The sequence below is a fragment of the Humulus lupulus genome, chromosome 3 (genome assembly GCF_963169125.1).
Source record: "Humulus lupulus chromosome 3, drHumLupu1.1, whole genome shotgun sequence".
Lineage (NCBI taxonomy): Eukaryota > Viridiplantae > Streptophyta > Magnoliopsida > Rosales > Cannabaceae > Humulus > Humulus lupulus.
The window spans coordinates 9975074-10047162 of NC_084795.1; the positions used below are offsets into that span (position 1 = coordinate 9975074).

At 36.0% G+C, this 72089-nt stretch overlaps 3 protein-coding genes and 1 pseudogene across 3 annotated transcripts; 1 reads left to right on the plus strand and 3 right to left on the minus strand.

Moving 5' to 3' along the window:
* Positions 1 to 7876: 7876 nt before the first annotated feature.
* LOC133822047 (uncharacterized) lies at positions 7877 to 9504 on the minus strand. Its single transcript, XM_062254249.1, has 3 exons — positions 8731 to 9504; positions 8479 to 8627; positions 7877 to 8300 (listed from the first exon to the last, which is right to left on the minus strand). The coding sequence occupies exons 1-3, from the start codon at positions 9029 to 9031 to the stop codon at positions 8190 to 8192; spliced, it is 561 nt and encodes a 186-aa protein (XP_062110233.1). The 5' UTR covers positions 9032 to 9504; the 3' UTR covers positions 7877 to 8189.
* A 5380-nt stretch (positions 9505 to 14884) lies between these two features.
* LOC133822046 (uncharacterized) lies at positions 14885 to 49653 on the minus strand (annotated as a pseudogene).
* Positions 19777 to 22714, minus strand: LOC133823620 (uncharacterized). Its single transcript, XM_062256482.1, has 4 exons — positions 22238 to 22714; positions 21283 to 21871; positions 20286 to 20898; positions 19777 to 20212 (listed from the first exon to the last, which is right to left on the minus strand). The coding sequence occupies exons 1-4, from the start codon at positions 22712 to 22714 to the stop codon at positions 19777 to 19779; spliced, it is 2115 nt and encodes a 704-aa protein (XP_062112466.1).
* Positions 29775 to 32225, plus strand: LOC133823622 (uncharacterized). The gene is made up of 3 exons (XM_062256483.1): positions 29775 to 30251; positions 30618 to 31206; positions 31591 to 32225. The coding sequence occupies exons 1-3, from the start codon at positions 29775 to 29777 to the stop codon at positions 32223 to 32225; spliced, it is 1701 nt and encodes a 566-aa protein (XP_062112467.1).
* Positions 49654 to 72089: the final 22436 nt, after the last annotated feature.

The window sequence follows — 72089 nt, forward strand, 5'->3', positions numbered from 1 at the left end:
AATTTTAATCATTACCATTAAAAGTTAATAAATATGGCATTGGCATGGCACCATGGTGTGGCCCATTGTGGCCTGTGGCCACCTATTTATGTGACTTAAGCTTCATAGTGTTGAACACTGTTGTTGATAGTTTTCTTTTCGAAATTTGCAAAAAGAATGTTGTTCTATTCAGATCATACCTTAAACCTAAAATAACTATTGCTGAAGACATAGCTACAGATTATACATGCAGTTGCAGAGTCAGACTCTTTTTTTCTTTCTTTCTTTCTTTGGTGTAAGAATAGTGTTATGGAAAGTTGGCAACTTTGAGTGAAGACAACGATGATATACTTTGACTTGAGTTGAGTTGAGTATAACAATTCATTATTAATTATGACAACTGTAAGATACAACAAAAAGGAAAAATCAATGTTATGTGACGTCCGTACATTCAATATTTTGTGGCTTATCTTGGTTATAGACTAATAATAGATTAATAGTAAATGTACTAACACTGCATTTTGATCTTTAATTTTTAGTGGTTACTTCAATATCTGCGTAACCCAATTTGATAATTGTTACTTGTCCACTTTGTGCATCACATAATTCCCTGGCAAGTAAGAACTAAGAAGTTGGTTGGAGTTTTAGTGAATGTGTAATGTTTCTTTTTAGTTGAAACAAAATTTCATGCTTATCTTAATTCTACAATTATTAGAGGACTTTGAAATTATACGACGAATACAACGATTTTATAAAGGAAAGTGTTACTTCACTTGAAATGAAGTATTCTACAAATTTGTTGATCTAATTTTGCGACATTTAAATATATTTCTACAAATTTTTTTATTTAGCATAACTATTCATAGGTTGAAGGGGGGCATCACCTCCCAATTTCTTTTTTTATTGGAAAAAAATTATATACAAAATTGAAAAATTAGCATTTAAGATTATTAACATACTATATTACTACACATAAATTTTGTTTCAAGGTCTGTGATTTGGAGGTTAGAACCCCAATCAAACACTAAATAGATATCATTTCTCTTACAATTTGTAAGAATAATCAACTATGATTAATTATAATTTATATAAGAAATACTACACTACAAACTTTGCAGCATTATAATATAGATCCACAAACTTCTTGATTTGGCCTTGTGGCAAAACTAATCATAGGTTGGAGGGGGCTATGACTTCCCAATATTTAAAAAAAAAATTTATATAGATATGTGAAATTAAAAAATTAGCATTTAAGGATTATTAACATGCTACACATAAAATTTGTTTCAAGTTCTGCCATTAGAAGTTAGTGTTAGAGAAATGTATTTTGGTTCAATGGAAATGGTAAGAAACCAAATACAACTCTATGCAAGAAATATAAAAGACAAAATAATTGATTAAATAAATGTTACTACTAGTTGAGAAATATGATTGGGAGAGAATATTTGAGAGAATTCTATTTCTGTATATTATTGCTCAAGAAACCTCAATGAAACAGTGTACACATATATACAAAAGAAAGGGTCTGTACAACTACTAGCCTATACATGTGTAAGCTCAATACAGAGGTACTAGAAAATAAAGGACTAAAATAAATATACATTAATAAACACAGTAATAGTTAATTAGTCTTAACAGCCCCCCTCAAGCTCATTGGTCTGGGAAGAACGGTGAGCTTGGACCTGAGTGACAGAAATCGTTGAGCAGGTAAAGGCTTGGTTAAGGCATCCGCAATCTGCTGAATGGAAGGTGTGTGACGAATAGTGAGACGCTGGGCAGCAACCTTTTCACGGACAAAATGAAAGTCCAATTCAACATGCTTAGTTCTAGAGTGCAAAACAGGATTGGAACTCAGATAAGTAGCACCAATATTGTCGCAGAGTAGTACAGGAGGCGAAGACAATGGGTACTGCAAGTCAGAAAAGAGAGCCTGCAACCACAATAGTTCAGCAGTGCCATTGGCAAGACTCCGATATTCTGATTCCGTGCTAGACCGAGAGACAACCCGTTGCTTACTAGAAGACCAGGAGACCAAATTCAGTCCATGAAAAATACAGAAGGCACTTGTGCTGCGCCTATCATCCGGGCAGGAGGCCCAATCAGCATCTGTATAACATAGCACACTAGAATCTGCCAAGGATTGATAGTGAAGACCATAATCAATAGTACCCGACAAATAACGTAGTATTCGCTTGACCGCAAGCCAGTGGACATCAGTGGGCGAATGCATAAATTGGCAGGCCTTATTGACCGAGAAGGCAATATCAGGACGCGTCAAAGTGCAGTACTGCAAGGCACCAACAATGGACCGATATTGAGAACCATCAACAAGAGGCACACCGGATGAAATGGATAAACTCTGAGAGGAAGACATAGGAGTGGCCACCTGTTTAGAATTCAACATTTGAGCACGGGCAAGAAGGTCCATGATGTACTTGGACTGACTAAGATGAAGACCAGTAGGAGTGCGCTGAACCTCAACACCCAAGAAATAGTGCAGATCACCAAGATCTTTAATAGCAAACTCACGACCCAAAGTGGTAAGCAAGGCTGAGATATGAGAGGCATTTGGGCCAGCAACGATAATATCATCAACGTAAATAAGTACAACCATATAACAGCCAGGTTTGGAAAGAACAAACATAGAAGAGTCGGAGTGAGAGCTAAGAAAACCTTTTGTCAACAAAGAAGAACTCAGTTTAGTATACCAGGCGCGAGGTGACTGCTTCAATCCATAGATAGATTTGTCCAATTTACAAACAAAGTCAGGGTGTGTAGAGTCAATGAAACCCAGTGGCTGAGACATAAAAACAGCTTCGGTCAACTCACCATGAAGAAAGGCATTTTGCACATCTAATTGGCGAAGACACCAACTATGTTGTACAGCCAAAGAAAGAATGATGCGGATTGTAGTAGGCTTTACAACCGGGCTAAAAGTTTCAAAATAATCGAGGCCCTCCGTTTGACTATATCCCTTGGCAACCAAACGAGCCTTGTATCGATCAACCTCACCATTGGGCTTAAGTTTCAACTTATATACCCACTTGCAACCAATAACATGAGAGGCTTCACTGGCAGGAACCAAATGCCAAGTCTGATTTTTATGTAAAGCAGCCATTTCAGCTCTCATAGCATGTAACCACACCTCAGATTTAGCAGCTTCATGATAGGAAGTGGGTTCAGGAGGAGAGGCAGCATATACACTCAGTAACAAGCGAGGTTTACGAATGCCAGCTTTAGCTCTTGTCACCATAGGATGCAAATTGGAGGGGAAGGGAGCTGGAGGTGGCGGAGCAGCCAAGGACTCACTTGGCGGAGGCGAAGAAGGGAGACAAGAAGGGGTGGGAGGGATGGAAGGGGAGGAGGAAGAAGAGGCAGGAAGAGATGAAGTGATAGAAGGAGGGGACGAAGAAACAGAAGGAAAAGGAGCAAGAGGAAGAGGGATAGGGGGCACGGATGAAGGTATAGAAAAGGAGGGAATAGAGGAAGAGGAAGGAGAAGAAGGGAAAGCAGACCGAAAAGGGAAAGAGTACTCATTGAAAATCACATGACGGGAAACATAGACACGACCAGTAGCACGATGGAGGCACAAATAGCCTTTGTGCTGAGAACTATAGCCGATAAAGACACATTCCAAGCTACGAAACTGAAGCTTGTTTTGATTATAGGGGCGTAAGAAGGGAAAGGAAGCACACCCAAAAACACGCAGCTGGGAATATGAAGGATGCTTACCATACAAGGTAAGATAAGGGGAAGAAAAGGACAACACAGAATTGGGCAGTCTATTGATCAGATAAACAGCAGTGTGAAAAGCATAGTTCCAAAAAGTAAGAGGGAGAGAGGAGTGAGCAATCATGGCAAGCCCGAGTTCAACAACATGGCGATGTTTACGCTCGACACGTCCATTCTGAGCGGAAGTATGTGGACAAGAGAGACGATGAATAATCCCCAAACTCTGTAAAACCTTGCTTAAAAAACGAAATTCCCCACCCCAGTCGGATTGGACCATTTTAATCTTACGAGAAAACTGTGTATCAACCATCTTATGAAAATGTAAAAAACTATTGTAAGCATCATCTTTTGAACGCAAAGCATAATACCAGGTAAAACGAGTATGATCATCAACAATGAGCAAAAAATAATGAAACCCATCAATAGAGGTAACAGGGGAGGAACCCCATAAATCCATGTGTATTAAATCAAAAGGAGCAGTAGCTCTTGAGTTTGACAAATGAAATGGTAATCGATGGCTCTTGGCCATTTGACAGGAAGAACAAAATGGAGCAGAGCTCAGCTTTGATTTTGCAAGGTTACATATATCTAAAACTTTGTTAACAATAGTAAAAGAGGGATGGCCCAAACGTTGATGCCAAATAGAAGAGTCAGATGTGCGTGTAAGAAAGAGCTGTGGAGACGAGGCATGAGCAGAAGAGACTGGAAGGACGGGCTGGGTAGACACACGATATAGACCACGGTCAAGTAGACCCTGAAGGAGAACTTTCTTGGTGACCCGATCCTTCACAAGGAAACAATCAGGATAAAATTCAACGTAAGCAGAATTGTCACGACACAGTTTAGTAACACTTATGAGACTATGAGAAAGAGAAGGAGCACGAAGAACATTAGATAGAACAACAGAAGAACCAGCAGAAAGTAAGCGTGTATGACCAATATGAGAAATAGGCAATTGCTTACCATCACCAACAGTCACTTGCTCAGAGCCAGGATAAGGAGAAGCAAGATCCATCATGTTGAAATCTGGTGTGAAATGGTGAGTGGCACCAGAGTCCATATACCAAGAAGCATCCAAAGACGCGTTAGCAGGAGGAGTAGAGGAAGCAGCGGTATAGTTGGTAGGCAGAGAATAAGATTCAGAAGATGGAAGATATGTGTTTAGATTGGTGGGAGAATGGGAAGGGTGATAAGAGAAATTGGCTCTATGATAACAGACAAGTGTAGTATGACCCATTTTACCACAAATCTGACATTGGTTACGAGAGGGAGTTGAGGAGGAGAAGGGACGCCAAGGACCCACGGGTCCAGGAGGCTTACCCAGAACACTAGAAGAACGAGAAGGAGGAGAGGGCTTGGGGACAGGAAAGGAGTTTTGGGGATAGGATCTGGGTGAAGAAAAGGGGTTGGGAGGAGATGATTTGTGTGGATAGAAGGGACGCTTGGGTCGATTGGCGTGGGCCAAATTTGCTTGAGTGAGATCCAAAGTGTCAACAGCATTCTGGGACTGAATCATAGCATCAAAACTTATGAGCAGACTGTGTATAGTAGCAAGAGATGGTTGATCCGTTCGCATCTTCAGCGATGTAACAAAGGGATTGTAGTCTCGGCCAAGCCCACCGAGAAGGGCAATTATGTGGTCATTACGAGAAACGGGTTCACCGATAGCAGCAAGACTATTGCAAATAGTCTTTAGTTTCTGAATGTACGCAGTGATGGTGAGGTTGTTCTTCTTCAAACTCTGCAGGGCCGTTCGAAGTTCACTAAGGCGAGACATAGTGACAGCCTCAAAGTATTCGGCCAGAGCAGTCCAAATTTCAGCTACAGTAGTATAAGAGACAATCTGGGCAAGCATATTATCTGATAAGGATGCATAGATCCAGGACATAAGGAGGCGATTATACCGTTGCCACAAGGTGTAGGCGGGATTCACCAAGAGGTTCGTGGGTGGGTCAAGAAACTTCTCCGGAGCAACTGCGGTGCCGTCGAGATACTCATCCAATCCTTGCGCAATGACCACATTCAAGAGTTGATTCTTCCAGATCATGTAGTTATCAAAATCCAATTTCACTGCAAGAGAGTGATTGAGAGAGGGGAAGGTAAACTGAGAAGTTGTAGAACCAGCTGGGGAAGACATAGAAGGTGGAGCAATAACAGTAGGAATGGAAGACCCAGTGCCAGAATTGGGTGTCTGTTCATTTGCCATTGAAGGATCGACTGAAGCTCTGATACCAAGTTGAGAAATATGATTGGGAGAGAATATTTGAGAGAATTCTATTTCTGTATATTATTGCTCAAGAAACCTCAATGAAACAGTGTACACATATATACAAAAGAAAGGGTCTGTACAACTACTAGCCTATACACGTGTAAGCTCAATACAGAGGTACTAGAAAATAAAGGACTAAAATAAATATACATTAATAAACACAGTAATAGTTAATTAGTCTTAACACTACTCAATTGTTAAAGGTACAAATCAATAGAAATGTGTAGAAGAGGAAAGATGGATACAACTCAAAACAAAATAGTATAAATAAATAGAAAGAGAAGATGATAGATAAATAGAAAATACAACTCAAAGTATGAACAATACAAATAAATATTTTAAACTAAAGAAAGAAATAAAACAAGAATAAGAATAAGAACATAACTCTAGAAAGAAACTTTTACACTCACACAACCAAACTGTAGAGTAGTGTAGATCACTAACTTGAACAAGACTCAAGACCTTTGTCCAAAAACTTATTTCCCCTATTCTCTAAGCACTAAAAGATCTTACAATTTGGAAATAACTCTATGGAATTATCAAGTTTTTGGTGTATTTCTAGCAAAGTGCTCCAGTGGATAGAAATGATATGTCTTACAAGTGAGCATTAGATTCCTATTTATAAATTTTTGAGACACCCATTGAATTTCAAATTTCACTAACCCCTTAGTTGTTACCAATATTTAATTGGATGTTTATGGAATTAAAATGAAGATTTGCAAGTTACTTGGGTTGTTAAAAACATTTAATTTGATAAATGAGCAAAATAGAATTTGGCTAATTGCACCCCAGGTCGCGGCTGTGAGCTTCTGACTTCCAGGCCGCGGCTTCTGACTTCCAGGCCGCGGCTTGGGATGCTCTTGGCTGCGGCCTCTAGAGGTTGTTGTAACCTCTCAATTTTGCATCTTTTCTCAAAACATCTCAATACATTTCTCACATGATTTTGTAACATCCATACACTTAATGGAAGTTAAAATTATATCTTCAACAATCATATCACATTATGTCTTGTGAAATTCAATATCAAAATGTCCAACTCTCAATCTACACATTATTAGGTGAATTTTAGAAGTTACAAGTTTGTAACTCCAGAAAATATATTACACAATTGAACACATATTTGTCTATTTTTATAACTCTCAATATTATAATACGAAATCGGAATATTTAATCTCACATCATATTATATTATATAAGATAATATAACAGTTAGAACCCAATCCTACACTAAATAAATAGTATTTCTCTTTCAATTTGTAAGAACAATCAACTAATATTTTTCATAATTTGCACAGCTTTCTTTCATTTCACTGCTCCGATTGACAGATCTGGTTGATTTTCTACATTATTGTACTCCTCTACAACCAGCAAAACAGCGTTTATCTTCTTTGGCGAGGTTTTTGGCTTTTTCTTGACTTGAAAATAGTTCAATTATTGACCTAGAAAAAAGATCATTTAATTTACCCTTTACTATGTACAGCACTGTTTTCCAGACAGCTTCCATCAATTTGTTCTAGCTTTTTGTGCATGTTTGGCCTGATGCTGGTCATGTTTTGACATTTTACCTTATATTTAGTTTCCAGAATTAATTTTTAAACATTTTTATCTACATTACTAGATTTGACTAGCATGTGTTTAATAACCAGATATTTAATAAATTCTCTTTCTCAACAAGTATGGAGGACCTGGGACATTATTATTAGTGTAGCCTGTTACTGATATGATGATGATTAGAGCAACTTAGCTGGATCACTCAAGACTGAAATTTGGAACTCAAAACCAACTCAGTGATTCATTTTTTTCCTTTTCTTTTTCTGATCTTTGTTTATGTTTTATATTCAATTAACTGAATTCATACTTTTCTGAACAGAGAAAAACAAAAGAGTGAAAGAAAAGTAAAAAAAAATAAAAGAACCAAGTTAATCATCATCACAAAATTTACTCCATCAATTCATAGCAATTTTGTAGCTATACAGATTATATATATATATTTATTAATTTACTTTGAACATGGAGGGTTTGAATTTGGGTTACTGATCTGTTGGACTAGAACTATTTCTATTTTCATTTCAATGATTGATGATGATGTTGAATAGTAACAGATCTCTCTTTGTCTCATTCATGTTTGAAAACTCCTACTGTGAAGAGCTTCTGGAAATGAGGCCAGTGGATGATTTAGCTTAAGCCATGGGAGTTTCTGAAGCTAGTTTCAGCTGGTAGCTTCGTAGATGCTCTGTAACGATGGACGCCATGATTTCGATCTCATTGCACTTGCATTTGTTGATGACATCCTCTGTCTGTGTCCCTCAGATTTCGTGGCCTGAAAAAATGTTTTGTAAAACAAAAACCATAACATTAGCATACAAGGATTAGTATCTACACAAGGAAAAATCCGACTGGAGAAGATTGTTCTATCCATGACTGTGTTATACTCATGTAACTCGAAAAAGAGAAGAAGAAGAAGAAGAATAAAGAATATAATTATTTTCACTTTATACCTTAGAAGTTTTCTTTTCAGAACTCTCTTCTGTATCACAACTCGAACTCTCATTATTCTCTGCAGCAGCAGATTCTGACTTTTCAACCGATTCCAGCTGTTGTTTCTTGGCTTTTGCATACTTCTTTGCTCGTAACACTTTCATAACCTCTGCAACCACACACACGAATTATCTTTTCATAAGAATCTTCTGAGAAAAACGACGAAATCCCACTTGGCCAAATGCAACATACAAACAGAAGAAACATTATACCTTGAGTTGTAACGAGGCGATAAGCATGGCCAAGAGCAAGAGTCTCGTTGGGACGAAGAAGCTTGACCCGAGTGAAACGCACAGTTTTGATCTGGTCTTGTTGATTATTGTTGTTCTCTTTATTGTTATCAACATCATTATCTTGGTCTGAAACCGGCAATGGGATAATCAAAGACACGTAGTGACCAGGGTTCAACCTCATCACCTCGCTTGCGTTTATAGGCCAATACAGCCTATCTATTTTCCCACATGGGTGTTGTATCACCAGTGCTGCAGCATCAATGGCCTGGCAATTTCCCATCTTTTGCTCTTGGTTTTCTCTCTAAAGTGTAATGAAAAAAGAAGTGAGAGAGAGAATACAGAAGAAGACGAAGGTGAGGTAGATAAGGAAGAAGAAGATGATGAAGAAGAAGCAGGGGTCACTTTCAATACAGCTCCACAGAAAGCCACAAATATAACTATTTTTTTTTTAAGTGTCTAAAAATGACTAAACCAAAGCAAAGTCTCACTCTCAAGCAGGCCGTAGTCTCTCCCTCATTCCCCAACTAACTTATCCTAACGTGGGTCAATCTTATTTTAAACCCAAATTGACATTAACACGGCATATCACTACATATAATAATATATATTAAGAATTAAGGGTTTTTTTTTTGGCTCAAGAGATATTTGGTTTGTCAACCAATGGGCACCGGCACCGGATCTCAGCAGCCACGTGGAGAGAAGTGGTGTGAGAAGGTGGCATTTTGGACGGACATGCTCGGCTTTGTCGACGGAGTCAAGGTTTGGGCTTTGGGGCCTGGCCGGGCCGGGTAAGGAAACTAGTAAAGGAAAGGAAATAATATATATAACCAAATCAAAAATATGAAGCTTCTCATAATTAATCACTCTTTATATAATGAAATCACTATTCAAATTGTTTTAGAAAATAATTATTTAAAAAATAACCGAAGAAAAAGTGGCCAAGCGTGCGGGCGTGCGAGTTATAAGGATTAAAGATTCTTTTTGCTTGGACCAAAAGAACACGGACACACATACACAAACACACCCTTATCCGCGTTACTCACGACTCTTTGGCTCTTTGCTGAGCCAAAAATTTAAAAAGGAAAAAAATGGTAAGAAATGGCGACTATACTATTATAACTATGCTATGACTAGGGTTGAAACTAGTTGATTTGGGATTTATACACAAATTTATCCGAACCCCACTTCGAGTTTGAGATATCTTAATTGAGTTTAGTGGCTAAGAGCATATATAAACTATGATGCACCCACTATCTACTTACATGCATATATAAATATATATATATATATATATGAAAATTCTATAATAGGGTCATGTCTTTTGTCCCCCGGTAGAGTTGTTTATGTTTTTAGTGCGTGAAGAAATTATAACTTAAATTTTTTTTATATAACGGTGTACATTGTAGTTTTAGTAAGCATCTCACAAAGTTTTAGAAATTCCGAATAATTTACGGTGTCGAAAAATGCTTCAAAATAATTTGTTTCACGCGCGTATAAAACATGCTTAAAAACAACTTGTTTTTGTGTTTCCAGTATATGAATAGAGTACCATTCAAATTTACAGTGCTGAAAATAAGAAATATATTATTTTGAAGCTTGTTTTAAATGTGCACGAAATAAATTATTTTGAATCTTATTATCGGCATCGTAAAATAATCAGAATTTTTAAAAAATTGGTGGAAAGACCTAAATAACTATAATGTATACCGTCGTATAAAAAAAATTAGAAAATATTTTTTTTACATGCCAAAAAAAGAAACGCTTCTACTAGTTGGGACAAAAGGCATGACCCAACTATAGTCTTCTATATTATTAGAATTCTCCAATATATATATATATATTTATATATAGTCGAAAATTCTTATATAGGAGCTTTGTTTAAGCTTTATTGGTGGAGCTCTCAGTGTTTCTCGACTCGTGAACAGTTTTCGGTGCGATTTTTTTTATGACCGTGTATATTGTAGCTATTTAGAGCAACCTGCAAACTTTCAGAAAATACTGAATAGTTTACAGTACCGAAAACTAGGTTCAAACTTGTTGATTTCCACCCGCATAAAAAAAATTAGTCACGAGTGCAACAACATGTTTGAACTTAGTTTTCGGTACTGTAAACTATTCGGAATTTTATAAAAATTTGCAGGATGTTCTAAATAGTTACAATATACACGGTCATAAAAAAAATCGTGCCGAAAACTGTTCATGGATCGAGAACAATAAAAGTCCTACCGGTAGGGCTTAAAGTGAAGGACTAAGAGAATTCATATATATATATATATATATATATGTAAATATAAATATTTATAGATATAGTTATCTTTCCTTATGGAATATTAAACGTTGTGCACAACTTTTTGTATAAGCTCCAAAGTTGGATGCTTTTTAAGTAAGATCAAAGTGACATATCAGAATTCACAAAAAAAAAAGTGACATATCAGAGCAAATAATTAAAAAGATTTATTATTATTATTATTTTTTATCTTTTTTCTTCTTGAAGCTTTTGGCTCACTTCCTGTGGAATACAAGCAACATGGGTTAATTAATAGGCTTGAATTGGTTGGTTAGAATTTTTTTTTGTTGGACATTTTTAGGTTTTTATTCCTCGTGGAGTGAGTTTGTGGAAAGTGATGTGCATCAAATCTTTAGTAGAATCCTTCTTATAAGAAGAACTATTTATTATTAGTATTAGTATTATTATTATTATTATTATTATTATTTATGTTAATGTTTGTTAGCTTAGTCACTCACTAGTGTGAGTGTGAGTGTGAGTTAAAATTAAAAAATAAAAATAAAAAAACTAAAAAATAGTGGCTGCCGGGAAACAAATGGTTGTGTTTGGAGGGGGACAAAACCTGGTTACAGGATTCACCAACTCTTGTCAGGGTGTTTGGTTTTTGAACCCTTGAAAATGGATCACGTTTAGACAAGGAGAACAAAAAAGTTGACAAAATAAAGTTAAGAAGATTAGATTAGAGTGAAAAAACAAATCACACATATATATATATATATATATATACATACATTACTATTATTTATCTGTAGTTTATGTACTTTGTAGCTCCTTGTTTGGTGGGTTATGAGCAAAAAAAGAAAAACATGATTTGAGTTGAGGTATGAAAGAGGTTTGTAATTTTCTCTTCACAATCTTTGACTCTTGTTAATCTATTTGAAATTGAATCCCAATCTTATTATGTGATTCGCATGCGTAAACATCTCTGATTAATGTCAGTGTATGTAAGCCATGTGAGATGTTTGGGATTTTTGGCTCATATAGTTAATGAAAGAATAGACTATTTTCTCTTGTTCAAAGTTAAAAAAACATGACCTGTGTAGGTAGGGGACTACATCCCAATCATATTTTATATGCATGAAAAGGGCTTTAAATCTCCTTATGCCAATTGGTGTGACAGTCATTAATAAATTAAATTATGGGGGGGAAGGGGTTTCTTCTATGAGGCTTTCATTATTAAAATGTGTTTGGACAGCTTTAAATATTGGAATGCAAAACTCTCTATACTTTATAATAATAATTAATAATAATAATCTTAAATTTTTGCAGGCTTGTTGTGGTGGTGGGGTCGTCAAGATTAGGTCTTATGTGTCTGGAGTCTGTACCTTGGCTTTTAAACATTCTTGGGTTTTAATTAAAACCCCCTTTGCTACCAATGTGTGGACTCAACTCATTAAATGGGTCTTATTGTGAGTGGGGTAATTGTTCTTTTCTTGTTGTGAAGGACATTGGGTTTTTATTATAAGTGTATCTTTCCTTCACATTCTTCTCCTCATAATAATACAAATACAATACACACACCACACACTATTAAAATATAGTGTTTTATTAGAAGAATGTCTGAATAAGAAGAAGAAGACTAGTGGTGAAACCACTACCCAGTGTCAAAGATCCAAACGACAACAGAAGAAAAAAAAATACATTTAAAAGAAGAGATATTAATTAAGTAAACTATATATTTATATATGAAATATCAACTTTTTTGCAGTTGGGAATGTTCATGCATGTATTGACCGTACAATGTATTATCTTAGCCTTCAATTTATGATTCAAGAACCTTAGTTAGTAGGAGTGGTAATAGTATTCTATTATTATTATTGGTTTAGAATGGTGTAATGGAAGCTTAAGGAACATAATGAAATTGTGTGGAGGGGTCCACAACCACAATTATCTCAAATCCAAGGCTAAGCTCATCCACTAAATACTCAATAATATGGTTTTCAGGATAATAATTATTAGTATTTATTATTATTTTAATAGTATTAATAACAATTATAGAGGATTAGAATTAAGCAATTGAAGCTTAATGAACTTGATGAAATTGAGGAATCTTATTTTAGTTGCTCTTATTATCTAAAACCTTATATAATGTTAGAGAAAAATATCTCATATTGAAAGTATGTGGGTAAGTTTAACAATATTTAAGAGCATGAGTTACTCTATTCATCATTGTTTTTGAAATGAAACCTCATATTTCTTATTATGCACATCATTCTACGTCTAAACCATTTTCCATATTATAACATGGAATCAAGAGCCAACGATTTTCCACATTATAACATGGTATCAAGAGTCATGTTACTTCACTCATCACCAATTAATTTTGAGATGAAACCTTATATTTTTTACCTGCACATCATTCTACTTCTAGACAATTTTCAAGATAAATATCAAGTTTGTACAGTAATTATATTTAAATTATATATTTAGCGTTTAAAATTTCAATAGTATATGGTTTCAAAATTATTTATTAGGGCTGTCGTCTTTAATGACTCGAACACCAATTTGTCTTACTATTTCTCCTGATTTTTTTTTTAAAGTGAAATTTTCTTTTTAATAATATAAATTATGCATCAATCTTTTCACCAACTCAATGATAATGCTTTTAATTCTTGCTAAACACCTCTTTATATAATTATATACACACACACACACCACAGAAGCCTCTATAATAAAATTTTGCTTTACTTATTATTAGTTAATAATTTATTTTATTGGGGTCCAGTCCACAGCTTTGTGAAAATACAAGGCTATGCTTAAGCACTTGATACTTGATATAGTCAAGATGGTTTATTTATTATTTGTTTTTTTGGTTGAGGAGGTGCATTATTAGATAAATGAATTATTTCTTCTTTTCTTGGACGATTCAACTTTTATTTATGATCCATTAATTGGTTCTTGTCAGCAGACTAAACTAAGAGACAAATACAATACATGACAATTTGTGGAGCATCCAATATTGAATTCCTATTGATGGAGGAAATTTCATCAACCACAATCTTATATATAGCTAGCACTATATTATTTATCACAAAGTGGAAAATATTGTTGATGAGAAGAAATATATTGTTGATTAAAGGACAAAGATGTGAGATTTGTGACACTTCTCTTTCTTCATAAACAAACATAGATTTCATTATAGTTTTTTTTTATAAGTGGGTGGAGATCAACTTTTTTTTTTTAGGGTGGGTAGGTTCCTTATTAAGCCTACTTTTTTTGTGTCTTAATTGGAGAATGTCCTCCTAGGACTCTTCAAGAATGCATTATTAAAAAGCTTATGATTAATCATAGGCATATTCTCTTTACTCTAATGGAGAATTTTAATGGCCCTTTACTAGATAATGAAGCATCTCCATTGCATTCCAGCTAGTGGAAAAGACCTTTTAAATTGGAAGAGAATCATCTTTTTTAAGCACACCTTAGAGATTACTCCTTAATAAAGGTTCAATTAATACATTTCAGAACAATATTAAAGATTGTTACAAATTGTAATTTATCCCTAATCTTTTCTTTAATAAAGTTCTATAAAGAAAGTCTTCATAGTGAAGATCTATATATATGTGCTTTTTCTTTTGATTATCATCATGCATGACTAAAAACATGATTACTGATATGCTAATTTGAAAACTTTCTAACATCATAATGGGGTCAATATGGATTTATCAGCTCAAGAAATATACAAAACAGTTGAAAAAGGCCCTTCTAATGATTATGATCTAATGGATTAAAAAATAATCAAATTTAAAACAAAAAGGATCAACTAGAGTAGAGACGATGGCTGGCCAAGCAAAAAAAGAACTTTAATCAGTCTTGGCTGACCGAACCTTTCTGTAAGACCAGACTTGATTTTGGCCGAAAGCCACAAAAGTTGAAACATAAATTTACCTTATGTAATCCAATTGTTTTATGGTCCAACAACCAACGTTAGAGCCTCTTATTTGTTTGGGACATTATTTTGTATGATAATTCGAGAACTCACATCCAGCTTACATATGTTAACCTCAAAATTAATAAATAAAAAGAGATTAGACAATAATTTCCGATTAAGTTTGTCTTTAACTAGTTATACACTGCATTTACCTAAAAAAAAAACACTAAAGTCTACTTTTTTGCTTACTTGATTATAAGAGTCAAATCTCGTAGTCCTATTCCCCAACACTCCTTTAGAAGAATTTCACTTCAAATTGGCCGTAAACACTTTTCCAAGATCACCAACTTATCTTAGTTTGATGTTTAGTGGAAAAATTCATGCATGCTAAAGGAGAATTCAACTTTTGTCGATTAAAAAAAAGAAAAGAAAATAACTTTATTATGATTAATGGGTGTGCAGTACTACTGGTTGGTTCTATATATTACATGCTACGCTTACTTGGAAATGGATATAATATAAAGGATAAAGCCAAGTGACACTTGAACCTAAAATTATTGGTTAGGCATGCATGTGAAATGTAAATTTACACCTCTAACTTGCACAAAAATTGACATAGCGATTATTGGTGGAGGTCACCTTGTTTCACAAATCATTTTTGATCGAATCACATCAAATTTGAGGCTGCCTCATTTTTTGGAGACATTTTATACCATTGTGGACACAATGTTTTTATTTTTTTTCTTCTTTATGAGGAAGACTTCTCCATATTACTCGCTATTTCCCATGTTGTGTGTGATGAGTACCAATATTTTACGTGTTGATTAATAATAGTTTGCTAAAAAAAGTAGCTTCCTTTTACCACCTGGATAAAGATGGCTCAAGGAAGGGTTTGTTTGTCGATATTATTAGATGGGCCTTTTTGCATGAGCAGTGGACCCATTCAATTGACTTGTTACCAAACAGTGTTCCCATAATAAGTATAGGACGTAAGAGATTTATAGGGTAATTTGTCTACGTAGCAGTGATACGTTTGGACTATTCAATTTCTGTATCTATTATTTCAATAATTTTGGAACTAAATTCTGGATTTTATCCAAGGATACGATAGAGCTTTCATTCTTGACTCCATGCCCACTTGGACTGACTACCAAAAAAATATCCCAAATTAATGATAACAATGATATAAGAAAAAGTGTAAATAACAATGTCGGTCCTTAAGTTTCATTTATTTTGAATATTGGCCTCCAAATTTCTTTTTGGAGGTACTCAAGTATTTCACAAGTTATATACCTTTTCCGTCCAAAATTAAGGATTGGAGAATAAGAAAAAAAAATTAAGTTATTGTTCCGTAATGTTTCAAGTGTTTAAAGAAAAGAAAAGATAATTACCATTTCCTTTTCATACAAAAGATGCAATAACACTTCTTCATTCTTGTTAAATAAAAAATATAGAGGCTCAAATATATTGTTATCTTAAGATGTAAGCAAAATTAAGTACTAATTGTTTAGTACAAGCATTTCATAACTAAATGATGATTTATTAAATTTTAGTAATAATTGGATGTGCAAAAAATTCAACATTTCTCAAGCCTATGTTGGTGTTTCTCCACTGACATGCCCTTTTGTGATAGATTTGTAGACGGTAACAATCTATCTCATTTTTTACAACTGAATACATTAAGCTTTACTTATGCTTTTTTTTTTTTGCCGGTTATTCTTTTAGATGTCATATACGTGTGCTACAATTTAGTTTTTCAATTATTTATGGAACGAAAATCTTCTGTACCCATTTATCTATCTCCTATCCACCTGTTTTGTCCTTTTAAACGAACAACTTATTTATTAACTCCGTTAGTAATGCGGTATCTCTCCATTCAAAACAGTGTTCTTTTTTATGTCATTACACTTACCAATATAAATAACAACTAAATTAAAGAAAATGTAGTTTAATAAAATAATATTTTGAACTATTTTATGATAAATAGATAGAATGAGATGATGTGAAAGCTGAATAAAAAGATATTTCTGTTCGGGTATAACCTAGGATTTATACTTTTTTGAACCATGTATTTTTTTCGATTATCTGTTTGGACCCCGTGTTTTAAAAAATTTATTTTTGGACCTTATATTTTGTAAAATAGGTCAAATAGACCCCTAAACTCAATTTTGATAAAGAAAAAATTGAATATAACAACACAGTATTTAAGAAAAATGATTTTATTTTTGTTCTGAATTGTTAGTTTAGTGAATTATTTGTGATTTCAAATTAGAAAACTTTGACCATAATCAAGGTTAGGGTTCTATTTAAACCATTTACAAAACACAAGGTCCAAAAAGTAATTTGTCAAAACACAGAGTCCAAACATATAATAAGACAAACACATGGTCCAAAAATGTATAAACCATATAACTTATAATATATATTGTGGTGTCTTAATATGTAACGACCTCATTTCTTAACATACATATATAGTGTAAAAACAAATTTTAACATGAATACGACAATACTGAAATTCTGAATTTACAAAAAACTTTATTAAACAATACATAAACTAATGTTCATAACTTCAAACCATACAATACCCACAAACTAAATAAAAACTTTATCTTGCATACAAATCTTAATACTTTTATAAATAATTTTTCGTGGCGTTACTACACCTTAACGTAGAATTAGAGATATATCCAACCGATAAATTTAAAAGCTTTAGGTAAATTACAACGTTTATGAAATACTTTTAAATCTTTATATAAATTATAAAGTTCACAAAATACTTTTTATGAAATATAAATATAAAATCAAGTTTCTTGTTTATTTATAAAATAGCATAGCAGAACTCCACTCTTTTCAGGTCAGCCCTATATGTACAGTCATGTTGGCTCCACGTATACTCATCAACGATTTATATTTGGGGCCTCTTACCTACAATACAAAACATTATCCGATGAGCTAATGCTCAGTAAGCAGAATAACAACCTCATATGCATTAAAATAAACGTGCAACATGTTATGTATTTTCTTTCTTTCACTTTCCTTTCTTTTGGGCCCTAGAGGATGCTGCTGCCGACATTACATAGGGAATCACATTCCCACCTGAACATAAACATGATAATAAGGAATTTTTCCCTCATAAACATTCATTATATAGGGAAGTACATCTCCCTCCTTACATTTTTGGGACGTAGGTCTTCTAAGCAGCACCTCTACTTTAACGCTTTCAATAACTTGTTTGTGAACATTAAGCGTGCTTATGTATAAGAAATATAACATTCTTAAAAATAACTTATACATAACAACATGACAGAATAACATATAAAGCATATAAATGCACATAAGACACATAAAAAACTTGTATTGTAGATGAGGATTCTACTTATCTTGCGTCTTGATAAAACAACCGAAATTGTTAGCTTCCTGATAAAAACACAAACTATTAACTTACATAAAATCTACATGATGTAATTTTAGTTTATAATTGTTGTTATTCTATTTTTCTTATTTTATGTCCAAGCGTATGGTCATACTATAATTGTCCATGGCAAGATCCCAGTCTAAAAGTCGTGGTCATGGTCATACGGAAATGTCCACGTCATAGTATCTGTCATAATAATAGAGAATAAGGTCATATAATAAAAGTCCAAAGTGTGATCATAGCCTATATAAGTTTAGTATTATAAAGATACATAAAAAAATAGTTTATATTTCAATTTTGGCAATGTAAGTTATGACGACATGGTAAAATAATCTATATATAAATTTTGGCATTTTAACGGCATGGTAACATAATCTATATATATAAATTTTGGCATTATAACGACATAGTAAAATAATCTATATATAAATTTTGGCATTATAACATCATAGTAAATAATCTGTATATATATAATAACTAAATAACTGAAATGAAAAGCTCGGGAAAGAGCTTACCTAAAAGGTTTTCGTAGGCTAGCGTTACAGACATAACTTCGCCTAGATCTTCGAGGTTTAGAACTTTAGAAAGGTGTTAAGAAGATTTTTTGGTAAAGTGAGAGAAAGAAAATGAGGTTTTGTGATTCAAAATGAGTTTTGGAAGAGCTTTTTATAGGAAAAACTTAGGATACTATGCTAATAAAAAATTTTACATTACTTAGTCCAACATTTTTTACTCACAAATTTTTCTGAAAAAGTTTCTCTAACATCCATAAATTAATTATTTTCATGTGTTAGTTACTTCAACAACTTAGAATTGTTAAAATCCCACAATAGAATACAACTATATCCCCAACGGTCAGGTTATTGTTTCCAACGGTCGGATCACTATTCACCAACGGTCATAACGGCTAGTTTTTGTCCTATAAATACTTGTTCCTTCAACCATTTACTTGCACAACTTCTTCATCTCTTAACATTCTAGATAAAATTCATCATCAAATCATGAAAATATCTTTATTGTTCATAACTTTAGTGATTCTTTTCTTGTATTTAGCATCGTTCTATGTGTATTATACTAATGAAATGCTCATGAATATTATAGTTGCGTATTCATTAGTTATTCTTTCACTTTACTTAATAGCTCTAGCCTTCGATTAACATTGTAATGCACTCAAAAGTATGAATAAAAATATCTTATCTTATTTTTACAATCTACCCTCCTTACAAATTTTCGTCCACGAAAATCTAGAGTAAATCCGGATATTTAGCTTTCATCTCATCTTCACGCTCCTACGTAGCCTCTTCTATTGTCTGACTTCTCCACAATACCTTGACCAAAGATATTTCTTTATTTCTTAAGACCTTATTCTTTCGATCCAAGATTTGGACATGTTTTTGCTCATAGGTAAGGTCTTTGTCTACCTAAATAACTTCATGTCGCAACACGTGACTGGAATCAGGAATATATTTCTTCAACAGACACATGGAAGACATCATGCACATCCGACAACTCTGGTGGTAGTGCTAATTTATAGGCCACTTTTCCAATTCGGTCTAATATTTCAAAAGGTCCAATGAACCTTGGATTCAACTTTCCTTTTTGTCCAAATCTCATAACACCTTTCATTGGTGTTATCCGTAGAAATACTTTTTCTCCGACTTGGAACTCTAATGGTCTTCTTCGTTTGTCAGCATAACACTTTTGTCGACTTTGGGCTGCTGCTATCCTCTGTTGAATTTTTCGAACAATTTCCATTGTCGACGTCACAATATATGGTCCAGTTTGTTGCTCTATGTACTTTCTTTCACCCACCTCATGCCAATGGATATGGGATCGACATTTCCGTCCATATAACGCTTCATAGGGTGCCATCCCTATGGTTTCCTGATAACTGTTGTTATAGGCAAATTCAATCAGCGGTAGATATTTACTCCACGATCCTTCAAAATCCAGGACACACGCACGCTCTTAGCATATTTTCAAGATTCGGTATAGTCCTTTCTGTTTGACCATCTATTTGTGGGTGGAAAGCTGTACTAAATTTCAATCTTGTCCCCATAGCCTTGTGCAAGCTTTGCCAGAACTTCGAAGTAAATTTTGAGTCTCTATCTAACACTATGGAAATTGGAATTCTATGCAATCGTACTATCTCTTGCACATAAGCTTCCGCTAATTGGTCCCCTGTGTACGTCACCTTTACCGGAAGGAAATGAGCAGACTTTGTTAATCGATCGATGATGACCCATATCGAATCATATCCTTTGCTTGTTCGTGGAAGTCCAATAACAAAGTCCATTGCAATCTGCTCCCATTTCCATTCTGGTATTTCCAAGGGCTGCAGTTCTCCTCCAGGTCGTTGATGTTCTGCCTTAATCATTTGGCAAGTAAGATACCGAGCTACATATTGGGCTACATCTTTCTTCATGCCAGGCCACCAAAAGTGTTCCCTCAAACTTCTGTACATCTTTGTTGAGCTTGGGTGTACCGTGTATGGAGTGTTATGAGCTTCATTCATAATCTTATTCTTAATGTCCTCTCTTGCAGGTACGCAAATTCTTCCGTTAAATTTTAATATACCTGAGTCAGAAACATTAAAATTCTCCACTTTTTCATCGTTGACTTCTGCTTTGACCTCGCCTAGGTGAGGATCTGATTCTTAACCTTCTTTTGTTTCCTCCAACAGAGTCGACTACAACGTCAGTTTGGGCAATCCTCCGACTACTACTTCTATGCTCGATCTTACTACTTCCTCTTATAGCGGTTTGGACAAGACTTGAAGGAACATCAAGCTTGTCGACGTCTTTCTACTTAATGCCTCCGCTACTTTGTTAGCTTTACCAGGGTGGTATAAAATTTCACAGGTGTAGTCTTTGACTAATTCTAACCACCTTCTTTGTCTCATATTAAGTTCCTTCTGGGTAAAGAAGTACTTCAAACTCTTGTGATCAATAAAAATTTTACATCTTACTCCGTAGAGATAATGTCTCCAAATTTTCAAGGCAAAAAGTACTGTAGCTAACTCCAAATCATGTGTGGGGTAGTTTTTCTCGTAATCCTTTAATTTTCTGGAGGCGTAGGCTATTACTCTCCCTTCTTGCATCAACACCGCTCCTAATCCCATCTTTGAAGCGTCACAGAAAATTTCAAACTCGTCTCTACTATTCGGGATGGTGAGGATTGGAGCATTAGTTAGTCGATTCTTTAATTCCATAAAGCTCTCCTCACAAGCTTCCGTCCATATAAATCGACTATTCATTCTAGTGAGCGCCGTAAGTGGGGTTGCAATTTTGGAAAACCCTTCTATGAATCGTCGATAATATCCAGCTAGGCCCAGAAAACTTCTTACTTCAGTTGCATTCCTTGGCTGGGACCATCCTTTTACTGCTTCTACCTTAGATGGATCCACCAAAATCCCACTTTTTGACACAACATGTCCCAAAAAGTTAATTTTATCGAGCCAAAATTCACACTTCTTGAATTTGGCATACAGTTGTTCCTTTTTGAGAGTTTCCAGCGTACATCTTAGATGTTCCTCATGTTCTTTTTCTGACTTTGAGTATATAAGGATATCATTGATAAAATCAACGACAAATTTATCCAAGAAATCCTTAAATACTCTATTCATGAGGTCCATGAAAGCTGCAAGAGCATTAGTTAGTCCAAATTGTATCACCAGGAATTCGTAATGTCCATAACGAGTTCGAAACGCCATTCTGGGAATATCTTTTTCCTCCATCTTGAGCTGGTGGTATCCCGAACGAAGGTCTATCTTTGAAAATATTGCCGCTCCCTGTAGTTGGTCGAATAAATCATCAATCCTGGGTAGCGGGTACTTATTTTTAATTGTCACTTTGTTGAGTTCCCTATAATCAATGCACATTCTCATTGTGCCATCCTTCTTCTTCACGAATAGAACTGGGGCTCCCCATGGTGAATGACTGGGTCTTATAAACTTATTTTCCAGAAGTTCCTCCAGTTGAGTCTTTAGTTCTTTCAGTTCGGCAGGTGCCATGTGGTAAGGGGCCTTTGAAATCGAAGTTGTACCAGGTAACAACTCGATCTCAAACTCAATTTCACGATCGAGAGGAATTCCCGGAAGATCTTCTGGAAATGCTTCCATAAATTCGCGTACAATATGAACGTCTTCAGGTCTCGCAAGCTTCTCTTTCGAGGTGTTACAAATTGTTGCTAGATATCCGGTGCATCTGTTTGCTAATAATTTCCTTGCCCTTGCTGCAGAAATCATTGGTGAAGGGGTTCGTTTCACTTTCCCTTGAAAATGAACTTCGTCTTCTCCTACCGGTGCAAGAATGACTTCTTTCTTACTACAGTCGGTTCTAGCGTTATACGTTGTTAGGAAATCCATTCCTAAAATGACGTCATAGTCCTTCATGTCGATAATGATCAGGTTAACATATAGTTCTCTGTCATTGATTGTAATTGGTATAGTCTTATACCAATGAGTTTAGTATAGCACTTCCCCAGAGGGCAGTGCTATACTAAAAATTGTATCCATCTTAACAGGTAATCCATTCAGTCTACCAACAAAATGCACTGATGCGAATGAATGTGTAGCTCCATAATCAACTAATACTGATGCAGGGATGTTATTGAAAAGGAGCTGACCTGAGATTACTGTGGATGGACTTGCTTCCGCTTCTTCCCGAGTCAAGGAAAAGACTCTGCCATTTGTTTTCTTTTCTTCTCCTCCTTTATATTGTTCGTTACGGTTGTAACATTCCCTTGCAAAGTGCCCTGGCTTCCCACATATGTAACAAGTGTTAGTCTCTACCCGACATTCACCAGGATGGTATTTGTTGCATTGAGGAAATATTGGGACCGATCCTTTCCTCTCTTGTTGTTGTTGTTGAAACTCTACTGGTTAGGCCGCTTCTTGTCACTATTTTTCTAACTTGGACCACCTTTCATGAAATGGTTATTTTGCCGATTTCGGATGTTCCTTGCGCCCTGTCTTTTGAATTCAGCTTCATTCTCGCATCAATATCGCCCTTTCGATCTTTAAGGCTTTGCCAGCTACTTTGGAAAAAGAAGCTCCCTCCAAGTCTGCTACTTCGAGGTCTTTGCGAATGTCAGGATGAATAAATGCTTGATTTTTAATTCATCCGTACAGACCATGTGGGGTGCATATCTTGAGAGTTCATTAAATTTCCGAATAAACTCCTCCATCGACATCTTTTTCTGCCTTAGGTAAGTGAATTCTCTTGCTTTTTCATCTTTCAAGGCAGTTGTAAGGTATCTCTCTTCCAATAAGTTTCGAAATTGTTCCCAAGTCATTGTGTCTACTCCATGGATGGCCACCATAGTATCCCACCAATAGCTAGCATCCTCCCTCAACAAGTATATTGCTAGCCGCACTTTGTCTACTTGTGGGACTCGAGCTAGATCAAAAAGTCTTTCCATCGTGCGAATTCAATTCTCTGTTACTTTCGAATCAATGCTTCCATAGAATTCTTGGGGGTGGAATTTCATAAAGGTCTTTGGAGAGTAATTGGCTGTTGCATTTCTGACTTTTATTGGAGGAGTCGGAGGTGGAGCGTGTTGCTGTGCTCCATTTGTTGGTGGGTGGTCTGCGCTATCTTGTGGTGATTCTTCATTACCTTGTGATCGTCCCTCATTTCTCTGTTGCCTTAGGAATTGTTCTAGTAAATCTTCTAACCGTTGGTTTTTCTCATTTTCTTCTTGAAATTTTTGTATTAGCTCAGTAACATTTGGAGTAGTTTGCTCTGCAGTAGGCTCTCCAGCTGCATGCCCCTCCATTCTTCAACTCTAAAAGATCATGAGTTGGTATGATTACCATGAATAAAACTTTCTTGAAAGTAAATGACCATATCACTTATTTACACGTCAAGTAGCGCTAGATATAACTTTGCTAATGGATTAAATTTAATGCCAACATATATATATATTTATAAGGACTTACTTGATGAGTACCACGCTTACCATCATGCTTGTAAATATGGGATTGTCTTCGAAATCGATCCGCTCTGATACCACTCTCCTTTCTTTACATACATATATAGTGTAAAAACAAATTTTAACTTGAATACGACAATACTAAAATTCTGAATTTACAAAAAAATTTATTAAACTATACATAAACTAATGTTCATAACTTCAAACCATACAATACCCACAAACTAAGTAAAAACTTTATCTTGCATACAAATCTTAATACTTTTTCGTGGCGTTACTACACCTTAACGTAGAATTAGAGATGTATCCACCCGATAAATTTAAAAGCTTTGTGTAAATTACAACGTTTATGAAATACTTTTAAAGCTTTATGTAAATTATAAAGTTTGCAAAATACTTTTTATAAAATATAAATATAAAATCAAGTTTCTTGTTTATTTATAAAATAACATAGCAGAACTACACTCCTTCAGGTCAGCCCCATATGTACAGTAATGTTGGCTCCACGTATACTCATCAACGATTTATATTTGGGGCCTCTTACCTACAATACAAAACATTATCTGATGAGCTAATGCTCAGTAAGCAGAATAGCTACCTCATATGCATTAAAATAAACGTGCAACATGTTATGTATTTTCTTTCCTTTTTTTTGGGCCCTAGAGGATGCTGCTGCCGGCATGACATAGGGAATCACATTCCAACCTAAACATAAACATGATAATATGAAATTTTTCCCTCATAAACATTCATTATATAGGGAAGTACATCTCCCTCCTTATATTTTTGGGACGTAGGTCTCCCAAGCAGCACATCTACTTTAACGCTTTCAATAACTTGTTTGTGAACATTAAGCGTGCTTATACATAAGAAATATAACATTCTTAAAAATAACTTATGCATAACAACATATAAATGCATATAAAAGACTTGTATTGTAGATGAGGATTCTACTTACCTTGCGTCTTGATAAAACAACCGAAATTGTTAGCTTCCTGATAAAAACACAAACTATTAACTTACATAAAATCTACATGATGTAATTTTAGTTTATAATTGTTGTTATTCTATTTTTCTTATTTTATGTCCAGACGTATGGTCATACTATAATTGTTCATGGCAAGATCCCGGTCTAAAAGTCGTGGTCATGGTCATACGGAAATGTCCAAGTCATAGTATCAGTCCATAATAATAGGGAATAAAGTCATATAATAAAAGTCCAAAGTGTGACCATAGCCTATATAAATTTAGTATTATAAAGATACATAAAAAAAATAGTTTATATTTCAATTTTGGTATTGTAAGTTATGACGACATGGTAAAATAATCTATATATAAATTTTGGCATTTTAACGGCATGGTAACATAATCTATATATATAAATTTAGACATTATAACAACAAAGTAAAATAACTATATATAAATTTTGGCATTATAACGACATAGTAAAATAATCTGTATATATATAATAACTGAAATGAAAGGCTCGGGAAAGAGCTTACCTAAAAGGTTTTCGTAGGCTAGCGTTACGGACAGAACTTCGCTTAGATCTTCGAGGTTTAGAACTTTAGAAGGGTGTTAAGAAGATTTTTGGGTAGAGTGAGAGAAAAAAAATGAGGTTTTGTGATTCAAAATAAGTTTTGGAAGAGCTATTTATGGGAAAAATTTGGGATACTATGCTAATAAAATATTTAAAATATCCAGCATAGTGGAATAATAAAATATTAAGCATGGTGGTTTGCTAAAGTCATCATTGTATCACTACTGCATCATCATGTGGGAACCATGGGGTGGACCCCATTGTGGGACCCATGTGTACCCTATTGTGGGACCCACTATGAATAGTACCCGATGAATAGAAACCAAAAAAATGAAAACTTCTCAATCTTCTTATATTACTTAGTCCAACATTTTTTACTCACAAATTTTCTGAAAAAGTTTCTCTAACATCCATAAGAAGATACAATGATGTTGTTGAAGTAACTAACACATGAGAATAATTAATTTATGGATGTTAGAGAAACTTTTTCAGAAAAATTTGTGAGTAAAAAATGTTGGACTAAGTAATATAAGAAGATTGAGAAGTTTACATCTGTTGGTTACTATTCACCAGTAAGGTCCACATGGGTCCCACAACAAAGTCCACCACATGGTTCCCACATGATGATGTAGTAGGGATACAATGATGACTTTAGCAAACCACCATGTTTAATATTTTGAATATTTTATTATTCCACTATGCTTGATATTTTAAATATTTTATTAGCATAGTATCCCAAGTTTTTCATATAAATAGCTCTTCCAAAACTCATTTTGAATCACAAAACCTCATTTTCTTTCACCCAAAAATCTTCTTAACACCCTTCTAAAGTTTTAGACCTCGAAGATCTAGGCGAAGTTTTGTCTGTAACGCTAGCCTACGAAAACCTTTTAGGTAAGCTCTTTCCCAAGCCTTTCATTTCAGTTATTTAGTTATTATATATATACAGATTATATTACTTTGCTGTTATAATGCCAAAATTTATATATAGATTATTTTACTATGTCGTTATAATGCCAAAAAATATATATATAGATTACATTACCATGCTGTTCAAATGCCAAAATTTATATATAGATTATTTTACCATGTGGTCATAACTTACAATGCCAAAATTGAAATATAAACTTTTTTTTATGTATTTTTATAATACTAAACTTATATAGGCTATGGTCACACTTTGGACTATTATGGACTTTTATTATATGACTTTATTCCCTATTATTATGGACTTATACTATGACTTGAACATATTCGTATGACCATGACCATAACCATGACCACGGCTTTTAGACCGGGATCTTGCCATGGACAATTATAGTATGACCATACGTCTGGACATAAAATAAACAATAAAATAAGAAAAAGAGAATAACAACAATTATAAACTAAAATTACATCATGTAGATTTTATGTAAGTTAATAGTTTGTGTTTTTATCAGGAAGATAACAATTTCAGTGTTTTATCAAGATGCAAGGTAAGTAGAATCATCATCTATAATACAAGTCTTTTATGTGTCTTATGTGCATTTATATGCTTTATATGTTGTTATGCATAAGTTATTTTTAAGAATGTTATATTTCTTATGTATAAGCACGCTTAATGTTCACAAACAAGTTATTGAAAGCGTTAAAGTAGAGGTGCTGCTTGGGAGACCTACGTCCCAAAAATGTAAGGAGGGAGATGTACTTCCCTATATAATAAATGTTTATGAGGGAAAAATTCCCTATGTAATGTCGGCAACAGCATCCTCTAGGGCCCAAAAGAAAGGAAAGTGAAAGAAAGAAAATACATAACATGTTGCACGTTTATTTTAATGCATATGAGGTAGCTATTCTGCTTACTGAGTCTTAGCTCATCAGATAATGTTTTGTATTGTAGGTAAGAGGCCCCAAATATAAATCGTTGATGAGTATACATGGAGCCAACATGACTGTACATATGGGGCTGACCTAAAGGGAGTGGAGTTCTGCTATGCTATTTTATAAATAAACAAGAAACTTGATTTTATATTTATATTTCATAAAAAATATTTTGTGAACTTTATAATTTACATAAAGCTTTAAAAGTATTTCATAAACGTTGTAATTTACATAAAGCTTTTAAATTTATTGGCTGGATACATCTCTAATTCTACGTTAAGGTGTACTAACGCCACGAAAAATTATTTATAAAAGTATTAAGATTTGTATGCAAGATAAAGTTTTTATTTAGTTTGTGGGTATTGAAGTTATGAACATTACTTTATGTATTATTTAATAAAAAACTTTGTAAATTCAGAATTTCAGTATTGTCGTATTCAGGTTAAAATTTGTTTGTACACTACATATGTATGTTAAGAAAGGAGGTCGTTACAGAGTGGTATCAGAGCGGATCGATTTCGAAGACAATCCCATATTTACAAGCATGATGGTAAGCGTGGTACTCATCAAGTAAGTCCTTATAAATATATATATGTTGGCATTAAATTTAATCCATTAGCAAAGTTATATCTAGCGCTACTTGACGTGTAAATAAGTGATATGGTCATTTACTTTCAAGAAAGTTTTATTCATGGTAATCATACCAACTCATGATCTTTTAGAGTTGAAGAATGGAGGGGCATGCAGCTGGAGAGCCTACTGCAGAGCAAACTACTCCAAATGTTACTGAGCTAATACAAAAATTTCAAGAAGAAAATGAGAAAGACCAACGGTTAGAAGATTTACTAGAACAATTCCTAAGGCAACAGAGAAATGAGGGACGATCACAAGGTAATGAAGAATCACCACAAGATAGCGCAGACCACCCACCAACAAATGGAGCACAGCAACACGCTCCACCTCCGACTCCTCCAATAAAAGTCAGAAATGCAACAGCCAATTACTCTCCAAAGACCTTTATGAAATTCCACCCCCAAGAATTCTATGGAAGCATTGATTCGAAAGTAACAGAGAATTGAATTCGCACGATGGAAAGACTTTTTGATCTAGCTCGAGTCCCACAAGTAGACAAAGTGCGGCTAGCAATATACTTGTTGAGGGAGGATGCTAGCTATTGGTGGGATACTATGGTGGCCATCCATGGAGTAGACACAATGACTTGGGAACAATTTCGAAACTTATTGGAAGAGAGATACCTTACAACTGCCTTGAAAGATGAAAAAGCAAGAGAATTCACTTACCTAAGGCAGAAAAAGATGTCGATGGAGGAGTTTATTCGGAAATTTAATGAACTCTCAAGATATGCACCCCACATGGTCTGTACGGATGAATTAAAAATCAAGCATTTATTCATCCTGACATTCGCAAAGACCTCGAAGTAGCAGACTTGGAGGGAGCTTCTTTTTCCAAAGTAGCTGGCAAAGCCTTAAAGATCGAAAGGGCGATATTGATGCGAGAATGAAGCTGAATTCAAAAGACAGGGCGCAAGGAACATCCGAAATCGGCAAAATAACCATTTCATGAAAGGTGGTCCAAGTTAGAAAAATAGTGACAAGAAGCGGCCTAACCAGTAGAGTTTCAACAACAACAACAAGAGAGGAAAGGATCGGTCCCAATATTTCCTCAATGCAACAAATACCATCCTGGTGAATGTCGGGTAGAGACTAACACTTGTTACATATGTGGGAAGCCAGGGCACTTTGCAAGGGAATGTTACAACCGTAACGAACAATATAAAGGAGGAGAAGAAAAGAAAACAAATGGCAGAGTCTTTTCCTTGACTCGGGAAGAAGCGGAAGCAAGTCCATCCACAGTAATCTCAGGTCAGCTCCTTTTCAATAACATCCCTGCATCAGTATTAGTTGATTATGGAGCTACACATTCATTCGCATCAGTGCATTTTGTTGGTAGACTGAATGGATTACCTGTTAAGATGGATACAATTTTTAGTATAGCACTGCCCTCTGGGGAAGTGCTATACTAAACTCATTGGTATAAGACTATACCAATTACAATCAATGACAGAGAACTATATGTTAACCTGATCATTATCGACATGAAGGACTATGACGTCATTTTAGGAATGGATTTCCTAACAACGTATAACGCTAGAACCGACTGTAGTAAGAAAGAAGTCATTCTTGCACCGGTAGGAGAAGACGAAGTTCATTTTCAAGGGAAAGTGAAACGAACCCCTTCACCAATGATTTCTGCAGCAAGGGCAAGGAAATTATTAGCAAACGGATGCACCGGATATCTAGCAACAATTTGTAACACCTCGAAAGAGAAGCTTGCGAGACCTGAAGACGTTCATATTGTACGCGAATTTATGGAAGCATTTCCAGAAGATCTTCCGGGAATTCCTCTCGATCGTGAAATTGAGTTTGAGATCGAGTTGTTACCTGGTACAACTTCGATTTCAAAGGCCCCTTACCACATGGCACCTGCCGAACTGAAAGAACTAAAGACTCAACTGGAGGAACTTCTGGAAAATAAGTTTATAAGACCCAGTCATTCACCATGGGGAGCCCCAGTTCTATTCGTGAAGAAGAAGGATGGCACAATGAGAATGTGCATTGATTATAGGGAACTCAACAAAGTGACAATTAAAAATAAGTACCCGCTACCCAGGATTGATGATTTATTCGACCAACTACAGGGAGCGGCAATATTTTCAAAGATAGACCTTCGTTCGGGATACCACCAGCTCAAGATGGAGGAAAAAGATATTCCCAGAATGGCGTTTCGAACTCGTTATGGACATTACGAATTCCTGGTGATACAATTTGGACTAACTAATGCTCTTGCAGCTTTCATGGACCTCATGAATAGAGTATTTAAGGATTTCTTGGATAAATTTGTCGTTGATTTTATCAATGATATCCTTATATACTCAAAGTCAGAAAAAGAACATGAGGAACATCTAAGATGTACGCTGGAAACTCTCAAAAAGGAACAACTGTATGCCAAATTCAAGAAGTGTGAATTTTGGCTCGATAAAATTAACTTTTTGGGACATGTTGTGTCAAAAAGTGGGATTTTGGTGGATCCATCTAAGGTAGAAGCAGTAAAAGGATGGTCCCAGCCAAGGAATGCAACTGAAGTAAGAAGTTTTCTGGGCCTAGCTGGATATTATCGACGATTCATAGAAGGGTTTTCCAAAATTGCAACCCCACTTACGGCGCTCACTAGAATGAATAGTCGATTTATATGGACGGAAGCTTGTGAGGAGAGCTTTATGGAATTAAAGAATCGACTAACTAATGCTCCAATCCTCACCATCCCGAATAGTAGAGACGAGTTTGAAATTTTCTGTGACGCTTCAAAGATGGGATTAGGAGCGGTGTTGATGCAAGAAGGGAGAGTAATAGCCTACGCCTCCAGAAAATTAAAGGATTACGAGAAAAACTACCCCACACATGATTTGGAGTTAGCTACAGTACTTTTTGCCTTGAAAATTTGGAGACATTATCTCTACGGAGTAAGATGTAAAATTTTTATTGATCACAAGAGTTTGAAGTACTTCTTTACCCAGAAGGAACTTAATATGAGACAAAGAAGGTGGTTAGAATTAGTCAAAGACTACACCTGTGAAATTTTATACCACCCTGGTAAAGCTAACAAAGTAGCGGAGGCATTAAGTAGAAAGACGTCGACAAGCTTGATGTTCCTTCAAGTCTTGTCCAAACCGCTATAAGAGGAAGTAGTAAGATCGAGCATAGAAGTAGTAGTCGGAGGATTGCCCAAACTGACGTTGTAGTCGACTCTGCTGGAGGAAACAAAAGAAGGTTAAGAATCAGATCCTCACCTAGGCGAGGTCAAAGCAGAAGTCAACGATGAAAAAGTGGAGAATTTTAATGTTTCTGACTCAGGTATATTAAAATTTAACGGAAGAATTTGCGTACCTGCAAGAGAGGACATTAAGAATAAGATTATGAATGAAGCTCATAACACTCCATACACGGTACACCCAAGCTCAACAAAGATGTACAGAAGTTTGAGGGAACACTTTTGGTGGCCTGGCATGAAGAAAGATGTAGCCCAATATGTAGCTCGGTATCTTACTTGCCAAATGATTAAGGCAGAACATCAACGACCTGGAGGAGAACTGCAGCCCTTGGAAATACCAGAATGGAAATGGGAGCAGATTGCAATGGACTTTGTTATTGGACTTCCACGAACAAGCAAAGGATATGATTCGATATGGGTCATCATCGATCGATTAACAAAGTCTGCTCATTTCCTTCCGGTAAAGGTGACGTACACAGGGGACCAATTAGCGGAAGCTTATGTGCAAGAGATAGTACGATTGCATAGAATTCCAATTTCCATAGTGTTAGATAGAGACTCAAAATTTACTTCGAAGTTCTGGCAAAGCTTGCACAAGGCTATGGGGACAAGATTGAAATTTAGTACAGCTTTCCACCCACAAATAGATGGTCAAACAGAAAGGACTATACCGAATCTTGAAAATATGCTAAGAGCGTGCGTGTGTCCTGGATTTTGAAGGATCGTGGAGTAAATATCTACCGCTGATTGAATTTTCCTATAACAACAGTTATCAGGAAACCATAGGGATGGCACCCTATGAAGCGTTATATGGACGGAAATGTCGATCCCATATCCATTGGCATGAGGTGGGTGAAAGAAAGTACATAGAGCAACAAACTGGACCATATATTGTGACGTCGACAATGGAAATTGTTCGAAAAATTCAACAGAGGATAGCAGCAGCCCAAAGTCGACAAAAGTGTTATGCTGACAAACGAAGAAGACCATTAGAGTTCCAAGTCGGAGAAAAAGTATTTCTACGGATAACACCAATGAAAGGTGTTATGAGATTTGGACAAAAAGGAAAGTTGAATCCAAGGTTCATTGGACCTTTTGAAATATTAGACCGAATTGGAAAAGTGGCCTATAAATTAGCACTACCACCAGAGTTGTCGGATGTGCATGATGTCTTCCATGTGTCTGTTGAAGAAATATATTCCTGATTCCAGTCACGTGTTGCGACATGAAGTTATTTAGGTAGACAAAGACCTTACCTATGAGCAAAAACATGTCCAAATCTTGGATCGAAAGAATAAGGTCTTAAGAAATAAAGAAATATCTTTGGTCAAGGTATTGTGGAGAAGTCAGACAATAGAAGAGGCTACGTAGGAGCGTGAAGATGAGATGAAAGCTAAATATCCGGATTTACTCTAGATTTTCGTGGACGAAAATTTGTAAGGAGGGTAGATTGTAAAAATAAGATAAGATATTTTTATTCATACTTTTGAGTGCATTACAATGTTAATCGAAGGCTAGAGCTATTAAGTAAAGTGAAAGAATAACTAATGAATACGCAACTATAATATTCATGAGCATTTCATTAGTATAATACACATAGAACGATGCTAAATACAAGAAAAGAATCACTAAAGTTATGAACAATAAAGATATTTTCATGATTTGATGATGAATTTTATCTAGAATGTTAAGAGATGAAGAAGTTGTGCAAGTAAATGGTTGAAGGAACAAGTATTTATAGGACAAAAACTAGCCGTTATGACCGTTGGTGAATAGTGATCCGACCGTTGGAAACAATAACCTGACCGTTGGGGATATAGTTGTATTCTATTGTGGGATTTTAACAATTCTAAGTTGTTGAAGTAACTAACACATGAAAATAATTAATTTATGGATGTTAGAGAAACTTTTTCAGAAAAATTTGTGAGTAAAAAATGTTGGACTAAGTAATGTAAGAAGATTGAGAAGTTTTCATTTTTTGGTTACTATTCACCAGGTACTATTCATAGTAGGTCCCACAATAAGGTCCACATGGGTCCCACAACGGGGTCCACCCCATGGTTCCCACATGATGATGCAGTAGTGATACAATGATGACTTTAGCAAACCACCATGCTTAATATTTTGAATATTTTATTATTCCACTATGCTGGATATTTTAAATATTTTATTAGCATAGTATCTCAAGTTTTTCCTACAAATAGCTCTTCCGAAACTCATTTTGAATCACAAAACCTCATTTTCTTTCTCTCACTCTACCCAAAAATCTTCTTAACACCCTTCTAAAGTTCTAATCCTCGAAGATCTAGGCGAAGTTTTGTCTGTAACGCTAGCCTACGAAAATCTTTTAGGTAAGCTCTTTCCCGAGCCTTTCATTTCAGTTATTTAGTTATTATATATATACAGATTATTTTACTATGTTGTTATAATGCCAAAATTTATATATATTATTTTACTATGTCGTTATAATGCCAAAATTTATATGTATAGATTATGTTACCATGTCGTTACAATGCCAAAATTGAAATATAAACTATTTTTTTTATGTATCTTTATAATACTAAACTTATATAGGTTATGGTCACACTTTGGACTATTATGGACTTTTATTATATGACCTTATTCTCAATTATTATGGATTGATACTATGACCTGGACATTTCCGTATGACCATGACCATGACCACGACTTTTAGACTGAGATATTGCCATGGACAATTATAGTATGACCTTACACTTGGCCATAAAATAAACAATAAAATAAGAAAAATAGAATAACAACAATTATAAACTAAAATTACATTATGTAGATTTTATGTAAGTTAATAGTTTGTGTTTTTATCAGGAAGCTAACAATTTCGGTTGTTTTATCAAGACGCAAGATAAGTAGAATCCTCATCTACAATATAAGTATTTTATGTGTCTTATGTGCATTTATATGTTTTATATGTTATTCTGCCATGTTGTTATGCATAAGTTATTTTTAAGAATGTTATATCTCTTATGCATAAGCACGCTTAATGTTCACAAACAAGTTATTGAAAGCGTTAAAGTAGAGGTGCTGCTTGGGAGACCTACGTCCCAAAAATGTTAGGAGGGAGATGTACTTCTCTATATAATGAATGTTTATGAGGGAGAAATTCCCTATTATCATGTTTATGTTTAGGTGGGAATGTGATTCCCTATGTAATGCCGGCAGCAGCATTCTCGAGGGCCCAAAAGAAAGGAAAGTGAAAGAAAGAAAATACATAATGTTTACCGAGATTTTCAGAAACTATATTAATAAAAATTAAGCGAGATTAATGATAAGAGATTTAGAGGATATAAACAAGATTTTTACGTGGTTGGAGCGTTAATGAGCCTTAGTCCACGAGACAGTTGTATTAGAGCTTGGAAAGTCTGTAGCAATGGAGTTTTTCTCTCTTTTTTAGCAGAGTAACTGTACACAAGCTAAGAGGAGATCATTTCTTTAGTGCTCTGTCACCTGTATTTATAGGCTCACAAGAGCACTGGGCTTGGGCCGGGCTGACCCAGGCCCAACAAAGATATAAATACCACTGGCTTCACCATCGGAAGCCCAATACAAAAGGATAAAAATATAAAAGACAAACAATGATCAGAGCCCACTGGGGCAGCCCAGAGCCTACCTATCACCCGACAAAATTGGGCTTTTGGTCTGGGCATTCCGAGTTACGAGGCAGATTCGGGAGACAAGATCAGTCAGGGTAGTGGCGGCACAGGTCTGAACCAGCAGCGTGCAATTCCGAGGTGGCGTTTTCCGCAGGTGAAAAGTGGGGACAACTCACACGCTTCATGGGGCGGCGTCAAGGTCACGAATGCTTTACCCTGCCAACCCTGAGGACTTGACCCGGGTTCGTTTACCTCTGTCCCTCTTCGTTTACCGTAAGCCCGGATCATCTACATAGAGCCCGGATTGTGTTACCAGGCTCCAGGACCGTTTGCATACGTCTCGACCGCAACCCCAAACGGTTGTACGTCTCCTGGATGATCGTCCCAAATCACTCTTCCTGGACACCGTCCGGGTCTGGACTCACACTTGGGTCGTCGATGTCGGTCACTCCCCGCTAAACGGGCCTGGGCTAGGCCTAACCCCAACTGCCCAGTTAGTGGGCCTGGACCACCGTCCCGGGCCCAAGGCAGGAAATGGGGATAACACATAACATGTTGCACGTTTATTTTAATGCATATGAGGTAGCTATTCTGCTTACTGAGTCTTAGCTCATCAGATAATGTTTTGTATTGTAAGTAAGAGGCCCCAAATATACATCGTTGATTAGTATACGTGGAGCCAACATGACTATACATATGGGGCTAACCTGAAGGGAGTGGAGTTCTGCTATGCTATTTTATAAATAAACAAGAAACTTGATTTTATATTTATATTTTATAAAAAACATTTTGTGAACTTTATAATTTACATAAAGCTTTAAAAGTATTTCATAAACGTTGTAATTTACATAAAGTTTTTAAATTTATCGATTGGATACATCTCTAATTCTATGTTAAGGTATAGTAACGCCACGAAAAATTATTTATAAAAGTATTAAGATTTGTATGCAAGATAAAGTTTTTATTTAGTTTGTGGGTATTGTATGGTTTGAAGTTATGCATATTAGTTTGTGTATTGTTTAATAAAGTTTTGTGTAAATTCAGAATTTCAGTATTGTCGTATTCAGGTTAAAATTTATTTTTATATTATATATATATATGTTAAGAAAGGAAGTCGTTACACATAGTGACGTGGGGTGTTACAATGTAATCTTATTATGTATTTTCTTGTAAATATTCAAGAAATTACTTATTCACCATGATCGGTACTTGTGTCCTCACAAATTCTTTTTTAATATGTTTTCTATTTTTTAGTAGTTTAATCCTAATGTTTTATAGTAATAAAATTTTCATTAAAATTCTCACACTTTTTTATATATTATATAGAATTTGTGCAAAAAAATTTAAATAACAAATTATATTGCAAGAAAATTGGTTAAAAAATATATGATAACACAATAAAGTGACAAAAGCTTTTTACATTATTATAAAATTGAAAAACTAGTAATATCTAAATGTGACAATATATATTATACAACAGTTTTAATATTTAGTAGCCATATAAATAATATCCGATTCTATTTTATATTTACTTATCATAATATATTTAAAATATTATTTCATTAAAAATGCACTCCCTTAATTAATTTAGGTACTAATTGCTATATATATTTGTAATGATATGTACACATAAGGAAATGGTTTGAACGGAGAGAGGCATAATACACATAGCAACTGATTATTGGAGGACATGGAAGAGATAGATGAATAGTGACTGAAGATTTTCGTTCGCCATTTATCTATCTCCTCTATGCATCATCAATATTCAGCTGCCACCTGTTTTGTTCTTTTATTCGGACAACTTATTTATTAACTCCGTTAGTAATGCAGTATCTCTCCATTCAAAATTGTGTCCTTTTATATGTCATTACATTTATTATATGTAACAACTAAATTAATGAAAATGCAGTTTTAATAAAATAATATTTTAAATTATTTTATGATAAATAGATAAAATGAGATGATGGAAAAGCTGAATAAAAAGAAATTACTGTTCGGGTATAACCTATAATATATATTGTGGTGTCTTAATATAACTAGCTTTTCATTTAATACTTTGGTAAAATTATATTTATAGGAAAATTAATAATTAATAATATTTATTAAAAATGTGTCCTATTTCAGCAGCTATTTATCATGTAACAGTAATATAAAGAAAAAAATATATATTTTCTTCCATTTGTAAGAACACTTTATACATTAATTTTTAATAGTTGTGTAGTCCTGTAATCTTGTTTTTTTTAAACAATGGATGTATTTTCTTGTAAATAGTCAAGAAATTACTTATTCACCATGATCCGCACATGTGTTCTCACAAATTCTTTTATTAATATGTTTTTTTTATTTTTTAGTAGTTTAATCCTAATTTTTTTAAGTAACAAAATTTTCATTAAAATTCTCAAACTTTTTTTATATATTATATATATAATCTGTGCAAAAAATATTAAATAACGATTCATATTGCAAAAAAATTGGTTAAAAAATATATGATAACAAAATAAAGTGATAATTTTTTTTTTACATTATTATAAAATTGAAAAACTAGTAATATCTAAATGTGACAATATATATTATACATCAGTATTAATATTTAGTAGCCGTACAAATAATATTTGATTCTATTTTATATTTACTTATCATAGTATATTTAAAATATTATTTCATTAAAAATAGATTCCCTTAATTAATTTAGTTGCTAATTGCTATATATACTTGTAATGATATGTATACATATAAGGAAATTGTTTGAATGAATTAAGAGACGGAACAACTAAGTTAATGAATAAGTTTTCTTCAAAAATAATACACGTGCCGACTGATTATTCGAGGAACAGAGCAGAGAAAGATGAATAGTTTCAAAAGATTTTCGTTCTTAATGATGGTATCAATTTACCATAAGATAATGCTCTATTATATTTTTTAAAAAAAATTCTTATACTGCAGCTAAAATTATTGAGTTATTTGTTTGGATCCAATTGTTATACGTTTTACGATGACATTACTATATATATGCAAGATACCCTTGTTGGTGATGATTATAATCGTTCGAGGCATATCATACAAACCAGAATGAAAATGGATACCTGATTCGATCACACATCAGCTACTGACCAAAGATAAGCTTCCCGTTCTGTAGCTTGTTTCTCATTCTTCCCTTTGAATATTTCTTTCTCATGTCCTACGAAACACAAAAATGCTGCTAAACCTTTAATATTATTATTCCCACTAGACTGAAGATCAAATTAAAGCTTGTGACTGAATTATTTTTGGTTTTCAACAGACCGGTACTTCGATCAACACCATCCCAGTGTATTCTGATTTGGTGGGGCGGCTAATCCTCTTTTCAACCAGCTATGATTAGGATATCCTGAGGGATTATAAATCCTGATTCTTTCAATGTTTTCACTATCCCCAAAGTTAGAGAGAGCAGGTTCAAATTGCTTTCTCTGCATTAAATGAAAATGGTCACAAGGCAGCATTTAAAGATCTGTAGATTCAATCACTTATTACAATCTAATAGTCGCTTCGTTACCTACTTACCTTCACCCAAAGTGCTATTGGAACACCCCATTTTATTCTTTCTTTCATCAATTTGTCAATTTCTGGATCATCTCTGTATACAACAGATGACATTATGACAATATGAACACCAAGGAAAAGAAAGGTTTTCTAATACATTAGACGAATGGCTAGCTGTATAGATATTTGGTATAAAACCATTGGAAAACTCATCGAACAAGTTTTTGATTGAAGAGCAAATAAAATTCGAGAGGGGAGAGGGAAAGTTCTCCCTAACTTTACACTTTTATAAATGGTAATAGTAGCATGTTGTATGCAGCAATAAAACATCCTACAAATAAATGTATAGGAAACACATGTCAATTGGTGTGAGTTTAAACCATGTATGAAAATTACTAGAACCGGATGTAAATCACATATCACAGGAAACAATAACAAAAACAAAAACAAATTTTCTCTAAGTGCTTTAATGGAAAAACTATGGAGAAAGTAGCCTTCGCAACTACCACGATAACTATAAAGAAACCACAAATAACTTTTTGAAGCTTCTTAGAATCTACCTGCTCCATGCAAACGTTTTATCCGACTCAAGTTTTAATTCTCGAAGCTTAGCCTCAGCTTCCCGCTTCTGAGCCAACCCCTTGCCCCATTCCAATTTAATCTCCTGACACACGTGAACAAAATGACCATCAAAACTAGAAAAACAATAAACTTCCAAAGTCAGTTGAAGATACCTACAATGTAAGCTGTCTAACAAATATAATATAAGATAAACATCTATTCAATTATACCAAAAGATAAGGTTAGTGATAACAAGATCTATCAGTCAAATATGCTTAGGCAGGTACCTTTGGTTTTCTTTTACTTTTTGTTTTGAATTCAAGTACTTCTCTTTCGTAATACGGTCCCCTGCAAAATGGCCATATGAGACATGGATGAACCAAACATACAAAAGGATGACCAAATTATTTAAGTGTTGTCTAACCTGTTATCCTATCACAATATACAACCTCCGCATTTCAACTGCTTATAGAAGGGTCCATCTGATAACTTCATTTAGTGTTATTTTAGAATTTTTTTTGTGGTAATCTTGAGTCTTTATGTGTGTTTTGTGCAAGATTTTGCTTTTGTTTGTCTTTGTTGTATGATGGTGCGATGAATCACAAGACTAATGTAAAAAAAAAAAGTGAAAATGGTGGAAAAACGAGGCTCTTGGCGGTTGTTGGACTCAAAATGATGATAAGGATGATTAAAAGACGGGTTTTGATGAAGAGATGAGTTGAAAGAAGTAATTTGAGAAAAAAAATGGAATTAGAGCCGCAACTTTGGCTTATAAGACGCGACTCAAGGCGAAGTCAGAGACGCATGGTTGCTGGAGGCAATTAGTGTCGCGACTTGGACTTACAAGTCGCGACTCAAGAGGAAATCAGAGGCTAATAAAAGGAGAAAAATGGACACGGGCCGCGACTTGAATATACATGAGTCGCGGTGCCTGAAGATTGACCACGGAAGGAAAAGCCTAAAAAACAGACACGGGCTGCGACCCAGAGAAGGCCAAGTCGCGGCCCGCATATGAAAAACACTGCTGATATAATTTTTTTTACTATAAATTCGTATTTAGGGTCTAATTAAGTCATTAGGTCAGTTTTAATTACATTTTAGAGACTAATTATGATTCTTAGGCTAGTTATTCTGCAGTTTTATATTTTTTCTTTCTTCTTTAAGTTTATGAATCTTATGTTTTTGAATTATTATCTTTTTTGTTGATTTAATCATGTCTGATATGAACTAAACAATTTTTATCTAGGGTTTAATGTAGTCACTTAGATTTCTATCTAATTTAATTATGATGTTCTATTGATTTTTCTTCTCTATTATAATCTATATAATGTGTTTAATGCTAGTAAATACTTGATCAATATTTGCTTGATTTTATATTTTGATTCAAAATTCGAAAGATAAAAATTGAATATGTTATCATTATATAGACATAGGTTGCATATTGGACGAAAGTACATGTATGACTTGTGTAGTAATTATGTTTCTATACTTAATGTCTTCTATGTGTTTAAGTTTATCACAGAGATGTAGAAAATCTGCATATAGGTTGAGATATTATATCTTGAGAAATAATAGGAATCAAATTACGTTAACTTGCTATTAGAATAAGAAGAAAGAAATTTAGAATGGATTAATAAAATTTGTAGAATGACAAGTTGATGAAATTAACACCCTAGGTCTTTTTAATAGTGATTTAAACCTTTTAATTGGTGATTCTTGTTTTTAGTTTTCTTTTATAATTTTAAAATTAAATTCATCTAAATTTTGATTGCCAAATAGAAATTAAAAGAACAATTAATGGTACTTGTAGTCTTCATGGGGAAAGATACTCTACTTATCATATATATCAGATTACGTGCACTTGCGTACTTATATTTTCGCGATCACCATCTCTTGAAACCTACAAAAGTGGGTGTATATATATATTAGACAATAAAGAAAATATACGAGTAAAAAAAAGGAAAAAGTATCTTATGAGTAATGAGCTAAGGCATATTTTCCTTTTCTTTCTCCACTTTATTGAATGCAACCCAATGGTTGAAAAGGCTGGTAAGTAGTCATACTAACTAAAAATACATCTAAAACTAAGAAAAAACAAAACCACAAGCTTTAATAAATACAATTCTATCTGAATAAAACAGAACAAAGAAGTGACACCCTTTCATGATTAAGAACATTGGCTTCATCGATCTCATGTAACTCACCTCATTTAGCACATGTAAATGAATTTTAGATTTTTGTGACAAAAGGAAATGCTTACCTCATAAGCTCCGGCTTCTTAGTTCTAGCAATTTCATCTCTCGTGTCTTGAGCAGTAATTAAACCAGTTTTCCGCTCCACCTTCGTATCTAGAGTAGACACTTGCCTCGTATTTTTTCTTGGTGGAGAAAGATCTGAAACAAAGACACATGTGAGTGGTAAGAACAAGGTTTTGTTGGAGCCTGTATTCTACTTAGTAATATAATTGTCATTCTTAGTCCCTACGTACTATTTATTAAGCGGTAGGGTTGAGATTCTTATGTGTCATTTCTAGCTGCATGTTTACGAGGAGACAAATCAGAATTCAAATTGCCATGTTTTGGAGAGAGAGTAACTTCATCCTCAGATAATGGATTTGAAGCACGAATGGCTCTTAAATGCTCAAGCCTCCTCATTCTTCTAACCTCAATATCTCCATTAATTTGGGGCTTCTCTTCGTCTGCAAAGAAGACCAAAAAGATTACTAACAACATTATAAACTGATGAATTCGGATAATGTTTAAAACATATTTCAATCAATCACTACCTACCAGCAGAATCATTTTGATCTTCTTCAAGCTGTGCTAGTTTTTGTCAAACGGGATCTTCATCAACAACTAAAACGCCTAAGGCATCCGGCTTAGCTTTCTGCTGTTTCTTCTTATTATTTTCCTCTTCATTATTGATCTCATATTTTCTTAGGTACTCCTTAAGGTGTTGACCCAAACTCTTAAGACTCCTTGTTTTGATGATATCAAATCCTTGTTTTGATGATATCAAATATTTGATTATTTTAAAAAGGAAAGGAAATATTTTTAAATATTAATATTAAATTAACTCCCCCTTAATACACGGGTTTAAAAATTTGAACCTTTACCTTATATGATTTTGTAAACTCCCCCTCAATTTATTACTCGTAGTGAAATAAAAAATTAGTCCAAAAATTGAGGTTTTTGCCAAAGTTAAAATAATCTCAATTAATTTCTCCCCCTTTTGATTCATTAAAAAGGGTGGCAAAGGAATTCACAAAATAAAACATAGATTAAACTTTTTAAACATTCATACATAAGAAAGATAAGTGAATCCAAAATAACATCCAAGCAACAAGGTTTATCAACCAAACACAAGAAAGATAAACACACAAGGAGATAGGGCATAAAACCATGCAAACACTCAAGTACACAAGATAAAATAAAACATGAAAGGATGCAAAAAGAGAACATGCAAATGCCTAAGATGATGGAGCCCCAAAACGCCTCATGTAGGCCTTCATCTTCTCCATCTCGTCATGAACATTCCGGAAGTCTTGTTCCATGTCACTCGCCAATTTTGTAAATTGAGTTGTCATGTCGGTGTTAAGACGAGCAAAAGCCTCCTCAATGTTGAATGGAGAAGCTTGAGGCATTGGAAGGCTTGGAGGTTGAGCTTCTTCTTCTTCATTTTCTTGCTCCTCTTCTTCACTTTCACTTGAGGGTAACCCAAAGCTCTCCTCTTCCTCTTCTTCAAGGTCTTTTTTCGTCATTTGGGAGTGAAAACCCACTTATGGTTGATAAGAGTATACCCCAAGCTTGTGAAAGTTTTGGTACCTAGCTTATCTCCTTTGGTAGGTTCAACATTCTTTTCATCCGAGGTGGGAATTCCTAAGCGAGGTAGGATGTAGCTAAGGAGAAAGCCATATGGAAGTGACTTGACCATGGTTGGTTTATACACATCAATGATAAAGCGAAGAATGAGATGGCCTAGGTTGATGCGTGCCTTTTTGGTTATGAGAAGGTATAAAAGGGGTATATCTATGTTGTTTACCTTATCTTTATGGCCACTTCTAGGAGCAAGGTTATTTATGATAAATAGTTGGAGAATTTTAGCTTCCAAAGTGAGATTGTGAAACTTTGATTTTATGATAATAGGGTCTTCTCCACAAAGAACTCTAGAACACTCATTCATGTAAAAAATTTCATCATTCTTAAGAGTTGGTTTTGGCTCTAGCAAAAGTCTTTCATTTGGTGCTCCTAGCAAGTTGTTTAGAGTTTCAACATCAAGTTCAAAAGAGACATCTCTAAGGGTACCTTTAACTCCTAGTGGTGCATAGCTAGGTTTGATGCAAGTATAGAAACCTCTAACTAACTTAGGGTATATGGGGGTCTTAATATTTATAAAGGACTTCCAACCTAACATTTCAAAATGGTGGCTGAAATTTACACATGCTAGGCTTGGAAGGACACAAAATTTACCTTTGATGAAAGGCCTAGAGGAGAAGTCATCATGGAAACGATTAAAATCCTCTTGATTGTAGAAGATGGTAGGCTCATTCCTTCCTTTTGCCGTCTTCTCCCTTATTTGTTCAGTATTGGCAATTCTCTTGCTCTTCCTTGGGTTGGATGATGAAGCCATTGAAGTGGAAGCAAAAAGATAATGAGATTTTTGTAGAAAAAAGGAGGATGAAGTTAGGGTTTGAGGGAGTGATTTTTGAGAGGGAAGAGAGTGGTGGCTTGTATTTTAGGTTGTAGAATCAAAATGGGAGAATGAAACTCGTGGGTATGGTTTTTATGGGGAAAAAAAAAAATTGCATTTAAAAAGACCAAAAAGCCCTTAAGTGGCTGCTGTCTGCACCAACCGGAATTCTAGTTGCCTGTGCACAGGCAACCAGAATTCCGGTTGGTGCAGCAGTCCAGCCCCTTTTTCAAAAACGCGCCAAACTTCTTCGTTTTTAACCCAATTGACCCCAAACTTTCTCTAACACCTAAAATATGACAAAATGAATATGCTCAAACAAGAAAATCTGAAAAATGCTGAACAAATAAGGGAGAAGAGGGCAAAAGGAAGGAATGAGTCTACCATCTTCTACAATCAAGAGGATTTTAATCGTTTCCATGATGACTTCTCCTCTAGGCATATCATCAAAGGTAAATTTTGTGCCCTTCCAAGCCTAGCATGTGTAAATTTCAGCCACCATTTTGAAATGTTAGGTTGGAAGTCCTTTATCAACATTAAGACCCCCATATACCCTAGGTTAGTTAGAGGTTTCTATGCTTGCATCAAACCTAGCTATGCACCACTAGGAGTTAAAAGCACCCTTAGAGATGTTTCTTTTGAACTTGATGTTGAAACTCTAAACAACTTGCTAGGAGCACCAAATGAAAGACTTTTGCTAGAGCAAAAACCAACTCTTAAGAATGATGAAATTTTTGACATGAATGAGTGTTCTAGAGTTCTTTGTGGAGAAGACCCTATTATCATAAAACCAAAGTTTCACAATCTCACTTTGGAAGCTAAAATTCTCCAACTCTTTATCATAAATAACCTTGCTCCTAGAAGTGACCATAAAGATAAGGTAAACAACATAGATATACTCCTTTTATACCTTATCCTAACCAAAAAGGCACACATCAACCTCATTGATGTGTATAAACCAACCATGGTCAAGTCACTCCCATATGGCTTTCTCCTTAGCTACATCCTACCTCGCTTAGGAATTCCCACCTCGGATGAAAAGAAGGTTGAACCTACCAAAGGATATAAGCTAGGTACCAAAACTTTCACAAGCTTGGGGTATACTCTTATCAACCATAAGTGGGTTTTCACTCCCAAAAGAGGTCAAAGGACGAAAGAGGACCTTGAAGAAGAAGGAGAAGAAGAAGAGGAAGAGGAGAGCTTTGGGTTACCCGCAAGTGAAAGTGAAGAAGATGAGCAAGAAAATGAAGAAGAAGAAGCTCAACCTCCAAGCCTTCCAATGCCTCAAGCTTCTCCATTCAACATCGAGGAGGCTTTTGCTCGTCTTAACACCGACATGACAACTCAATTTACAAACTTGCGGAGTGACATGGAACAAGGCTTCCGGAATGTTCATGACGAGATGGAGGAGATGAAGGCCTACATGAGGCGTTTTGGGGCTCCATCATCTTAGGCATCTGCATGTTTTCTCTTTTTGCATCCTTTCATGTTTTATTTTATCTTGTGTACTTGAGTGTTTGCATGGCTTTATGCCTTATCTCCTTGTGTGTTTATCTTTCTTGTGTTTGGTTGATAAACCTAGTTTAAACCTTGTTGCTTGGATGTTATTTTGGATTCACTTATCTTTCTTATGTATGAATGTTTAAAAAGTTTAATTTATGTTTGCTTATGTTTTATTTTGTGAATTCCTTTGCCACCTTTTTTGATGAATCAAAAGGGAGAGAAATTAATTGAGATTATTTTAACTTTGGCAAAAACCTCAATTTTTGGACTAACTTTTTATTTCACTATGAGTAATAAATTGAGGGGAGTTTACAAAATCATGTAAGGTAAAAATCAAAAGTAAAGTTTCAAATTTTTAAACCCTTGCACTCATTAAGGAGGAGCTAATCTAATATTAATATTTAAAAATATTTCATTTCCCTTTTAAAATAATCAAATATTTGATATCATAAAAAATGGGGAGATTGTTGACCCAAACTCTTAAGTCTTCTTGTTTTGATAATTAACAAATATTTGATTATTATTTGTTACTAATGATTTGTTGATTTTGTAACAAAAACCAAAGTGAATTAGCAAATTCAAAGTCAAACTTACGACCAAGGGCAAAATGGTTATTCTACCAAATTTTCCAGAAATGACCCGAAATGGATTTCAAGACTCAAGAAACTCAAGATACAGATTTAATTTCATTTCTTAGTCTTGTAAAGTAATTGCAAGTTTACTTTAAGTCATAAGTATAAAATTTGGCTCATTCACGTGCTAAAAATGGTGATTTTTCAAAATGAGAACTAGACATCCTAAATTCATTTTTAAGAAAATACATCCCGATACGGTCGTAACGCAATTGGAATTTTTGAAATCGGATAAACGAGCTAAAAGTTATAAAGAATTGAAAAACGGGAAAATAGGCGTATTTTGAACTTTTGCTCACTGCCTGCCATCCGGAATTCCGGTTGGCAACCGGAATTCCGGTTGCTTCCAGACCGGAATTCCAGTTCCCCATCCGGACTTCCGGTTTGCGGCAGGCAGCTTCACAAAGTAACCCCCAACGGCTATAAACGGCTAGTTTTTTCCCAAACTCTATATAAACTCGTTTTTCACTCAAAATTAGGTGTTGGCTGAGCATTTATTACATATATCAAACCTAATCCATTGATTTCAAAGAGCTCCCAAAGTTTAAATCATCTAAACACATATTCACACACTTGAGCCAAAATTTGTATTTATTTCTTCTAAGTGTGCTTGCTAATCACTCTAGGTTTCTCATTGTATCATCATACTTCTAGAGTGATTTTTGCTTGTAATATCAAACACATTCCCATATTGTGATTGAGGTGAGGTTGGCATCGGTTTTGTAAACAACCCGGCTAGAGTGAGATTGACACTTCAACAATCCGAAAAAGAGATTGATAATACCTTGGTGGTGGAAAACTATTGTAAGAGGTTTGGAAATACCTTGGTGAAAAATTTCCAGTTGTAAGGGTTAGTCAAGCCCGTTAACTTGGCTCGATAGTGGAACTCAAAGCTAGGTCCATAGCTTTGAAGACCAAGGACGTAGGTGGCTTAGTTCTACCGAACCTTGTAAAATTCGAGAGTTTGCAATTTCTTAACCTTAAACTCTTTACATTACAAGTTTGATTATTTGCTATATCTATTTGATAGTCATATTATTTGCTTTTACTTGATAAATTTGATTTATTGCATAATTTGGCATATTAAGTTTTAAATTTCCGAAATTAGTTTAAATTTCCAATTCACCCCCCTCTTGGAAACATATCTTGGGTTAACATAAGGGACTTCAACCCTAAACTTGAACCCGCCATTTTCACTCAACAGCAATAACCTTTCAAATTCCATAATCAAATATGTCAGAGACTTGACAACTTCACAAAAAAAATGCACTAGATTTATTGAGAAAGTTTAGAAGAATTGATGAGGAGCAGTCTCTGTGTTGGATCAAAGGGAGCCTCCAAAGAGCTCACATCAGACAAAAGTAAATACTATAAACAGCAATATATAAATAACATCAGCTAGGACATTTACTATTGCTAAGTTGCAATTTACACCAAACCAACTTGCCAAAACGGTACAATTTAAAACAAAGTCCATAAGTACTCAAAATCTGCAGATATGACTTCGAGAAGGACAAAATACTAAAATAGAGTGCTTAATATTTATTAAAGCCAAAAACAGAATAAAACTCATCATCCTGCATCAGGAATAATCTAAACATATTATATTTAAACCCCATTGTTATACTAAGTCACATTTGTCTTGCTATAAATCTCTCATTTTCTATCTTTTCCAATGTCTAAGTTTTCTGCATCCATTAAAGCATAATTGTTATTAACACAACCGTGACTTGATACTCCATACTAGTAACCTGACATGCATTATAGTTTGACCTAAAAAAAGAGCAGAATCTAATAGAAACAAATTATTCCGACTATCAAATAATGAAAAAAAAAAACTCTTCAGCCTATTAAAGCACAAGTAGAAGCTAGACTTTAACCCTCTCCCATAAATATTCCAAGTCCGTTTCCTTTTCTTTCCTTTTTATAAGAAACGATGTTATTATTATATAAAGAAATAATTGCAAACAAAAGAGACCAGCAGAAGCAAAGCACACCAACAGCTAAACTCACAAAACCCAAAATAACTAAATAACAGTAAAAAACTTAACACATCAAATTACATCAAGCAATCCCAATCCCTTAACAAGTCCAAAAAAAACAGGGAAAAAACACTCTTTAGCCATATTGCTACCCACAACTTAATTCTTTACCAAATGTACTCCAACTCAGTCTCCTTATCTTGGAAAATCCTGTCATTTCTCTCCAACCAAATAGCTCACAACAGTCCATTTCCTTTTCTTTCGCCAAATTACGTCATTTCTTTCCCCAAATTACCCACAATGTTGCTATTAATTCCACATAACCACAAACATTTTTCTTTTACTAAAACCAATTGATGTTGCAATTAATAGAGATCCACAATGTTCTGGTAAAAACCTACTCAAATTCAGTTTCGTATTCAAAACTCTCAAAAGGTAGGATTGCTCACTAATACCGACATAAAGCTTTCGTATTATTTCAAAATCAACAAACACAACAACAGCAGAACATACACATAATTTTAAAGTATAGTTTCACATATTCAGAGATATAAATAATAATAAAAAAAAGCTAAGAAAAGAAAAAAAAAACTAACCAAGATATGCCGACACCGCACCTAGTGAAAAAAGAAACCTGAAAATTCATATAACATAAACAAGTTATACATCATCAAGCACAATATTACAGTATAATATCATCGACAAGTTGTGAACTCACCTGGCAGAAGCAAAGAGGAAAAAAAGAAATAGTAAATAAAAATAAAAAGAATACAATAAAATTCCAAAACCAGCACTGGCTAAATGTAGATTTTAGCATAATCTGTCTTAAGATACAGGGTTCCTACACCAGGAAAAAACTCTATCAGTGAACCCACAAGACAAAGCGTAATCTGCTATTGGGAGCTTCTGATTCGTATTATTAAATGTTTTGCCTCGTCTAAAGGATCAGGAAGCAAATTATTACCCCTAAGTTCTTCGTTAAATCCCTAAATCACAAGGTATGTACGCGTGAATTCATTTAAACAATGAGCTAGAAAAAGCTTCGAATCAATCAATGCTACCTGTATGTAACAACGCAGAGTCAATACAATGCTGAAAAAGATTTCGAGGAGATTTCTCAGCCTGATGAGCCAAAGCCATCCAGTTCGCTCAATAGAACTTGTGCTCAATTCAATTTCAGCCCTGTCGTCGACCGAGAGGTGCAGGGATGGGGTTTTCCAGCGGTGAGAGAGAAGTAATAGCATACGTGAGGCATGTGCCCTATATATATAAATATGGCTGAAGAAAGATATAAACAAAAATTATAAAGTTTAAATTATTTTGATCCATAATTAATAGGAAAGTAATATGATCTTAGGGCAGTTCTACTTTGGCTATGTCTTTTGTAGCAACAAGTTAGACAGAATATTGACTTTGATCATAAATCTAGTGATAGAAAAATGGGAGTACACCTGATTTATGAGAGGGGAGTATTATGCAGTTACAGTCTACTTTATGAGAGGTATAACTTAACTTTAATAGTGCAATGATGACTTTGACAACCGGTCACCTTCCCAGCCATTGTTTTATAGAAAAACCACTCTTTTTCTTCTCTTTCAACATCTCCTTTTCTTTATCTGAAGGCCAACGATTCTAACTATATTTATAATATAACCCTCGTACTCGTGACGTAGCTTGCAAAAATTAAGGCATAAAATAGACTTAAATATATGGATAACATAGTCCACAATAATCTATAAATCCTAAAAAAGAAAGACTCATTTAAGAAATGATTTTTGTAACTAGTTGTCCTACAATTATATATCTATTTGGTTTGGTTACACCTCACGAAAATCAATAAGGTTATTTTATTATTTTATTCCTTGGGTAATCACCCCAACGAGTTCCTCGGTCACCCGTATTGAGTTTCGTGGCTGTCGGTGCATCCAAAAGAGCACCGAGATGATGTTAGTCACACTAATGCGTGAGACAATCCGAACGAGTCCACCTCGGCACTCCTGACCCGAACCCCTGTCTCGGTGAATCGAAACGAGTCCAGATCTTGGGTAATCACCCCAATGAGTCCCTCGGTCACCCGTATAGAGTTGTATGGATTTCGGTGCACCCGAAAGAGCGCCGAGACAGTGTTAATCACCCTAATGCGTGACTCGGTGCATCCGAGGGAGTCCAGCTCGGCACTCCTGACCCAAACCCCTATCTCGGTGAATCGAAACGAGTCCATATCTTGTGTAATCAACCTGACGAGTCCTTCGGTCACCCGTAATGAGTTGCGTGGCAGTCAGTGCATCTGAAAGAGCACCGAGATGATGTTAGTCACACTAATGCGTGAGACAGTCCGAGCGAGTCTAGCTCGGCACTCCTGACTCGAACCCCTGTCTCGGTGAATCGAAACGAGTCCAGATCTTGGGTAATCACCCAAACGAGTCCCTCGGTCACCCATAATGAGTTGCGTTGCAGTTGGTGCATCCGAAAAACCAACGAGACGATGTTAGTCACGCTAATGCGTGAGACAATCCGAACGAGTCTAGCTCGGCACTCCTGACTCAAACCCCTGTCTCGGTGAATCGAAACGAGTCCAAATCTTGGGTAATCACCCCAAAGAGTCCCTCGGTCATCCATAATGAGTTGCGTTGCAGTCGGTGCATCTGAAAGAGCACCGAGACGATGTTAGTCACACTACTGCGTGAGACAATCCGAGCGAGTCCACCTCGGCACTCCTGACCCGAACCCCTGTCTCGGTGAATCGAAACGAGTCCAGATCTTGGGTAATCACCCCAATGAGTCCCTTGGTTACCCGTATAGAGTTGTATGGATTTCGGTGCACCCGAAAGAGCGCTGAGACAGTGTTAATCACACTAATGCGTGACTCGGTGCATCCGAGGGAGTCCAGCTCGGCACTCCTGACCCGAACCCCTATCTCGGTGAATCGAAACGAGTCCAGATCTTGTGTAATCAACCTGACGAGTCCCTCGGTCACCCGTAATGAGTTGCATGGCATTCGGTGCATCCGAAAGAGCACCGAGATGATGTTATTCACACTAATGCGTGAGACAATCCGAGCGAGTCTAGCTTGGCACTCCTGACTCAAACCCCTGTCTCGGTGAATCGAAACGATTCCAGATCTTGGGTAATCACCCCAACGAGTCCCTCGGTTACCCGTAATGAGTTGTGTTGCAGTGGGTGCATCTGAAAGAGCACTGAGACTATGTTAGTCACACTAATGCGTGAGACAATCCAAGCGAGTCTAGCTCGGCACTCCTGACTCGAATCCCTGTCTCGGTGAATCGAAACGAGTCCAGATCTTGGGTAATCACCCCAACGAGTCCCTCGGTCACCCGAAATGAGTTGCGTTGCAGTCGGTGCATCGAAAGAGCACCGAGACGATGTTAGTCACACTACTGCGTGAGACAATCCGAGCGAGTCCAGCTCGGCACTCCTGACCCGAACCCCTATCTCGGTGAATCGAAACAAGTCCAGATCTTGTGTAATCAACATGACGAGTCCCTCGGTCACCCGTAATGAGTTGCGTGGCAGTCGGTTCATCCGAAAGAGCACCGAGACGATGTTAGTCACACTAATGTGTGAGACAATCCGAGCGAGTCCAGCTCGGCACTCCTGACCCAAACCCCTGTCTCGGTGAATCGAAACGAGTCCAGATCTTGGGTAATCACCCCAACAAGATTATACATTTTATTAAAAGAATCTTGAATGAGACAATAATTTATTAAAAAAACAAATTTTCTAATGATAGTGTTCAAATAAGTTGCTAAATCACAACTCGTGATAAATCAATAAAATCTCATTTGTCTATTTTTTTAGTCCTCTTTTTTGGATAATGTTTAAGGATTTGATACAATTCCACATTATTACTTACACAAAACATGGAGATAAGCCAACCTATTCAAGAAGAGTCTGTGCATTGCGAAATGTCAAGATTCGGTGCACTTAATTCAAATGCTACCATGATGAACTTCTACGCTTCTAAGTCACCATAATATTATAACACAGCAAAGGAGGAAATTTCTCGTCTCACTGTCATTTTCAAGGAAGGTATGGAAATCCAAGGAGTTTCACAGGGCGCATCCATGAGGAGATCGTACCGAGAAAATCCTAACATAATGCAAGACCCAGTTAGAGTCAGAACAAAAGGTCAAGGAAATCCAAGGCAGCAAAGGGACAACGGGCATGGGATTCCAATAGACGGATCAGGTTTTAGACAAAGGGTATGTGGAGCATGTGATGCCCTTGGTCACAACAGTCGAACATGTCCCAATCATGGCAGCACAACTGGAAGAGGAAGAGGGGTAAGCACAAGCAGTGTTAGTATCGACCGGTACACAGAATCGGGGAATGAAAACGCAGGAGGTGAAAGTGACATGCCTTATTAAACGCATGAGTCTTTTGGGAATGATTATGATGATCATGTGTAGTGCGCAACCTATTGGACGCAATGTTATTGTGTACTGGATATTATTTATAAGATCACTATCTCTTAATAGTTAAATCATGGAATCATTTTGTAATAGTTATTACTACGCTTATGTATTGATCATATTTTCAAAATCAAACCGACTGACATATTGATCTATATATGTTTTATTTATATGTTAAAATCAATAAAAATAAATATATTTATTATTATTTAACACTATCATTGCATGAATAATAATTATCTTATTTTCAGTTGATTATGGAACACATGTTCCCAATCAGATCACGTCTTCAAGAGCCTGTAACAATACAATACCAGCATATAGGTTATAAAGAAGACTTCTCCCTTCGAGGTGGTCAAGATCCAAATACCAACCATCATGAAAGGCATACCTATGATCGGTGGTACTTTGGCAGTACACAGGCAACTTATGCAACAATTTTAAGATCAAGGCCAAACCAAGTTGTGTTAACATATGATGACGGAACATGTCGATTATTTAACTATAAGAAAAATAAGGTAATTCAATGTAATAACATTTTATATTGAATTGCAATAAATATAACTAAGAAAAATTATATTCACTAACATGTTGAATGTTGTGTTACTTACTCAATTATTTAATATGATACATTGTCAAATTTAATATAAATATATTGCATACAATATAAACTAAATTTTATTTTTTTTAAAATAACCCCAATTCCTATATGATTTGGAACATTGAATTTTAAATATCTAGAATTTTAAAACTTAAAATAACAAGTTTACAATCAAAATCTCATTATTAAGAAAATAATTTAGCCATGTATTTCCAAAAATTATAAAAGATAAATACATAGTAGATAATCATCTTTTAAGTCAAAAAAAATAATATAAATGTTGAAGGCCATGAGTTCTAGCAACAAAAAAAATTAAAATATAAATGTGCATCCTATAGCAACAGTTGTGTACCTTTTATTAAATCTCTGTGCTAACATTTGTAAATAATGTGCAGATAGCTATTTTTATATGGAAATATATACATGGTATAGAAAGACATTTATATCCCTATTTAACTAATTTTTTTATTATAAAAAAATACACCTAGTAACCAAAATCAGTTGTCATGAGTAAAAATTATATATTAAAATAAAAAGTAGGTCTTCACCCTATAAATCAATTGTCAGAATAGTACAAATAAGTGTACTTGATGACAACACCTTCCCAACACTTTTACAATAAAACAATTGGCATATAATAAATTGAAGGAGCAGAAGTCATTCCGCTTATATGCCAAGCGGCTTAGAATCGTTGGCCTATATTTTAATATAATTTTATAATAAATAATACCCTTTAAATAATTTTTCGATCTTAATTTTAAAAGATTGTATTTTCTTATTTTAGATTTAAAAAATTGAGAGTTATTTTAGCAAAGATATATTTAAATGTAGTATCTTCTGTATCACTCGGTAGCAAAAGGTATGACAATTCTGAAACTAGAGGAGAGGCACGTCTCTCCCCTCTGAACTCCCCCAATTCCCCAATTCGATCTCTAACGCTGCCATCCGATTTCTTTTAATAAATAATAGTGAATTTTGGGATCAATTTATTGGTAAAGAAAAAAAATGAAATGTTGTTTTTTGAAATATTGAATTTGAGCGAACTTATGTTTTGTGTTTTGGTTATAGTTTATGTGATTTTTCTTTCGTTGTTTTGATGAAGAATTTATCAATCTTAACGATGGGTTTGGTCTTCTATTAGTTGTTAGTATAGGTTGTTACGTTTCTGTTATGACAGTTGTGTTAGTTAGAGACAATTGTGTTAGTTAGATTTCTAATTTAGCTTAATTGATCTCAACCTTGTGTATATATTTGTACAACCTTAATAATTTAATATATAGAAATCATTTCATACGATTCTCTCTTTCGTTCTTGGTTTAACATGATATCAGATAATCGATCCCCAAACTCTTTGTCTCAATTGTTGTTTGCTAAGGCTTGTTCATCTTCAAGCTCTAAAGCTCAGATTTCGTTCAAGCACCTATTGTCTATCAAACTTGATGATCATAATTTCCTTCCATGGAAGGTATATTTTGTTGGAAAAATTATATTTTATATATAATAAATAGCCAATTTAGGCTAATGTGTGAATGGAAAATTGATACCTTAAATGTGGTCCATTGATAGCTGCTAATAAATGCAGATTTGGTCAAGGATGTAATCACCGTAATAATGGTGAATATTCTGATTGATATCAGATATTATGATAAAGATTGTGATTGATCAATATCACTAATTTTGTGGGATTTTTGGCATTAGTGCCCTTGTGTCCACACTTGGTATTCCACCCCGTATGAAGCCTATAAAAGGAGGCTTCACCTTTCATTCTATAGACACCAACAAATAGAGTCACTCACTAAAATGCTCTCTTGTCTTCTTCTTCTTTGTTTTTCGTAAGTCTTAAGGTGATAGAGTGAAGGTATTAATCCGAGTTTGCTGGAGTAGTGAAAGTGGTATATTCCTCTACTCATTAGTCGTTGTATCCTGGGAAGTGGTTGCTCACGTATCCTCTAACACCAATCAGGTAGAGGGGGCAAATCTGCTTTAAGGAAAGCGTGTTTTACGTGCCTCGACTTTCTTTTCAATTACCAGTTTTATAATTTATTATTTTGTATTTATTTTTTTCTGTTCTTCAATTAATAATATATTATTATGTTTGTTAATTTTCTCCATACTCTTTATATAAATTCTAACAATCTTAAAGTAGATTCATTTTGGAGAAGATCAACAGGTTGAAGGACATATTTCTTTCGTTATAAATAAATTTTGGTGTAATTTTTTTTTGTTTAATTTATATGTATATATACTGTGAACGATTGATATCGGTTTCATTACAGTGTTTTCAACCACTTCATATCATATATATTTATATATAAAGTTTGTATGGATGATTACGTTTTCTGTGACTTCTATATATATAAATATCTATATTATGTTTGATTATTTGACATATTATTTGTCATATTCTTTTGTATCAATTTATGTTTGATTTATAGTATTTATATATTTTCTTTCTACATATATGTTTTTCCTTTAGGATATCTTTTATATTATGCTATAAATATGTGTAATTTATGATACGATGTAATTAGTTTCTTTTTAAAAAAAAATTGGTCTATCATCCTTTCTCTGATTTTATAATGATATATATTGATTTGATTCTTACCTTTTATATTATTTACATAAGATCAATATAACTTTTTTTTTTAATTGTCTTCACGCCCTTAAAATCCATATAATTTTATATATGTTATTTTTGTATTTTGATATGCTCTTAATGTGTAACGCCCCAACTCCTGGGACCGTTACGGTGTGCCTTGTAAACAGTACTAAACTCGCTAATCGAGTCATTTGGCCAAAATCGTGAACTAAGTATGATTAGCAGTTTAGGGATTAAACATTTTGGTTAGGGTGTAACGTTTCACTAGAACGTTTAATATATACATTGGGATCCCGAAAATATAAATTTCAGAGTTTATTACAGAAAATATTTACAACAGGCCGTTCTAAGTGGCAAAACAGGGTTCAACCCTAGTTCCACTTTAAACCTCGGCCGTGACGGACGAGCAGCCGCATATGTACACATCATCACCTAAGCCCTCCAACTCAAGGATGGTCTAGCTTCCTCTTGCCTTTACCTGCACCACATAGCACCCGTGAGCCGAAGCCCAGCAAGAAAACATAACACTATATATAAACATTATCAAATGATTATCATTATAATCATACTGAGCATAAAACTTTCAAACCAATGAGTGAGCATCACATGATTCAAGAGGGAGAGTGGCTGCTAGGTAAGCCACTAGCCTCCAAGCACTTATTTCATCCATCGACCCTCGAGGTCGGTTTGGCATTAATGCTCTTTGAGTCATTCAATGTTGATGGTCGATTAGATCTAATCTCTGTTGGCTTGCGTGAACCACGTTAAGATCGTTCTAACTAATGAGTCAGCGCTATGTGACCAGTGTCCGGTATCACTGCCGAACCTGACTAATAAGTCACAGCTTCACAGCTGATACTAACACCTTTGCCAATTCTGACTGATGAGTAAGTTCAACGTGACCAGTGCCCAGTACCACTGCCGAACCTGACTAATGAGTCACAACTTCACAGTTGATCCTAGCACCTTTGCCAAATCTGACTAATTAGTCAGTGCCATGCACAAGTAAGCAATGCTATCATTATGTGTCATATGCCAATTATCCAAGAATAGGGCATTCAGCATGCTTACTAAACAGTTGCCAGCATAATCATGATCATGCACAAACTCAGAGACTCAAGCTCTGGCCAATCTCATATTCATCACTCATGGCATGCCCTAATCATATGCTTCTCGTGCATCACATGCATCACACTTAGTCATCCAGCATGCCTCAATAATAATCATATGCAAATGGGCAAGATTTCCAGGCATTCATTATGCTATCAATGTTTACATTTAAACATCCGACATGCATCAAGAATAGCCATGCATGTCATACTCAATAGCCAACCAACATGCATCATAATAGCCACGCATGTCATGCTCAATAATCAACCAACATGCATCCATAATAGCCATGCATGTCACATATACACAGGGTGCAGTTTTGTAACGACCCAAATTCACTAATAAGGCTTAAGGGCCTTGATTAGTGTGCCAGGAGGGCATTACTGGAATAACTGTGATTTAATGAGTTATTATATGTTTAATGATGCTTATATGATAATTGATTATATTATGTGGTAATATGATATGTGATATATGCGAGAACCACATTATGATGTGGATAAATCTACAGTCGGCGACTCGAGGCGATCCTAGGGCTAGATAGCAGGAAAAGTCACAACGGGGCATTATAATTGACTTTGGACAAGTCAGGGGTATTTTAGGTATCGAGTAGTGGTTTAGACTATCGGGTGATGAAAATAAATAATTGGAGATATATTTGAGGTTAGGATGTCTAGGCGGGATTATTGGGGGATTTTACCGTTTTGGCCTCGGGGACGCTTCTGGCACCCCGAGCTTTGGGATTAGTTTAATAAACTAAGGGTATACTTGGAAGACTTAGGAAGATACTAGACAGAAAATTATAAACCGACCCTAACTCTCTTTTTCTCTTGGAAAGGAAGAACTACTGAACTTGAGAGGGAATTGCTGGAATTAAGCTAGAATTTGGGGAAATAGTCTGGAGGATTAGCTCAGGAATTGATCAAGGTCTGAGCTAGTGCTAAGGTAAGCTTTGAATTTTCGTTTTTGGGGTTAGGAACTTAAAGGAATGGCTGAGTTTTAAATGGTTATGGTTTTGACATTCAAGGTGGAAATTGAGGCTTGGAACTTTGAAGATAGGTCAGGGGACTCTTGGAGAAACGGTTCTACATCTGAGGTAAGGTTTAATTCAAAGTTTGATGGTTGAATTTGAGAGTTTTCATGGCTGGTTTTGAGTTCTGTGGGTTTGAAATTTCAGAAATTAGAATTGGGATTTTAGTGAGTCTTAGGCTGGATTTCTGGTTGGATTACGTTGTTTTAATCATTCTAATGTTGTTAATATTAATTGGTTTTGAGTTAGGGGCTTTGGGGTGGCTTAAGGTGAGGTTTAGGGATTGAAAATGGTGGTTTTTTCTGGGTTCGAAGGGTCGAGCTGCGGCATGGTTCTTGGTGAGCCGCGGCCCTTCGAAATGGTTACATGCTGAAGAAGAAGGGTGGGCCGCGGCATGGCCCAAGCAATGCCGCGGCCCTTACCTGTTTTTGAGCCTTTGGAGGTTCTGTTTGGGAGCCATGCCGCGGCATGGGTGGCCTATGCCGCGACGCTTAAGGGATTTTGGGATTTTAAGATTTTAGGCTTGGAAATTTAACCTAAGGTGCTCGGGGTTGAGTCTTTTATTATATTTGGTGAAGTTCAATGTTCCGAGTACTAGAACTTGGCTTAGAAGCTCATTTAAGGTTGTAATGGTGTCTTTCCTTATGGTTTTGACTAGGTGTCTAGCTAGGACTCGAGGATCGGATCGCGCTCAAGGAGTGTCGCCCATAGCTAATTCATCTGAAAGCTAAAGGTAAGAAAACTGCACCCGATTGTATGTTTGTGATGGGACTAAGTGCTCCCGAGAATTGTATCATGTCAATGATGGTATTACGCCATGGGACATGTAAAAGCGGCCTAAGAGTTCCGTACATGATATTAGCGCACAGAGCGCAGATTGGCCACTGGTAGCCAAAGACAACGGGATAACAGAGGGGGCAGCCTGAGGGCGCCAGCCCTAGTTATCATTTGTAAACTGTAAATGACGTGAGTTGATATGCTTATTATTTGAAATACCTTATTATACCGATTGATGACATGGTTGAGATTATGTAATGTGATGTGAGATATTGACTTGTTGCTAATTGCTTATGCTTTGTTGCTGTTGTGTTTTCTTGCTGGGCCTTGGCTCACGGGTGCTACGTGGTGCAGGTAAAGGCAAGGGCAAGCTGGACCAAGCCTGAGGTGGAGAGCTCCGAGGTGAAATGTACATAGCCAGCTGTTCAATCGCCATGGTCGAGGAGTGAGTCAGGACAGGGATTACCTAACTGCTCGTTTTGCCTTAGTATGGCTGGTTTATGTATTTGAACCTTGTAACTTTTGTAAACGGCCTTTAAACTAATATTTTTGGGATCCCATGTTAGTGGACAATGTTTCTTAATGAAAATGTAGCTTTTGAGACCAAAATATCTTAAACCCTAGTTCTTTTACAGTTTCGTAGACACGCTTTCAACTAATAGACTTGACTAGCAAGTCTGGCACTTTACAAACACACAGTGTAACGGTCTTGGCTATCCAGGGCGTTACAAGTTTTCTTACCTTGGGTTCGAGCGAGAATTAATAAAAGAAACGACCTTTGAGAACGATCAGCTTTTAGTCCTTTAGCGGTCACCTAGTCATAACCAAACATAAGGTAACATCAATAAAAACGATCAACTTAAGTTCCCAAATCAATATCTAGCCTCCGAGACATCAATCCCCACTTAACCGGGTACTAAGTACAACCCCGAGGCTTAAGGCTTGAATCCCCAAGCTAAAAACCCCTTCCTTGGCAAAAATGACCTTAAGGGTCGCGGCCCTCCTTGGCCATGCCGCGGCCCGTCCCTCAAACATAGGCGCCCAAACCCAGTTTACTCCAAGGGCCGCGGCTCTCCCTGACCATGCCGCGGCGCAACCTCCAGTTCAGCCAAAATGACAACTCGCACACTAGATTTCTCCCCTGCATTTTCCCTTAGAACCAGCCCCTCAAACCTGTCTCAAATCACAACCTAACACCCAATTAAACCACCCAACATCCTCTACAACTTACCCTCATCAAAACCCAAAGTAAACATCACCCAAACCTCCATTAATTCAAACTTTCTACAAGTGATTCACAAGTCAAAAGCTAAAACTCAAAACAGAGTATGAACCAGAAATTAATGATAGAAACTTACCCCAAACACGATTTGAATCCTTCCCAATGGCTGAACTTAAGCTAAACCTCCCCAAGCTTGACTCCCTAGCTTGCTTCCTCAAGATAGGCTCTCAAAACCTAAAGAAGAGGGTGAAGGAGGACTTGTACGGGAAGGAAGGGAGAAAGAGAGGATAGGCTCTGTTTTAACTCTGTATTTTCTACAGCCTTCATGTCATATATATCCAAAACCCTAAATAACCAAAATACCCTTAAGCCATCAAAAGCCTCTAAAACCATTTCAAGGGTAAAATTGGTACTTTTCGTTTATCCCGTTAATCGTAATTAACGCTTCCCAAATCCCGCTAATATCAATATCCTCAAACACCAATAATTCATATCCTGTTACCCTAAAATCCCCGGTAACGCTATAATCATCAATATCATCCCGAGACTCACCCCGAGCCCCGAACTCAATCCCGTTATGACTAGACCGAAAACTTGCTTTCCCATGATCGTCTCACGTCGAAAGGCTCGAACCAATCCACATATAATGTGGTAAAATTATAATTCACCCATATGCATAAAATTGCACAATCACGCCCCCAACGACCAAATTACCAAAATGCCCTTGCATTTAAAATATAAGCCCATATGCATGCATTCACCATCATATAATAATATAATACACATAAACATGCATATAATCATTAAATATCATAATAAATCAATTATGGCCCTCCCGGCCTCCTAATCAAGGTCCTAAACCTTATTAGGAAATTTGGGGCATTACATAATGCCTCATGTTTAATTTTTTTTTTCCATGTCTGATTGTATAAATGCTTTTATTATCTCATTCGAATCTCTCTAATTCAATTAGCTTATGCGAATTTTTTTTAAGTTTTGGTACTGTTTTAGGCTGTGAATACATATTTATAAATTATCATATACTATTGTTTGAAACGTAAAATAACTAAATTTTGTCTAACACCAATCATATATGGCTGAAAATAAGGATGTCATTGCTACTGGAAGCATTGAAGGATCTCCTCGAACTCCAGCTTCAACCACCAAGGACCAATCTAAGGGTCAGGCTGTGCAAGTTTCGGTACCATTGGTACCAACGGTCTCAACGGTTCCTGTGAACCATAATAAGAAACTAGATAAGTTCACTTGGGTGAACTTCAAAACGTGGCAGCAGAAAATGCTTTTCTATCTGACAACATTGAATCTTGCGAGATTCTTAAAAGAGGATCCTCCCTTTACTGGAGAGGATGAGATAGATGTGCAAAATCAGCAAGCAATTGACGCTTGGAAGCACGCTGAATTCCTATGTAGGAATTATCTTCTGAATGGCTTATCTGACACTCTGTATGGTGTGTACAGTGTGAAGAAAACAGCCAAAGAATTGTGGAACTCTTTGGACCACAAATATAAGGCTGAAGATGCTGGCGCCAAGAAATTCTTGAACTTCAAGATGGTATACTCCAAGAATGTGATAAGCCAAGTGCAAGAGCTTCAATTGATCATCCATAGGATCCATGCTAAAGGAATGGTTTTGAGTGAATCATTCCAAGTAGCTGCAATTATTGAGAAGCTACCCCCTGCATGGAAAGACTTCAAGAACTATTTGAAGCACAAGCGAAAGGAAATGAGTGTTGAAGATCTCATTCTCAGACTTCGCGTTGAAAAGGATAACCAAGGTAATGAGAAGCGAACCTTGAATCCTAATGCTGCCAAGGCAAACTTGATGGAGCATGATAGAGGCTCAAAGGGGAAGAATCCTAAGCACAAGCAAGGGCCCAAGTTGGGACCGAAAGGTGGAATTGCAAAGAAGCCAAAGTTCCAAGGGAAGTGCTTTAACTGTGGCAAGATGGGACATAAATCATCTGAGTGCAAATTGCGCAAGAAGAAAGGCAATGAGACCTATATGGTGGACGCGATATCCCAAGAGGTCGCTGAATTAGACTTATGTGTCGTGGTCTCTGAAGTCAACCTGGTGGATGTGAATCCAAAGGAATGGTGGCTCGACACTGGAGCTACTCGTCATATATGTGCAAACAAGTCAGCATTCTCTGATCTGACTACACTGGAAAATGGAGAGAAGCTCTACATGGGCAACTCGGCAACCTCTGAGATAAAAGGGGAAGGAACTATGTTCTTGAAGATGACGTCTGGAAAGAATGTCAAGCTGCAAAATGTACTGTATGTGCCTGACATTCGTAGGAATTTGATATCTGGAACTCTGCTGAGTGTACATGGGTTCAAGATGGTGTTTGAATCTCATAAAATTGTACTCACTAAAGTGGGTGTTCCTATTGGGAAGGGTTATGTAAAAGAGGGCATGTGGAAGATGAATGTAATGGCTGTTAAGCCAAATGCTGTTATTGATAATAATAAAGCTAGTACTTCTTCTGTTTACCTTCTTGAGTCTTCAAATTTATGGCATGGTAGACTAGGTCATGTTAATTATAATTCTTTGCGTATATTAATTAACTTGAATCACATACCCACGTTCAATATTGATTCAAAACATAAGTGCGAAACTTGTGTAGAAGCGAAATTAACCAGGTCATCATTCAAAACAGTTGAAAGAGACACTGAACCCCTTGATTTAATTCACAGTGATATTTGTGATTTAAAATTTGTTCAAACAAGAGGTGGTAACAAATACTTTATTACTTTTATTGATGATAGTACAAAGTATTGTTATGTGTACTAACTAAAAAGCAAGGGTGAGGCTATAGAGAAATTTACCCTCTATAAGCAAGAGGTTGAAAATCAACTTAATAAGAAAATTAAGATGATAAGAAGTGATCGTGGTGGTGAATATGTAGAACCATTTAGTGAACTTTGTGCACAAAATGGAATCATTCACGAGGTAACACCACCTTATTCTCCTGAATCCAATGGAGTGGCAGAACGGAAAAATCGCACTTTAAAAGAGATGATGAATGCCATGTTATTAAGTTCTGGATTACCGCACAACATGTGGGGTGAAGCTATTTTGTCAGCTAATTATCTTTTAAATAAGATTCCCCGAAAGAAAGATCAAAAGACACCATATGAATTATGGAAAGGTAGACAACCTTCATACAAATACTTAAAAGTGTGGGGATGTCTGGCTAAGGTGATTGCACCATTGCCAAAAAGAATGAAAATAGGTCCAAAAACAGTAGATTGTATTTTCATTGGTTATGCACAAAATAGCAATGCATATCGATTTCTTGTACATGAGTCTAAAAACCCGGACATTCACAAGAATACGATAATGGAATCAAAGAATGCATCATTCTTTGAACATGTATTTCCTTGCAAAGATAATGGGGTTGGACCAAGCTCTTCTAAGCGAACATCTGAAACGATGGATGATCGAGAACAAGAAGAGGAAACTAATGAAGTCCAAGTAGAGCCAAGGCGAAGCAAAAGGGCAAGGATAGAAAATTCTTTTGGACCAGATTTTCTAATTTATATGATAGAGGTAGAACCTCGAACATATAAAGAAGCTATGAGCTCTATTGAAGGTCCTTTTTGGAAGGAAGCCATAAGGAGTGAAATTGATTCCATCTTGCAAAATCATACTTGGGAACTAGTTGACCTTCCTCCTGGATGTAAACCTTTAGGTTCCAAGTGGATTTTCAAAAGAAAAATGAAAACAGATGGAACAATTGATAAGTACAAGGCCCGATTGGTAATAAAAGGTTACAAACAACAAGAAGGCTATGATTACTTTGATACTTATTCTCCGGTGATGAGAATAAATTCTATCAGGATGATTTTGGCAATTGCTGCATTGCGAAATCTAGAAGTCCATCAAATGGATGTAAAAACTGCCTTTCTAAATGGAGATCTTGATGAAGAAATATACATGGAACAACCCGAGGGTTTCTAGTTCCAGGGAAAGAAAGGAAAGTTTGCAAACTTGTTAAGTCACTGTATGGACTTAAGCAAGCACCAAAGCAATGGCACGAAAAATTTGATAGTGTCATGATGACAAATGGATTTAAAATCAATGAGTGTGATAAATGTGTGTATATCAAAACCACAAACGAGGGATACATCATTCTATGTTTGTATGTAGATGACATACTCATTGTTGGAAGCAACCAACGAATGGTTAAATCCACCAAAACAATGTTAAACTCAAGGTTTGACATGAAGGATATGGGACTGGCTGATGTAATTTTAGGGATAAAAATTATAAGGACGCCAGATGGACCCAGTTTGAGTCAGTCACACTATGTGGACAAGATACTTGACAAATTCGGTAAAGATGATTATGGAATTTCCAGAACACTAATCGATACAAGTCAGCATCTATCCAAGAATAATGGTGAAAGTGTGTCCCAAGTAGAATATGCTAGAGTAATAGGAAGTCTAATGTACTTGATGAGTTGTATTAGACCAGACATTGCCTATACTATAAGTACTTTGAGTCAATTCACGAGTAATCCAGGTGTTGAACACTAGAAAGCAATTGCAAGGGTACTTAGGTACTTAAGGTATACTCGTGACTATGGGCTAAACTACACCAGAGATCTAGCTGTGCTTGAAGGATACACTGATGCAAGTTGGATATCTGATATTCATAACTCAAAAGGTACTAGTGGATATGTCTTCACTCTAGGTGGTGCATCGGTTTCATGGAAATCTTCGAAACAAACTGTAATCACTAGATCTACAATGGAATCTAAGTTTGTTGCTATGGATAAATGTAGTGAAGAGGCAGAATGGCTACGTAATTTCCTAGAGGATATTCCAGATTGGCCTAAACCTGTGCCTGTAATATGTATATATTGTGATAATCAAGCAACAATTGGCAGAGCAAAGAATGTTCTATATAACGGTAAGTCAAGACATATACGTCGACGACATAATACCATTAGACAATTGATCTCAACTGGAGTTATCTCAATTGACTATGTGAAGTCAAAAGATAATATTGTGGATCCGCTAACCAAAGGGTTAAATAGAGATCAAGTTGGAAAGACATCAGAAGGAATGGGACTTAAGCCCAAACGAAATAAGGTAGATATAAAGGAAAACCCAACCTAGTTGACTAGAGATCCCAAGATCTAGGTTCAATGGGACAACCTAATTATATAAACCTTGTAAGATCACTGTGGGGACTAACCCTACCCATTCTGTTGATGAAACAGTGATTCCCGTTGTGGAAAAAGGATAAGCATTAAGCTTTTAATGACCCTTATGCGTCGAAAGTCCAAACAGGGCAATGCGGGATTGTTCTTAATTAAGAGGTCACCTATGTGAGAGAGAAGTGGGGTCGTTTCAAATGAGAATTATGGGGGCTAAATTCTCTAAAACCTCTCGCAGAACCAGGCGGATGTTCATGGCCAAAATGAACATAATCATGAGAACCGATATGATGCCAGGAAGATATCTGTGTGAGATATATCATCATTTACATCAACAACAGACAGTTCAAAGACATCGCGTCCACTGATCAGCTAGTAAGGTAAATATATTTTCACAATGGAAGGTTCAAAGGTTAACACCCACCTATCCTATGCACGTATCTATCGTAGAATTCTATCACCGTGTTGAGTCGAGTCAAGTCTTGTCAATTCATTGTGAGTCTTTTCTCTGTGTATTCCTTATCGTTGATCAATTTCATTCATGTGGGGGATTGTTGGAAAAATTATATTTTATATATAATAAATAGCCAATTTAGGCTAATGTGTGAATGGCAAATTGACGCCTTAAATGTGGTCCATTGATAGCTGCTAATAAATGCAGATTTGGTCAAGGATGTAATCACCGTAATAATGGTGAATATTCTGATTGATATCAGAAATTATGGTAAAGATTGTGATTGATCAATATCACTAATTTTGTGGGATTTTTGGCATTAATTCCCTTGTGTCCACACTTGGTATTCCACCCCATATGAAGCCTATAAAAGGAGGCTTCACCTTTCATTCTATAGACACCAACAAATAGAGTCACTCACTAAAAAGCTCTCTTGTCTTCTTCTTCTTTGTTTTTCATAAGCCTTAAGGTGATAGAGTGAAGGTATTAATCCGAGTTCGCTGGAGTAGTGAAAGTGGTGTATTCCTTTACTCGTTAGTTGTTGTATCCTGGGAAGTGGTTGCTCACGTATCCTCTAACACTAATCAGGTAGAGGGGGCAAATCTGCTTTAAGGAAAGCGTGTTTTACGTGCCTCGGCTTTCTTTTCAATTGCCAGTTTTATAATTTATTATTTTTTATTTATTTTTTTCTGTTCTTCAATTAATAATATATTATTATGTTTGTTAATTTTCTCCATACTCTTTATATAAATTCTAACATATTTTTTGCTCTTTCTCAACATAATTTAGCTATTTTTAACATACACGGACAAGGGTACGATGAAGCTAGTAACATGGGAGGTGAATGGAATGACTTGCAAACTTTAATTTGTAATGAATGTCCATATGCATATTACATCTATTGTTTAGCCCATCGCCTCCAACTTGCTTTAGTTGCGGCTTCTCGAGAAGTAATTCCAGTTCATCATTTTTCTTTAACTTGGTTTTCACTATCAATATTGTTGCTGCATTTTGCAAGCTTAATGATGAACTCAAGGAGGCTTAAGTTGTTGAACTTGCTACTAAGATTGCTAATGATGAAATTGAATCAGGGAGAGAGCTCAATCAAATTGGCACCTTAAAGCATGCAATAGATACTTGTTGGGGTTCTCATTTGGATTCTATTTCTAGTTTGCTCAAAATGTTTAATTCAACTTATTATGTTATGAGTAAAATTACAAACGAAAGAGTTTCATATTCTCAACATGGAGATGTAGCTTTCGCTTGCAAACAATTATTATCTTTTGAGTTTGTTTTCATATTGCATCTTATGAAAGAAATTTTGGAAATTACTCATATGCTCTGTGTAGCATTACAACGTCAATCACAAGATATTTTGAATGATATGCATCTTTTTTCAAGCACAAAAAGGCTACTGAAGAACTTTCGAGATTCAGGATGGGATGCTTTCTTTATAAATTTTTAATTGTTTTGTGAGCAACATCAACTTGATATTCCAGATTTGAATGCTCAATGTGTTGCAAGGCGTGGAAGAACTCGAAATCAACATGATAAGATTTGTAATACCCCAAATTTCCTAATAAGGTTTAGGACCCTGATTAGGAGGCCAGGAGGGCCATAATTGCTTTATTATGCTATTTAATGATAATATGCATGTGTTAGGTGTATTAAATGTGCATGTGAACCCATTTGTGATTAATTGGGTGATTTTCATATTTTGGCCATTTCGGGCATTTTTGACATATATGTGAAATGGGCGTGGTGCTTTGTTATTATTTGGTTATGCCAGGGTTACCCAGTACAAGACGATCCTAGGAGGTAAGCTAGTGGGAAAGTCACAACAGGATTTAAGCTTGACTTGGAGTAAGTCAAGGGGTATTTAGAACATTACCGGGTTATTGGATAATGGGAATTAATATTTGGTGATAAATTGGGAATATTTGAGATCAGGGTGAAATTCTGGATGTTTTGACTATAGTGTCCCCGGGGGTGTTTTTGGGACCCCGAGCACTAGGTTTTATTTGAGGTTACTTAAGCTTGAAGTAGCTTCCCAGATAAGAATGTACGTTAGAAAACCTCTCATTCTTTCTCTCGACGGTCCGTTATACTGTTTGAGCATTTTTGAGGAAATATTGAGTTCTAGGAGTCAGAATCAAGCGAGGGTCGAGACATAGCGATCCTAGGAGAGATTAGAAGCTTCTTAATCGAAGGATTTGACGGAAAACAACACAATCAAAGGTAATCTAAGTTTGAAGTTTTAAGTTTTTAAAGTTTCTAAGCTTAGAATTGGACTTTGTTAAATGTTGAGTTTTTGGTTGGTTTGAACCTTGGGTTTTGAGGGTTTTGGAGTATTGGGAAGCTTGGGAACTTTTATTTGATGATTGGGGAATGCTTGGGTATGTTTTTGGAGGATTTGAAGTGCTTAAGACACGTTTGGGAATGGCCCAGGGTTGGGGGCCGCGGCCCTGTTCTTGAGCGCCGCGGCCCTAGTTCGAAGAAGCAGGTGTCAGGAAATTGGCCTTGCTGGGCGCCGCGGCCCTTGATGGAGGGCGCTGTGGCCCTTGCCTCAGAGAACCCTGGGGGTCGCGGCCCAAGGTGCCAAGGCCGCAACCCTTGCCCTGTTTTCACCCCGTTTGCTCGTTTTGACCCCGGGAACATGGTTTTAGGCCTCGGGATCATTCCTACTATCCGAATTAGTGAGGATTGATGTCTTGGAGGCTAAGTTTTAGTTCAAGGGTTGATTTTAGAACTTGAACTCATTGGATCACCATTTGTGGTTGTGACTAGGTTAACACTAGAGGCTTGGATCATGATCGTGCTTGTGGCTTATTTGTTGGTAACTTGTGCATGGACCCAAGGTAAGAAAACTGCACCCCATATGTGACATGCATGGTTATGTTTGATGCATGTTGGATGTTTAAATGTAAACATTGATAGCATAATGAATGCTTGGCAATCTTGCCCATTTGCATATGATTATTATTGAGGCATGCTGGTTGGTTAAATGTGATGCATGTGATGCATGAGAAACATGTGATTAGGGCATGCCATGAATGACGAATATGAGATTGGCCAGAGCTTGAGTCTCTGAGTTTGTGCATGATCATAATTATGCTAGCAACTGTTTAGTAAGCATGCTGAATGCCCTACTCTTGGATAATTGGCATATGATACACATTGATAACATTGCTTACTTGTGCATGGTACTGACTAATTAGTCAGATTTGGCAAAGGTGCTAGTATCAACTGTGAAGCTGTGACTCATTAGTCAGGTTCGGCAGTGGTACTGGGCACTGGTCACACAGGGCTGACTCATTAGTCAGAATTGGCAAAGGTTTTAGTATCAACTGTGAAGCCGTGACTCACTAGTCAGGTTCGGCAGTGGTACTGGGCACTGGTCACATTGTGCTAACTCACTAGTCATGACAACCCTAGTGTGTAGTGCAAGCTATGTCGATTGGACCTAATCGACCTTCTGCCTTGAATGACTCAAAGAGATTTTATGCAGGACCGACCTCAAGTTCGATGAATATAAACAAGCGTTTATCTAGCCAAAGGCTAGTCATTTAGAGCCAGGGCCAGCGAGCCCCGTGACTGTTAGGTCACATGGCTATGGGTACCGGCCCCCTTAGTGACATGCTTGTTGGTCACTCATTTGATAAGAGCCATTGCGGGAAAGCCTAGGTAACGGTGTTGTTACACGGCTATGGGCACTGGGCCCCTAGTGACTTGGTTGTCAGTCACTCAGTATGGTTTACCAGGACCTCAAAGTGATATTCACTCATCTGATCAAAGCTATGAGCTCTGTATGATCATTTTGATCATCATATGCATGGCTTTGGGCACTGAGGCCCCAGTGACTTGCTTGTTGGTCACTCAGCATGGTTTACCAGAACCTGTTGAAGGTTAGAGGCTTACCCAACAGCCAGCCTTCCATATGAATTAGTGACTTGCTTGTCAGTCACTTAGTATGGTTTACCAGAACCTGTTGAAGGTTAGAGACTTACCCAACAACCACCCTTCCACTTGAGTTAGTGACTCGCTTGTCGGTCACTCAGCATGGTTTATCGGAACCTCAAGTGTTGCGACACTCATCTGATTTGGATTGACTTGATAGTCCTCTAATCGGAAGGCCAGGATTTCTTATCCTGGATACCCCAACATCTGTTTGAATTCATTTGCATGCTGAATAGAGCTATGATTGCTAGGCATGCCAGATATGATTTGATATCATGATATGACTGTTTATGAGCATATGAGTTTTCTTGCTAGGCTTCGGCTCATGGGTGCTTTGTGGTGCAGGTAAAGGCAAGAGGAAGCTGAACCATCCTTGAGTTGGAGAGCTTAGATGATGACGTGTACATATGCAGCTGCTCGACCAATACTTGGGCGAGGTTTGAAAGTGGAACTAGGGCTGAACCCTGTTTTGCCGCTTAGAACGACCTGTTGTAAATATTCGTTTGTAATAGACTCTGAAATTATATTTTTGAGATCCCAATGTATATGTTAAACGTTCTAGTGAAACGTTATACCTTAACCAAAGTTTTTAACCCCTAAACCGCTAATCATGTTTAGTTACACGTTTATGGCCAAACGACTCGATTAACGAGTTTAGCACTGTTTGCAATGTGCACTGTAGCGGTCCCTGAAGTTGGGGCGTTACAAGATTAGTGTTATGCATTATTATTTGAGTTAATATCTTTATTACTACACTTGATTATCAGTTGCAAGAATTAAACTGTAGATTCAATGAACATCCAGTAGAGTTGCTTGTTCTTAGCACTACTTTTGATCCTAGAGATGGTTTTAAATTGTTCAAGATTGATGATATCTGCAAACTTGCAAAGAAGTAATATCACGATTTCTCATAGTAGGAGCTGGTACATCTAAGAATTGACCTTCAACATTTTAAGCTGATATTCCAAATCATCCTGAATTGCAAAATTTATCTAGTATTCATGAATTATGTAAGGCTTGGTGAAAACAAAAAAAGCAACTATATATCCTCTAACTGACAATGTAACGCCCCAAATTTCCTAATAAGGTTTAGAACCTCGATTAGGAGGCTAGGAGGGCCATAATTGATTTATTATGGTATTTAATGATTATATGCATGTTTACGTGAATTATATTATTATATGATGGTGGAAGCGTGCATATGGAAGTATTTATTATTATAAGGGTATTTTGGTAATTTGGCCGCTGTGGGCGTAATTGTGTATTTTGGGTGCATGGTTGTGATTAATTAATATAGCCACATTATAAGGTGTATTAGTTCGGGCTAATCGGCGTGAGACAATCATGAGATGTAAGTGTTCGGTCTAGTCATAACGGGTTTAAGCTCGGGGCTCGGGGTGAGTCTCGGGGTGTTTTAATGATTAGAGCGTTACCGGGAGTAATAGGGTAACGGGATATGAATTATGGGTGTTTGATAGTATTGAGATTAGCGGGAATTGGGAAGCGTTAATTATGATTAACGGGATAAGTGGAAAGTACCAATTTTACCCTTGAAGTGGTTTTAGAGGCTTTAAGTGGCTTAAGGGTATTTTGGTCATTTAGGTTTGGATTTGTATGACTTAAATTGGCTGCTGGCTGTAGAAGCACGTGGAATTAAAACAAAGCCAAAACAGAGTGTCTCTCTTCTTCCCGTACACCACCCTTCTCCATATTCTTCTTTGGTGTTCTTGAGCTCAAAGTGGGGTATTAAGCTAGAGAATTCAAAGGCTGGGTTTGTGGACTTGGTTCAACTATTGAGGAGGTTCAAAGCTAGTTTTGAGGTGAGTTCTAGTCATTGAATTCAGGTTGTGCTATGTTTTTCTCTTTAGTTATTTAGCTTTTGATTCTTGTTGGAAGTTTGGATTTGAAGAGGTTTTAATTGATGTTTAGGTTGGGTTTTGATGAGGGGAAGTTATGGGTGATTCTTAGAGGTTTAATTGAGTGTTTGGAGGAGGTTTGGAGCTGATTAGAGGGTTTGGTTCCAAGGGAAAACGCAGGGGAAAATCTGGTGTTGCGTGCTGTCATTTTGGCTGGTCTGGGTTAGGTGCCGCAGCGCAGCTGTGGTGCGCTGCAGCCCTTGGAATCTGGCAGGGAGGTCTGCCTCTGTCTGAAGGGCGCGCCGCGGTGCAGCTGGGGAGGGCCGCGGCCCTTAGGGCAATTTTGGCCAGAATCATGTTCTTGGCTTGGGGATTCAAGCCTTAGGCCTCGGGGTTGAACCTAGTACCCGGTTAAGTGAGGATTGATGTCCCGGAGGCTAGATATTAGTTTGGGAACTTATGTTGATCATTTTTATTGATGGTATCTTATATTTGGTTATGACTAGGTGACCGCTAAAGGACTAAAAGTTGATCGTTCTCAAGGGTCGTTCTTTAAATCATTCTAGCTCGAATCTGAGGTAAGAAAACTGCACCCTGTGTATATGTGACATGCATGGCTATTATTGATGCATGTTGGTTGATTATTGAGTATAACATGCATGGCTATTTTTGATGCATGTTGGTTGATTATTGAACGTGACATGCATGGCTATTACTGGTGCATGTTGGATTGTTAAGTGTGATGCATGTGATGCATGAGAAACATGTGATTAGGACATGCTTTGTATACTGGGTATGATATCGTTCAGAGCTTGAGCCTCTGTGTTGTGCATGGTCCT

What these genes read in the sequence shown, in the direction of transcription:
- LOC133823622 (XM_062256483.1), top strand. Translation starts at nt 29,775, where the DNA reads ATGAAGGACTATGACGTCATTTTAGGAATGGATTTCCTAACAACGTAT. An exon ending in ATTCACCATGGGGAGCCCCA is followed by an intron (nt 30,252 to 30,617) that starts GTTCTATTCGTG and finishes ATATACTCAAAG; the next exon opens with TCAGAAAAAGAACATGAGGA. An exon ending in TTATCTCTACGGAGTAAGAT is followed by an intron (nt 31,207 to 31,590) that starts GTAAAATTTTTA and finishes TTTCTGACTCAG; the next exon opens with GTATATTAAAATTTAACGGA.
- LOC133822047 (XM_062254249.1), bottom strand. Translation starts at nt 9,031, where the DNA reads ATGGGAAATTGCCAGGCCATTGATGCTGCAGCACTGGTGATACAACAC. An exon ending in TCGCCTCGTTACAACTCAAG is followed by an intron (nt 8,628 to 8,730) that starts GTATAATGTTTC and finishes GTGTGGTTGCAG; the next exon opens with AGGTTATGAAAGTGTTACGA. An exon ending in CTGAAAAGAAAACTTCTAAG is followed by an intron (nt 8,301 to 8,478) that starts GTATAAAGTGAA and finishes ACATTTTTTCAG; the next exon opens with GCCACGAAATCTGAGGGACA.
- LOC133823620 (XM_062256482.1), bottom strand. Translation starts at nt 22,714, where the DNA reads ATGAAGGACTATGACGTCATTTTAGGAATGGATTTCCTAACAACGTAT. An exon ending in TTATCTCTACGGAGTAAGAT is followed by an intron (nt 20,899 to 21,282) that starts GTAAAATTTTTA and finishes TTTCTGACTCAG; the next exon opens with GTATATTAAAATTTAACGGA. An exon ending in CTTGAAAATATGCTAAGAGC is followed by an intron (nt 20,213 to 20,285) that starts GTGCGTGTGTCC and finishes CTATAACAACAG; the next exon opens with TTATCAGGAAACCATAGGGA.